Here is a 72089-nt window from a genome sequence, read left to right on the forward strand (position 1 = left end):
ATATAATCCTCATCACCATGATATCTCTTCATTCTTCAACATGGACACATGAAATTCGAGATGAACCCCCGATACGTTAGGAGGTAAATCCAATCTATACGCTACCGGTCCTACACATTCAAGAACTTCAAAGGGACCAATGTATCGCGGACTTAACTTACCCTTCTTGCCGAATCTCATCACCCATTTCATGGGTGATACTTTAAGAAAAATATTCTCACTGGTTTGAAACTCCATGTCTCTTACCATATGATCTGCATACCTCTTTTGTCTACTCTGGGTTGCTAGAAGCTTAGCATGAATACTCTTCACCTTATCTTGAGCATCTTTCATTAAATGAACCCCCAAAGGTTTCACATCCCCAGCCCAAACTATCCTATGGGTAATCTACATCCCCTCCCATAGAGTGCCTCAAATGATACCATATGTATGCTGGAGTGATAACTATTATTATAGGAGAATTCACACAAAGGTAGGAACTTATCCCAATGCCCTCCACAGTCAATCACACATGCCCTCAACATGTCTTCTAACAATTGAATAGTCCTCTCTAACTGTCCATCTGTCTGTGGATGGAAGGTTGTACTAAAAGTGAGTTGTGTGCCCAATTCATCATGCAATTTCCTCCAAAACTTGGATGTAAATTGGGTACCACGGTCTGAGATGATAGAGAGGGGCACCCCGTGCAACCTCACTATCTCTTTCACATACACCTTAGCCAATTGTTCAGCATTATAATCTATTCTTACCAGAATAAAGTGGGCTGACTTAGTCAATCTATCAACCACTACCCAAATAGAATCAAATATCCCCAAAGTCTTGGGAAGACCAACCACGAAATTCATGGCTATCCTTTCGCACATCCATTCCAGAATTGGCATTGTTTGAAGTAAACCAACAGGCCTTTGATGCATACTTCACTTGTTGACAATTTTGACACTTCACCACAAACTCTACTACATCTTTCTTCATGCCTGGCCACCAATAAATTCGTTTCAAATCTTACATCTTAGTCACACCCGGATGAATAGAATATCGCAAACCATGAGACTCTGTCAACAATTTCTAAATCAAGTCATCTACTCTAGGAACGCATATTCTCCCTTTGAAATTGAGCACACCATTCGTATCAAGAGTGGTCTCTTGTGCCTTACCAATCACATTCTTCTTTCTAAGCTCCTCCAAATTTTCATCCTCTAATTGTTTGGCCTTGATCTCCTCAATGAATGTGGCCCTTACTTCAATACTAGCTAAACCCCCACCTCTTTCTGAGATGCCCAACTACATGAACTTGGACTCTAAGGTCTGAATTTCCTTAGCCAAAGGTTGCTTGGATACACTCAAGCAAGCTAAACTACCCATACTCACCGTTTTTCGACACAAAGCGTCTGCCACCATATTAGCCTTGCCCGGATGGTATTGAATGGTGACATCAAAATCTTTAAGTAACTACATCCACGTTCGTTGTCTCAAATTCAAATCCTTTTGAGTGAACACATGCTGCAAACTACAATGATCAGTAAATACCTCACATTCCTCACCATAGAGGTAATGTCGCTACATTTTAAGAGCAAACACTACTGCTGCCAACTCTAAATCATACGTTGGATAATTCCTCTCATGCACTTCAATTGACGCGCGGCATAAGCTATAACAGGCAAATCGCACGGATACATAAGAATAAGTAGAACTCGAATCAAATAACACATTAGCCATCCAGTCACATACAAGAATAGTACATATGATCACCGCGTCAGATGTCTCTGCCTCATTCTTGCTCGAAAAAGCATAACACTAAGCCATATCATCTTGACAAGCCACTTCCCTGCCTGGGTGCACATTACCCCTGCCTACATTACCATTTCCTCTACCTCTACGGCCTCGTTGATTACCTCATCGCCCACATTATGGACGCTCTCGACCATTATTATCATTCCCCGCGGGTACCACTGCTTTAGACTGCTGCTGCGCGGAATCTAACACACGTGGGTGGGGACAATCTCTCCTCACATGCCCAGGTTCACCACAATTGTAACATGTACGATCAAAAGAGGGTTTGCTGCCCGTCGAAGGTGTGACTCCTTGGCTATCCTGAATCAAATTATAAGGTAGAGTTCTCGAGTAATTACCTGTAGAAGCGGGCATAGCGGACTGAATTGGCTTGGCTGCCAGCGTTGGCCTCCCTGAACCTCTAGAATAAGAACCTTGAAAGTTGCCTGAATTCTTGTCCCTTTTTGCCAATGTCTTAGCCTGACCGTCTCGCCTCAGCCCCTCCACTTTCTTAACATAGTTTGTTACCTTAAAGATCCTCCCTGCAGAAGTCGTATGAACAGATAATACTTGCAACTCAAAATTTAGTCCCCTAATAAATAACCGGATTCTCTCTTCCTCAGTAGTCACCAATTGAGTAGCATATCTAGACAAAGCATGAAACTTGGCCTCATAAGCAGCCACAGGCATACCACCTTGCTCCAAAGCCATGAACTCATCCTTCTTGCAATCCCTCAAAGTCCTAGGCACATATTTCTCCAAAAATAGAGCATGAAATTGGGTCCAAGTAAGTGGAGGTAAAGTAGAAGATCTGCATTCCATATAAGCTCTCAACCACTACTTAGCCTCACCTTGAAGTTGAAAGGACACAAACTCAACCCCATGTTGATAGACAATTCCCAACTTATAAAGCATCTCATAGCTATCTACGATAAACTCATAAGCATTCTCACTCTCATAACCAAGAAACACATGAGGCTTTAACTTCAAAAACTTAGTCAACATTTCATTCTCATTACCAGTCATAATAGAACCCAACAAAGGATGGAAGAAAGCATTATTACCTCCCGTTCCACCCATCTTAGGCGCAGTGCTAGCAACAGGGGGAGAGGGAGCTTGAGTTTCTTGAACAGAAGGAAGCACTCCAGGACCAACCAACCCTTTCAAGAATGACATGATTTGCCGAGCTAACACTGGGTCTATGGGGGGAACATCGATAGTCTCTGCCTGCACCTCTTCCTCTTGTCCCACATCCTCAACATTCTCCTCTTCAATCTCTTCAAGATGCGCATGAGGGTTCTCATTCACAGGAGCATTCTCAACATGAGCTCCATTCCCAACAGGCGCTACTCTTCCATAGCCTCTACCCCTGCCCCGATCGCAACCTCTTGCTACAGATTCCTCAACTGGAGCATTGACGGGAGCTACGGGCCTAACGCCGTTAAATCTAGTATTAACCATCTGCAGACAGAAGAGTGAAGGAAGTTAGATACCAATTTGAATCGACAGATACCAATTGGAATTAAGTTATAGCACGAAAGGAGACAAGAGAAAATAGAGAGATTTTCTAAAGTCCTATAGCCTCTCGAAGAAAAGTAAAGGCGTCCCCGTACCGTTCTGCGAGACTCTACTAGACTCATTTTGGTACATCAAAATCAATGAACCTAGGCTCTGATACCAACTCTGTCACGACCCAGACCATCGTAATTTGCACCCACACTAACCCTCCGGTGGGAGAACTCACGTCTCCATAAACCATGTAGTCATCATGGGTAGTAAAGGATCATACTTTTTAGATGACTCCTTAAGATGTTTTTAGCATAGAGTAGTGGATCCAATTAGTTAAGCGTTCTATATGATGGCAAAGTATAGGACAGTTCTGGCAGCATGGGCAAGACGTTGTATCACCACTTAGGCTCATAGTGGTGGTTGTCGATTAGAGAACCTCCCACATAAACTATATTACTTTATTTATATGAGTAAAGTTGAGTTTGTTATTGCATCTTCTTTAACGAACTAAGTTGTTTTCTATTGTTTTAAAAGCTTTCTATATATTGCATGTGTTTTATTGCTTTATATTGAGTTAAGTTATCCAGGAGTTGAGTAAAGCCAAGGTAAGTGTTTTTTTTCAGATTCTTTTCAAGCTTAAGTTATGTTTAGCATTCCAACTCGCATACTCGTACATTCAATGTACTGATGCCAGTTGACCTGCATCTTATTATGATGCAGACGCAGGTAATCAGGATCAGCATCCAGCGCCTCGTTGATCCAGTTGAGCACTCAGAGTCAGTTAGTGAGCCTCCTAGCTTTCCGGAGGATCCTTATATTGCTTTCAGTATTTTTGTTCATTAGGATATCATGGGTCTTGTCCTGACATCCATCTCAGTTGTTTAGAGGCTTCATAGACAGAGTTAGTGATGTTAGTTCATGAGTCTTTACTTTTTCTTTTCAGTTAAGTTGAGACTTGAGTTGCCACTTTGGCAGTGAATGTTATTATAATACATTCTAAGTTATATTTTGAGCAGTTCAGTTTACTTGTTTTAAAAGTATTTATCTTGAGTAAAGTCTTCCACTGAGTAAGTAAGTCAGGCCAAGGGTTCGCTTGGGGCCAGCAATGGTTCTCGAGTGTCGGCCACGTCCAAGGTGTAGGCTCGGGGAGTGACAAGAATGACTCAAGTCGTAACTTAGAAATTTTTGAAATGTTACAACTAGTTAATTTTATGTTCTAAAATTTATTTATGTGACTTGTGTCAAATTTATTTTTTTATAAAAAAACAAATTAATAAATATGTTGACAAAGAATTGAAGTGTTTTTTTAATTAGGATTTAAATTTACTATATTAAATCCATTTTATAAACTCGAATGCTAAAATATAATTCGACTCCCAAATTTTGAATAAACTTGAAAAATGTACTCCCTCTGTTTCTGAAAAAATGGTTTAGTTTCATTTTTAGTTTGGTTAAAAAAGAATGACCCCATTCCTTTTTTGGCAATACTTTAACTTCAACTTTCCACGTGGCATGTTTAAGGCCACAAGATTAAAGGGCATTTTGGTACAATTGACATAACTTTAATTTAGAACCACAAGATTAAGAAGTCCTGTTTATTTTCTTAAACTCCGTTCCAAGTCAAACTAGGTCATTTCTTTTAAACGGAAGGAGTAACTAATATCAGAATTATTAATTTATTTTTTGTGGAATTCGTGATTAAATGACATAAAAATAGTAATTTATTTTGTCATGTTAAATATATTTTAATGATAAATGTAGTTGAGTGATTTTTGAAGATAAAAGTTTTAAGTTGAGTAATTTTATTGATATAAAACAAAGTTCAGTGACTTTGTTAGATAATTTCTTATGGTTCAGTGATCTTTTAAGATATTAACTCTCATGCGGACCTACGGTCTACATAAGGCTAAGGACCTGTTTGGCCACAAACATATTTTTTCTTTTTAAAGTTGGAAAAAAAATTGGAAACTGGTTTTTGGCCAAGTTCTCAAGTTCTAGAAAAATTTAGAATTTGGGACAAATTCTATTATTTGGTAGTTTTTAAAAATTACCCCCAAACTTTTATATTTTATAAAAACACTCATCATTTATAGTTTTGGAATAATTTATTTCCTAGTTTGTTGTACAAAATATATAGCATTATATAAATATTTTATACAATTTTGATCTAAACTTGCTCTCCGAAGTCACTTCTAATAACAAGTAGTAATAGTAGTTATTTGTATACCAATCAAGGGTATGTTTCTTTTGTTTTCTTCCTCTCTTTTTTTCAAATTCATATTAATTATGTCCATCGTCATTGTTTTTCACCGAACATCTTCATTATAAAATGATAATACAAACTTATGAGTATTTTGAATAATTTTTAGAACTTATGGATATAAAATTATTTCTTTTTAAAAAAAAGGTCAAATATTTTTCCCAAAAAGCATGGTCAAACGCATGGTAAAACTTTACCAATAAATAAAGGCACAATATATAAACGTACTTTATAACTTGGTTTGAGCTGACATCTATTTTCAACTTTAAAATTATACAAATTAACACTTAAACTTGTATAAAATCAAACAAATAGACACGTAAATTGATTTAAAAGGTTGTTGAAGTCGGTATAAGAGTTTAGGACTTCACCCATGAGTAGGACATAATATCCCAAGTAACACAAAACCTGGAAGTTATTTAGGATTGAAAGTCCATGATTCTAAAGTTATAAATATACAATTTTATCCAACAAAATATTATTTTTGAAGAAGTAATTTATTTTTTAAAAGGTATAAAAGTCAATCAACATTTGAGGATATTATCATCGATCAACATTTAACATTTAACATTCGTTTTTATTTTTCCAACCATTTTTGTAACTTGGTTGCGGCACAAATTCTATCACAATAACCTTTCTTGGTCTTGTATTGTTCAATCGCGTTAGATAGAATTATTTAACAATTTGATTTTTATTAATTTTACGTTTTTGTATATTATTGTTATAGAAATTATATAATAATAAAGGATTGATAATTATACTAAACCAAAAATGATAACCTTAAATTCCTGGTTATGTAGATTTTAGTGGTTAATTAAGAAAATTATCAACCAAATAAATATAGTTGCCGTCTTAGCTCAGTGGTAGAGCGCGTGGCTTTTAACCACGTGGTCGTGGGTTCGATCCCCACAGACGGCGAATTTTCATTTTGGTGATTTAGAACATATTCAAACTATAGAATATAGTTTATTTTGTTTGCAATATGGCTTTCTAAAAACTATAAAATTAAAGATATAACTATTAGTAGAAATTAAATTTAGATACATCGAAATTGTTTATAAAACGTTAATATATATTGTTAGTGGTACATATAATTAAACAAAAACTATGGATTCAATGACCACATTGAGACTACTTTGAGGGGTTCATGGTTGTTTTGTTTTTGGGAATAGAAAAGGATTCCTTTTGGACTTCATAAAAGTTTTTGATTTGGTGATAACTAACTTAAGTTTCTTGAAGAAGGAGAATCACTTGGTGACCTTCCGGAGTATCTACAATCCAACATAAACGTTTGACTATGAATTTAGAGATTAAGAGTAAGTGGAAGAAGAGGGCTTGTATGATATATTGACGATCAAGTAAGGTAGCTTGACTTCTATCAGAGCTCAGGAGATAGAAGGAAAGTTATTTATTGGTAACGGGGGCTTGGAGAGTAGTAGGGATGCTAGCAGTACACGGGATAAGATAACTAATTGCATTAGGGAAGTAGCTAGAGAGGTGTTGAGAGCCTCAAAGTATACTTTCTTTAACCATCTATATAAAGCTCGTCTTCACTCTCAATTGTCTCCTTCAACCTTTCACTACTGTGTTTCGCCATTGGAATGGTTCTCATGTACGTTTGAGAGATGTATATCAAAATTATAATAGCTTATAACCTCTTTCAAGATGTTTTGCTACTTCAAAAGCAAATCAAGGCAATGGATATGAATATAGAAAGAAAAAAAAAATCTCTAGCATATCTTCAATTGTAATCACAAGAAGCATATAAAAAAACAAGATGCAATTTTTATGTCATCTTAGATTTTTCTTTTTGATTATGTCATATTAGATTTTTCATCATTACCTCAAAATGCAATATTTATCACTTTATAGAGGTACTCACAAATCACTTCATTCACAATATTTTAAAAACCTAGATAAGTTTTTAATAAAACAAATCATACTTGCATGGTATAATCCAAAAATCTCGTCTTATTTGAGAGAAAAATGTGTTTGCTTCTAGGGAAAGAATTCAAGCTAGATACAAAAAATTTTCCTTCTTCACCTTTGCTTCCATAAGAATAACTCTTTTCTTTTACTCTTCAAATCGTAAATTTTAATAAGAATACTGGATTCAGTAGTAGTTCAACAATCAACTTCTTTACACCCAATACCATCCAATCTTTCAGATTTTCAGTATCTCAATTTTCAAATTCCAACAATAAAGAAGTTACCAGAAAATGGAGGTTTGCTTGAATTTGGATTTAGGCATATAAGGGATTGGGAAAAAATTTGAAGGTTGGATATGTGAAGAACATACGAGTGTCACATTGTTAAAGTGGTGTGTATTAGACACGCTTAATGCAATGTATGGTGTGTAAAAGGTTTCTTGTGAAGAAAAGGTGTAAAAAGGATTTGGCTATAAGTTCAAGAAATAAACTATGCTTTAACCCTATTTTAAACCAAGCAAACAAGGAACAAAAAGACCTAAATCTATTAGCTTCAGATATGAACCATAACATATCAATAAAGAAGGGAATTGACAATAATACATTCTCTCCAATAAAGATTTACATGAATCTACATAAAACATGTGTAGCTACATGAAGTGCTTAAAGTTTAGGAATTAGTAAACCCAAAGACCATGCTAAGCAAACATATTTGTAGAACATACAGAACCTGGATCGCATAAGAGATGACCATAACGATGAGCGTGTAAGGAATAAATAAAGCTTTGCCAGTAAAAGATGAAACTAAGTGGCACATAAGTATGCTAAGTTGCCCTGTTTGATCTTTTGTAGAAGCAGGTAAGCTAATTCCCCCTTCCATTCTTTTTCTCATGTTGACAATAAATCAAGGGCTCGTCGTAATCCATTAGAAATTTGGGATCAGTTTCTTTCAATAACTTTGTGCTAGCTGAGATACTCACTAAGGAAGAACAGATGAAATCCTTGACAAGTCACAACTTAGCTATGCACTTTGAAGCACATCAGGTTCGGGAATAACTTGAGCAGTTGATCACGGCTGCGATTCTACAAAGTAATGTACCAACAGTAAGAAAATCATATGAATCATGGGGAAATATGAGAAAATGTGCAAGGGCATATGGGAAGAGCAGGGACTTCCAGCTGACCAAGTAAAGAACTTAGAAAACCTACTGGGAAAACCATATTGAAAGGCTTAGCTTTTAATTGCTAAATAGCACGATCCAGTTGTTTTCCAACTTTATCACATGTGATTTTATGAGCCAATATTCTAGGAAACAAAGGAAACTGCTTATTTCTCTTGTATTTTAACCTCACAAAAAGACAGGGAGATCAACAATGATGTTGCACATCGCATTGGAGTGAGATGGGTGAAATGGAGACTTGCGTACGGGATACTGTGTGATAAGAATGTGTCACACAAAGCTTAAATGTGTCATCACTTGTTGGATTATATTGGTTATGTTGTTGTCGTTGTATTCTAGGAAACAGAAGTGATAGCATGGCTGGAGATTCTAAAGATATTATGTACCTTTATATTGATGCACCCATTTACATCAAGGGTTGTAAGTGTATTGGAGCAGAAACTAGAAAGCACCTCTAAGCACCTGTCAGAGACCCCAAGTATCCCAAACAAACTGCAGTAGCAACATAAAAAGAAATTAAATAAATATAACAGTCAGTTCACTGGAAGGTCACGAATTTAGTCATTACAAAAATAGTCCAGCTCATAATGAAATTGCAAATAAATCTGCAGTCAATAGGAAGTGGTTATACTTTATATTTTATAATTGCTTAAGCCGGAGGCCCAATGACTACACAAACATTGGAGTATTCAAAAACAGGATATCTCTATCTAGTTAGTTCACAAGATAGGATATTTGTCGACTTTGTGGAGGTGCTGAAGTAATATAGCATAGGTCATTTTGGTCTTCCTATTTTAGTGATAATTCTAGGTCCACACTCACCTTAATAATTCAAGAGACCTGCAGCCTTGAGCTATTGCTATGACCCCAACATCACTGACTTGTACACACCTGTAAATGTGAATATATATCGGTTCAATAACATACAATTGTATCTCCTTTTGCTCCCAATGAAAATGAAATATACTTAGGATACATACCATGTCAAATTGAGAGACACCAGGTTTTTGCACCTCGCTATACAAGAAAGCCCATCATCTGTCAGATTCTGAAGGACAACTGGGGTTAATAGCAATGTCACTTAGACAGTTTCGGTATTGCACCAAGCAATAGCATAACCTATGAAAAGCAGTCCAAGAAAATGCTGAAGACTATACCTGAGCACCACAGAGATCCAGAAATCTAAGATGAGGCAGACGAGATATCATCTTATAAGCTTCATCTGTTAAACTGCAAGAAAGAAAGGAAGCAGATTGTCTGAGTAGAAACTCCAACATATGCATTTTGTAGTATACCATTGAGTGGTAGGAAAGGTGCATTCACACGATATGCAATGAAATGGAACATATCTTTTGACAGATATATTATAAAATGAAACAAGCAGTTACGTGGAAAGGGCATAAAGGTTCAAAGTCTGTAGAGAAGAGCAGTTCAGCAATATCCGCTGCAAACCAGAATCCGTCATCTTGATGCACCTAGTCACATCAAACAAAATCAGTACAATCAAGAAAACATAATCATATTTGTTCCCTCTCAAAAAGGTTATAAAGACCAAACAATTAGAAATACTCTCAAGATACTCGATTATAAGTATCCTTCTTAGAGAAAGGGGGGCTTATATTATCATCACCCCTACAACAGACAAAGGCCTAAGCCAAGAAAGGGCATCCTTATGTCCAAGAGATGCTATGTGTTATCCAGAACATTTAAAAACAACTCTTCCTTTAACTAATCTCGTGCAGACTGAGAGAAAATATCCAACCTAGTGATGTTCAACGATTCCAATTCTTGATAATTGTCAGCAACCAGATGCAAACTTTTGTCTGTAATATTCTGCATAAAATATCAATACAATGAGAAAAATCTTCAGCAGAACGAGTATGGATCAAATGAAGCTAAGAGGATTTGCATAATGAGAAGCAAGTGCAACTTTATGTACATAGCTGCAGAAAGGGCGAAATACGAATTGGATAGTTATACTTATCAGTTGAAAGAAAGAAAGAAAGAAAGAAAGAAAAGAGAAGTGAAGGAAGAATTTGAAATATTTTGAGGGGAACGTCACAAACGACACCCCAGCATATTTGGCATGTATATCTGAAGAGCATATTCGACTAGCTTGATGTATCTCATGGTGAGGCTCCTATTAAAGTTGCAATAAGGTAAACAGGAGCTATTGCAATTCTAGTCAATGAAGTGCATGTTGTGCATCATATTGGATTTAGGCAGACAAAGCTTCTGAGTGCATCTTATGTTGCACAAGTATCAAGTCTTAGATGCACGGAGCTCTAATCAAATGATATTATCAACAGATAAAGTAGGTTCTTTAAATACTTGGGTTGCAACCGTGCTATGATGTTTTCACCTTATACTGGTGCATGTGTCTCATTCTTTCGATTATCCAACATCGTACAAACCTTGGTCTAAACACCTCTAGATGTTTAACCCGGTTTCTCTCATTATTGATCATTAATGATCATTAATATCATCTTCTTAGAGAGACTTAGTTTGGCTTATAAAAAAAAGTCATAACATGGTAGCGGAAATCATCTCTTCACGTTCTCCAACGTAAGAGGCGATTGTTCATGTTAGAGAGCCAATCTCGCGACTTGTCCAACACTCTTCATTTCTAAAACATTATTACATGCATATGAAATATGAATATAAATTCAAAATAGTCATATATTGATGAGAACAATATAACAATCAAGTTATTTTACAATACAAAAATATTATCATATCCTACCAAACCTAGAGCATTAACATGTTTCTCAAACAAGTCTCTAGATATTAGGATTAGTTATCATTTTACGTGTAGGAATGTATGGTAAATTTATTTCTCCACTTGCTACTATGTCTCTCACAAAGTTATACTTGATATCAATGTGTTTGGTCTTGTTGTGACACTTAGGATCCTTATATGTGATAGCCGCCTGACTGTCCACAATATAAAATCATAGGTCCCTTAGAATTCTTTGCAATATCCAAATGCTCAAAGAATCTCTTTAACCAAACAGTTTCTTGTACTGCAGATGCACAAGCTACGAATTCAAATTCCATAGTTGAAAGAGTTGTGCAAGTTTGTTTCTTACTTTTCCATGAAATAGCACTATCAATAAGTAAGAAAGCATAACCGAAGGTTGTTTTTCTATCACACCGGTCACCAACCCAATCAACATTTGTATAATCTCTTATGAATTAATTAGATCTACTATAGCATAGTGAATAATCTGCAGTTCCCTTCAAGTATCAAAATATTCTTTTTACTGCTTTCAAGTGATCTCTTCCAGGATGATTAATACTTGCTAAGACCTACGGCATAACAAATGTCTGAGCGAGTACACGAGTACACATCATAACATACATCAGACTCCCGACAGCACTAGAATATGGAACTCGAGACATGTCTTCCATTTCTTTTTCAGTTTTGAACACATTTCAAGGTTTAAAGTTTCACCTCTTACTACAGGAGTATTCATGGATTTGCAACTATTCATTCGAAAGCGTTCAATATTTCAAAAATTTCTTGGAACAATTTCTCTGGATCTTAACACCCAATATATAGTATGTGTCACCCATATCTTTCATATCAAATGACTTTGAAAGCCATGACTTGACAGTTTTCACATACTCCAAATTATTTCCAACCAATAAAATATCATCTAAATAAAAAGAAAGAATTACAAACTTTCCATTGGACTTTTCCACGTAGATGCAATGGTTTTCATTGATCATGGTGAATCAAATGAAATCACCTCCTTATGAAATTTTAGGTACCACTGCCTTGAAGATTGCTTTAGGCCAGCAATTGATCTTTTTAAATTATAAACTTTCTTTTCTTGGTCTTTAACAACAAAACCTAATGGTTGTTCCATGTAGTTTCCTCGTTCAATTCTCCATTGAAAATAGCGGTCTGCCAACTTTGCCACTCTTATTCAATCCCAATTGATAACCATTCAAATTTTCCAAATAAATAATGAAAGAACTTGAAGACCACACCATATAAGCTTAAGTTAAGTGCTGACATGGCAAAAACTTTTGACTAGAACTAACTGTGAAAAATGAAAAAGAAGTCGGTGGCATGGAATTTAAAATGAATAAGAGGGGAGGGACCTGAAAGAAGAAGAAAAGGCCTGGGGGGGGAATCTCAACAAAGAAGAAGCAATTATTGTGTCTTCTCCATTTTTTAGAATAAACAGAGGAAATCTCGAATTTAGTCATGGCCTACCGGAAAAATGATACCCGGCTATCACTAGTTGTAAAGTTGTAATAGAATGAAGGAATGATTCAATCTTCCATCATTTCAGAGCCGACACCTCGAAGTGAAAGGGCATCGTCTTGTGCAAGGCAACGATTGTTGTCCCTTTATCATCTTCTATCTGGTACACTTGGTAAAAGGGCGGATTCTCGTCTTTCGTCTTTTCTTTTGTGTTGAGCAAGTTCGAAAAAAAGGTTCCCGGTTGGCTTTGTATGAAGAATATTTTTTGCCAGTAAATGTTCTCTTCCTCTCCTTTCTTTCACACCCTAAAACTCACAGCATCTGCTATGTTTTGACCACAAACTGTACAATGCAGAATATCAGAACCTTTGGCCAGAATCATTGTTCTAAAAAACAAACTCCAGCAATCGACCAGAAGGACGTCTACTGGAAGTCTGCATTTCCCTTGACAGCAACTTTCAGGTTCTTGCCATTGAGGAACCCAACAAGTTTGTTGACTAGAAAACTTATTAAGGACAAACATCAGACCCGTTGTTCACTGTCCTTCCCAGTTACCATCTTTCCTCTATTTCGGACTATTGGAGCTGAGGAATATCATGGAAGAAATGGTTCTAAAATAAAAAAGTAGGGGAGGAGGAAGGGGTTCTGATGTTGGGAGATGGGAAATTTTTCATGATTGTACTTCTTTTACATGCTTCATCGTTTCATTGTTCATTTGGCAGGTCAATGATAATTGTTAGCCATGCACAGTATGTTGGATAGGGGTGTTTATAAGACAAAGAAGTGTCTAACTGGTCACTGGAAAGTAGACAAAGAAGTGTCTACTTGACAAATGATGCCATGTTTTTTATGAAAACTACAAATTATGCCATGATTATGGGGCTATCAAGGTATTTGGCTAATTAGTAAGCCTAGCAAGGATCAAGAATATATTTTTGATTGAGCCGAGATTCCATCTCTATTCACTTTCCATCATCTACTTTTTCTTGGTAACGATAACAGCATTCTGTTCCCACTCATTTTACTTTAAAATTTAAAAAGAAAGCTATTTTTTATAAACTCATTACAAGTAAATGTAAGAAATAATTAATCTTACAACCTGGGTCACATGTAAAGAATAAATAGTTTTCAAAAAGCAAGGTGTGTGTATAGATATAGATAACCAAATATTTTTTTAAAAAAAAAGGAAAGGTACAAGTAGGAATAAAGTAGATTCATGTCTAGTCCTCAAGTAAGGCATCAACAAAATTAGAACATCACTATTCTGAGGATCTAGCAATTTATGAATGTCTTAAGAGGGGAGATCTTAAAGTGGGAGAAAGACAAATTTAAAATGCCTAGTAGAACTACTTTATAAGCAGAATATACCACACACTTTGCAGCATTTGTGGAGATGGGGTCCATGGAGAGATGGGATGTTCTCAGTCTGTCAGTCAAGGCTTACTACTAGCAAATGTTGGCGAGGGTGTAGGTGGATTTTCCGTCTTCATCGGTATAGGTATCTTGGGCGAGTAAGAAAGAGTGATATTTTGTGTGGCTATCGAAGTGATCCTGACATCCGACAACCGAGGAAGAAAGGATTACACTTTTCAGGTAGTGTTATGTGTAAGCATGCAGGAGAAGACATATCACATCCTTCTGCGTTGTCATGTGGCTACGGTTTCGTGGTGAACGGTCCTGAACTAGTTTTTAGTACAATGGGTCATGCAAAGCAGAGTGAAGGAAGTGTTTTACAGTTAGGCTTTTAGAGAAAGGAAGAGAGGACTCTTAGCGTGGGATGTTGCTTCTTCAGCCACTATGTGGGTTCTTTGGAAAGAGAGTGGACATCTGAAACCGCCGAGAATGACACTGCATACTCGAGGAATAGCCTCATGTTCTTAGTTTCTTTTTGGTAGATCCACCATACCCCTACTTGTGTAGATGATTGGTGACTTTTGTTAGAGAAAAAATTCCGGTTTAGGTTCTTCACTTTTTTGGATATTGCTTTTATACAGGGTCTCTTTTCTCCTGACATCTATATGAATGTTGAAAAACTGTAGACAAGAATAATAATTTATGAAGGATGATACAGTCTATTTATACAACAACAATAGCAATATACTATGTCTCAAACCCGGCCTAGTTGGGATCAACTATATGAATCATTGCTATCCATGTCACTCCATTTAGACTGGTCTCAATCAAATACAAAAAGTTTAGGTTCTCTATCAGTAGAAGTCCTCTATGTTTTCTCTATCATACAAATATCAGACAAAACAAAAAGACTCCTAGCGAATATCTGATGAGCGCACTACCACGACTAAGCCTTAAGCCCAACTAATTGGTACCACTAAATGGATCTTTTTCCTTCCGTTGTACCCTATTTTTTGCTAAGTCTGCATGAGTTCAAGGAGAATGTAGGCCTTTCAAGACAACTTCTTTCCATTAGATTTTAGGCCTATCTCGTCTCTCCTTTAACAGCTTGAATCGCCATGGTCTCATACATATGAATGGTGCATTTGGAGGTTGATGTAAGACAAGCTCATCAAGTAATCACTGAAACATGCGTATAGAACATTAGAGGTTCATGTACCTTGCATCCACTTAAGTTCAAATCTACCACAAATCTGCAATTCTTCACCAGATGAGTAATGCCAACATCTGTTACCCTAAACATTTATCCAAAAATTGCAGGTGACAAAGTTAAATTTATTCGGTCATGCAACAGCTATATAATAATTGGGAAAGAGCATTAGATGAAGCTTGCGATACCTTACATTCCAATAAATGGAAAAAACCTTCAGTTTAGGACAAGTATCTGTCACTACTTCGATTCCCTTGTCAGAGATCCTTTGACAGCCATTTAGATTTAGAATCTCTAAATCTAAAAGGGAATCCCCACACTGCATATTTTTTACACCACGGGAACATCAAATTTCTGTGACAAAAATAGTACCATGCAGGACACAATAAAAGTAATTTATTACCTCAAATTGCAAGAATTAACAAACTTTTCTTTATCTTCATTAGATGGTAAGATATGAACAGTTTCCTCATTTTTTGACACCCCTATATACAGGTCACCCAAGTTGTTGACACAACAAGGAAAAAATCACTTCTAACATTTCTGAGGATTATAAAATGGCTCCAAGTAGATATTGATACTAAGTCACAAAAATAAGCCAGAGGTGCTTATCAAACAAGGCAGCCTCCACAGATTTTTTAAAAAAAATAATCTGAAACATTCTAATTTCTGTGACTTCCCAATTTTCTAAATCCCACCTTGCTTTTAACATTTTCCAGTTGCTTGTCTTCAATATCCTGCGCAAACTCAAGGTTGATATGCTTCACATTGCGATATCTCGGCTGCAACAAGAAAACATAAGACAAACAACCTGCATCCCTAAGTTAAAGAAACTCATTCTTCAATACTGCTTCTTTTCATCACCTACACAATAGAAAAGCACAAGATCCAAAGAAGTGTGGCCTAGTGGTTATCAGTTAATATGGAGGAGGCTACGACAAAGGGCACTAGTTCCTTACTAGTGTTCCTGTTGCTTGACAAAAAACAAAAAAAACAAAGAAGCCAATGAAGCCTGTCTTAGCAGTTATCTATCAAAAAAAATTAGTCTGGCCTAGTGGTGAGTATTTAAGATGAAGGTGTTGAGACCAAGTAATCCAGTTCTTATCCTGTTAATACATGGTTTATGTCCAACTTAAATTTTGGTCTTCTCTCTAGTAGTAATTTTAGAACAAGGTAGTACTACTAGACCTTCTATTGGTTGAGAAAAACGACCCAAAAAAAAAAAAAAAAAAAGCAGCAACCAAAGAAATATACAATATGCGATATCTACATAGGGTGTGTTTGCAATGGAGGAAAACATCCAAAAACTGTTTTTCAATTTTCCTATGTTTGGTTGGTCAAAATGTTTGGAAAACATCTTTGGAAAACAAGTTCCTTAAAAATGAAGCAATGACTTCCCTGATGGATGTAGGGAAAACAAGTTCCTTAAAAACAAGGCAAATGACTTCCCTTGGGAGTAGGAAAAACAAATTCCTTAAAATTGAGGCAAATGACTTCCCAGACGGAAGTCTCCAAGTTTATTTTCTCCTCTCCACCCACCCAATCCCCCAACCCTTGACCATCCCACCCCCTACCACCCTTGAACCCTCACTCCACATCCAATACCGCCTCCATGTTGTTTTGCTAGATAACATATAAATGCTCTTCGAACCAACTTATTTTCTAAGATAACATTTTCTAGGAAATCATTTTCTGTGGAAAACAATTTCATTCACACCAAACACTTAAAAGCAAAATATGACTTGTTTTATCTTTGAGCCTCCAAATTCCAGTCTTTCTCCATTCACATTACTCTCCCAGATTCCCCTAAAAGACAAATTAAAGCAATTAACTTTTCCTTCTTACATTTTTCCTGGAACCAAAACTGATTACTCAATAAAATCCATCAGCTTAACAAATATCCAATGAAAAACAGGAAAGAAAAGGAAACAAACCAAAGAAAGAGCTGAGACAAGGCGATCACCAGCATTACTCATCTCATGAAAATCAAGAACCTATAAGAGAAACACCAAAAATTAAAACAAGTAAAGGGTACCCAGTTGTACAATAAATAGCAAACCACACTAAGCAAGTCATATCGAGTGGGAAAGCGAACTAACCAGCCAGAGGGAGGGGTGAGAAAGGAGAGTATGGTGAATCGAAGGGTTGACAAGTAGAAGAGTGATGAGGTCTCTTTGTTGAAGCCTCGTGCTCACTATTTTCATCACTTTTGGCACTGTTTCTTTGTTCCAAATGGTTTCTGCCGCCATTGCTCCTTCACCGGAATTTGACAAATGCTCAACGTCTTCTTCTCTATTGATGAAGTAGGGATTGGTTAAAGCCAATATAAATTAATTGTTGACACCTTTTTTATTTTGAAAAAATTAAGAATACATTAATTAATTATTATTTTTTAGAATAATCCTTTTTCTTAATGAATTTTCAACTACTTTTTAATCTCAAATAATGATTATTTCTACTTTTCTTTTCTATAGTATTTCTTTTCTAGGCTTAAGTCATTGACGGCCTCTTAAAATTATCTGCATATTCCACTTAGACACCTCAACAGACCTTTTTTCCTATTAGACACTCCAATCTTCAAAAATAAATATCTATCAAATATTTTTCTGACACATAATCAAAAGAGGGCGTGCGTGTAATACACATGCACCTGATGTGGCAAAATAACAAATCAGATGAAGACACATGGCATTTTAATTTAAAATAATTATAAAAATGAATTTTGAATATAAACAAATCTAAAGAAAAGAATTTCAACTTAAAAAAGAAAAGAAAAGAAATTGTACACCCTCGACCCCTCCCTCTCCACCGCACCCATCCCTCCCCTTCTTCTATTTCCCTAACAGCTAACCTTGTCCACCATGGTTAATTCTCAATATAGAAAAAATGAAGGTTTTATATATATATATTAAGTATGAATTTACTATTTTTATTTCTCTCTATGCCTTCTTTCTTATTTCCATTTAAATTGATAGTATTTTCTTGAAAGATCTGTTCTTTCTTTTTTTTATTGTGATTTCGAATTTGTATTTTTTTCTTTTTTGTTTATGTTCGATTTGTGAAGAAGAAGGGGTGTGGGTCGGGGGAGATGAAGAGGAAGAGAGAAAATATTTAAATAATGGTCTTCATTTGTTCCGGCAAAGAAGATGTGAATGGTGGTCTCCATTTTTTCCGGCAAAAAAGATGTAGATGATGATATCCATTTTTCGATAAAGAACTGTGATGTTGATCTCCATTTTTTTCGACAAAAAAATGATGAGTTAATTCTACATCTGAAAGATTAATAGTATAGTGATAAGAAGATTAAAATAAATGGTGGTGTATTCTTGTGAAGAAACGGTGGAAGAAATGGTGCAGCAAGATCTTATGGTGAAAGAGAGAGAAAGATAAAAATATTTTTATTTAAAAAAAATTGAAAAATAAAGGGAAAACGTTAATATATTAATTTCACGCGCCCAACAAGGTGTGCATTACACTTTTTGTGCCACATCTGCATAAAGTGTCGAAGTGGTTCAAATTCTAGAGGGTATAGGTGTTCAATAGGTACAAGTTCTAGTTGAGGTGTCTAAGTGAATTATGCGAACAACTTCAAGGGACTAGACATGACTTATGCCTTCTTTTCTATATAGTAGAAAAGACAGTTTCAACATGTCAATTTCTATTATTTCTACTTTTCTTTTCTATATGTCAATTTTTTTTCAAATAAGGGTATTTTGGTCATTGAAGTCTAATAAAAAGGTTATATGTAAAAGTCATGTGTCTTACTATTACTACTCAATAGTCACGTAGCAGACCCCAATTTTACACCGCCTAAAATTGTCTCTATTACTTACTTATCTTTTCTTTCTTCAATATTTACTATCTATGTAAAACTTAACAAAAAGAAAAGGCAAGTTACCTTGTTTAAATAGGAAGAAATTTTTATTTTTGTGATGGGGTTTTAGGAAAAAGGCTAGGGATAAGTTTTGAACATTAAAAGAGTGAAGTAAATTTCAGAAAGACAAATTGCTATACGGAACATGGAATAACAAGTTGAGTTTTTCATCAGAAAAAAATATTTAGTTGTGATTTAAAACATAAGTAGAGGGAAAAATTGAAGAAGAAGGAGGTAAGGGGAGTTGTGATTATTTAACTTGCTTGAAGGGAATTGATAAGCTCAAACACATTTTTGAATCAACAAAATATGAAGAATTTATAGGTGATCGAGTAAGGAAAAACAATTACTTATATATACATCTCATCTTATGTGTAAATAATTGATGATATTAGGGAATGCGTTCATCCCCAGATTTCACTCAACTATCAACTCTTGTAATCCAATGTCATCTTCAATAAGAAGTTGGATTACAAGTATATAACAGAAGATGACTTTTTAATGACTTAGTGAGTCGGATTAGATGGGGCGGGTCATTAAATGGTTTAAATGGATATATATTTGGTTCTTAAAATTTTGGTTAAAAATAAAAATTCCATGTCAGAAAATTTTAGTGAAAAAGATAATTAAATATGTTGAGTGACTTTCTGTGCAAAGAAGGCATAGTTGAGTGACTTTTGAGTTGAGAATGAAAATTAAGTAACTTTCTGTGTACAGGGCAGACAGATCCTAGATGCAGCTCTAATAGCTAGTGAATGTGTAGATTCAAGGATTAAAGGTGAAACCCCAGGAATCATGTGTAAGCTTGATATTGAGAAAGCCTATAATCATGTGAACTGGGATTTCCTTATTAATATCCTGAGACAAATGGGGTTTGGAGAGAAATGGTTGAAGTGGATAGGATTTTGCATTAAAACTGTCAGGTTCTCTATATTGATTAATGAAGAACCTGCTGGTTTTTTTTCCCTCAGAAAGGGGGTTGAGGCAGGGTGATCCTCTTTCTCCTTTCCTCTTTATTCTAGCTATAGAAGGACTTAATAGTATGATACGGGTGGCCTCTCAGAAGAAATGGCTAAAAGGATTCAAAGTGGGCAACCAAGCTGGGGAAGATCTACAAATTTGTCAATTACTGTATGCAGATGATACTATGATCTTCTGTGACACCAAGGCTGAGTAGGTGTGTTTCATCAGAATAATATTAGTAATCTTTGAGGCGGTGTCAAGGCTTTCTGTGAACTGGAGAAAAAGCAGCATGTTTCAAGTCAAGGAAGTAGCTAAGATCCAGTGTTTAGCAAATATTTTGAGTTGTAAGATAGAAAATCTCCCAACTACATATCTAGGGATGCCATTGGGTAACAACCACAAAGAATTAGAAATATGGGATGGAATTGTGGAGAAGACCAAGAAAAAATTAGCCACCTGGAAGACACAATACCTATCTCTGGGAGGAAGAATAACAATGATCAATTCTGTCTTAGATGCTCTCCCTACTTATATTATGTCTCTCTTCCCCTTACCTGCAAAGGTGGAAGATAGATTAGATAAACTAAGGAGAGATTTTCTTTGGTTGGGCAACAAGGAAGGAAAGGGCATTCACTTAGTCAAATGGCAAACTGCCCAACTAAGCAAGAAATCAGGAGGTCATGGCATTAAGAATCTAGGTCTGCAAAATAGGTGCTTACTGTCAAAATGGCTATGGAGGTTTGGTAAAGAGGGGCAGGCTCTGTGGAAGGATGTTATTGTTAGCAAGTATGGACAAACTGATTCATGGACATCCAACACTGTGACCAGCACCTATGAGGTCTCAGGTTGGAGGTCTATCAAAAATTTGTGGCCAAAACTAGCGAGGAACATCTACTACAAGGTGGGTGAGGGGACTTGGATCCTTTTTTGGAAAGACAAGTGGATAGGACAGAACTCCCTTAAGGAGAATTTTGCAGATTTGTACTCTTTTTGAGACAACCCTGGAGCATCTATTACTGAGATGTGGTCTCAGCAAGGGTGGAATATAACCCTTAGGAGGCTCTTAAATGACTGGGAGGTGGATAGAGTAGCCAATTTACTGCAAAGGTTGGAAGATTTTCCGAGACTCAACACTAATCTTGATACAATCTGATGGAAACATGATAGGGATGGGGAATTTTCTGTTGGAAGAATGTACAAAAGGACCTGGCAACACACCCGGAGGGCATTTTTGGACCTTGGAAACAAATTTGAAAATCCAACACCCCAACCAAGATAAAGTGTTTCACATGGTCAGTGTGCAGAAGAGCATGTCTGACTCGGGAGAGACTGAAAAAAAGAGGATTTCATATTGTTTCTAGGTGCTTCTTTTGCCATGAGAAGGAGGAAACAAACAATCATTTGTTCCTTCACTGTAGAGTGACTTCCCAGATATGATATATGTTTCAAAGCATTATTCAAGATCATTGGTTGGTGCCTGAGCATACTGCTGACCTACTAAACTGTTGGATGAGAAGAGAGGGGAGTAAAACACAGAAAAAATGGTGGAATCTAGTTCCATCTTGCATATGTTGGTCAATTTGGAAGGAAAGAAACAATACGTGTTTTAAGAATATTACTAACCCAATGCAGATAGTTAAAGAAAACTGCATTAATACTCTATATTTTTGGTGTAAAGAAGAGGGTATATATGAAGTAGATCAGTTAGTAGATTTCCTAGGCTCTTTGTAATCATGACTACTTGGCCTTTGATTTTTTTTTGTTTGGTTGCCAGCATACCCTCATTGCTAATGAATACAACTTTACCATTCTAAAAAAAAAGAGTTGATAGTTGAGTGACCATCAAAGCTATTAACTCTCCTCTAAACGTACGTTGGGCCTATTTAAAAATTACATAAAAAGTACTATAATTTACAATAATTAACAATTTAAATTATTTTAAAATTATATTAAAATTTAATTGACTCTCTAAATTTTATCTATGTCATATAATGAGACAAAAATAATAGATATTGGGCTAGCACGGGCATTTGTGTCTAGTTTAAGAAAACACAGAAAATTCAAAAGAATAAATATTGACAAAATGTTCTTTGATTAATGTCTTTAAATATTTTTTTGAAGGGGTGTGTTATACCCTAATACGTAATTCATTTATATATTGGATTAGAGGGAGTAACTTCCGATCTACCAACATGGATTGTGATGCAGTAGTGGGACCATTTCATTCATAACTAGAGGTCTCGAGTTCAATCTCTGGTTGTGAATTGTGGAGAAAATTATGTTGAGAGCATCACCCATGAATGGGCTCTACATTGTGTGATTTAAATTTAGTCAGAACTCCAATGCAAATTTCGTACACTGAAAGAAAAATAAGAAATAAGGAGAAAAAACTCCTCAATCTAACAATCTATTTTTTAATTAAAAAGAACTCATTAAATAGGTAGCCTCCTTAAGAGTTTTCGTCCTCAAGACTTTGTTCCGAGATCTTTAGTTAATAGTAGAAAAAAATTGGGGAATCTTAATAGCTTAGTTGATTAGCTACCTAAATACTCATCTTATTGGTGAGGGTTTGATTCCTCACATTGTAATCTCCTTTTCCACCCCATTAAAAAAAAGAGTAGAAAAAATTGTCCATCTCATTACACTTTTATTGCTCTATATATAATATTATATGGATGAAAATCATTTTCACCCCTTCCCCTAACTTTGCTTTTAAAATCAATTTGCACCCTCAATTTTGAACAATAATCAAATTCTCCCTTTATTTTAATTAAATATTTAAAATGTCTATTATACCCTCTTTATCATAGCAGCTGAAGTTATGGCTAGAAACCTAAATCAACTTTTTAAGGATCACAATTTTAAGGGATTGAGATTACCAAAGTGGAGCCCAGAGATTAACCATTTATCTTATGCAGATGATACTATTTTGTTTTGTTCAGGACATTCTAATTCAATGAAAAAGATTATGAAGGTATTAAGGGGCTATGAAATGGTATCTGGACAGATGATTAATCTTGACAAGAGTCTATTCTATTTGCATGAGAAGGTACCAGTAGGAACTTGTAGACAAATAAGAAAGATTACAGACTACTCTCTTTTGGGGGTTGATATGTGTTGATATCCCATGTGCTGCAGTCTACGCCAATTCATGTTCTATCAGCTATGAACCCTCCAACTTGTGTCATTAACCAGCAGCATAGAATTTTGCAAAATTCTTTTGGGCAAATACAGCAAGGTCTAAGAATAAGCACTGGGTGGCATGGGATAAAATGTGCTATCCAAAAATTGAAGGGGGCTTGGGGTGGAGATCACTACATGATGTATCAAAGGCTCTCTTTGGTAAGCTCTGGTGGAACTTTAGAACTTCTACAAATTCATTATGGGCTACCTATATGTGGAACAAATACTGCAAGAAGCACCACCCTATTTTTGCTCAAGGATTTAGCACATCACATGTATGGAGAAAAATGACAGCAATCAGGGAAGAAATAGAACATGAAATCTAGTGGCAGGTTAAAGTTGGGAACTCTAGCTTCTGGTTTGACAATTGGACTAAACAAGGAGCATTGTACCACATAGAGGAAAATGCAAGGGAAGAAGAGGTGGAGGTTAAAGATTTTAGCACTACAGAGGGGTGGAATAGAGACAAGCTACTACAAAATTTGTCAACAGAATTGGCAGATTACATCATGGAGAACATTTCACCACCAAAAATCCAGTCTAGTAATGATGTAGCATGGTGGATGACACATTCACAAGTGAAATCAGCTTGGGAATTGATGAGAGCCAAACATGATCAAAGAAGGGACTATGAACTCATCTGGAATAAAGAACTACCATTTAAAATCAATTTCTTCCTATGGAGAGTGTGGAAGAGAAGAATAGCCATTGATGACAATCTTAAGAAGATGAAAATCAATATAGTTTCCAGATGTTGGTGTTGTGATAGAAAAGAGGAGGAAACAATTACTCATTTATTCTTAACAGCCTCTATAGCTACTAAACTATGGAGGTTTTTTGCTAATCATGCAGGAATTAACATAGAGGGGATGCACCTACAACAGCCCAAGCTGCATTACTTAAGAGTTACATGGAGACCCAGAAAAACACCAAGTAAATTGCAATACAGATGGTGCATGTCAAGGAAATCTAGGTCAAAGCTCCTTTGGTTTTTGTATTAGAGACAGTAGGGGTGATCTAATATATGCTAAAGCTAAAGGAATAGGTATTGCAACAAACATCGAAACAGAAACAATTGCTATTCTTTCAGCTCTTAGAGAGTGTTTGAAGAGAATGTTATGGAATGTTATAATTGAAACGGATTCACTAAGTCTCAAAAAGATCATTCTGAAGACTTGGAGGATTCCTTGGGAAATAATAGAAAAGGTGGAGGAAATACGGCAGCTACTTCAGCAGACTAGAGCAACAATTACCCATATCTTCCGAGAAGGTAATTGTTTGGCTGACTCCTTGGCTAATATAGCCATTGAATCACAAACAAATCACGAATATCACGCTTGGCAAGAGCTCCCTCTGGTGGGAAGGAAGATCATCAATTCAGATAAAGCACAAATTTCTAACTACAGGATCAAGACTCGCAGAATCACTCATAATGATACATAAAACAAAACAGAACAAATCACAAGATACGAGAAGCTAAACAAGAGACACAACAGTTTCAGAAGGAGCAAATACAACAAAGCGGTAAAGCAGGGTAAGAACACAATATAGTTGATTACAATGTATATCAAGGAAATGCAGCTTTGTTACACAGAGCCAAATACTAGCCTAGCAAACAAATACTCTTCAAGACCCGAAAGGGAGAAGAGCTATAGTACAGATATAAAGGATAGGTACTTAACAAAGGGACATCGAAGAGTTCACCTACAAGAAACCTCCAGTAGCTACTCTTCCTTCATCGGTCATTACCTAAAGATAAAAAGAGTTTCATTACGGAATTAAAAAATAAAAAATAAATAAGGAAGATGATATTGAAACCTAAAGCGTTTGATCTTGAAGAAGTGGACAAGCTTTCCACGATCTCACTCAGGCAGCAGAGAAGAAGGGGTTTTGTCAGATCACTTTCCTAAAAAGTGATGGTACCTTAGAGATAAGTGACATTTTTTAGCTTTTGGGCTGGATCTTTTAGATTAGGTCTTATTTAATTTATTTTGGTCTGAAGATATGGGCCATGGCTATGTATTTATCTTCTTATTGAATGAATAAAATGGCCACTGGCAGAAAATTCATATTAAAAAGAAAATACCCTTTCATTATCAATTTTTCGTTTACTTCTTTAAAAATCGTGATATTTTTTAAAAAAAAATTGGATTCACGTAACAAATTTCTCACAAGAGCATAAGCATTAACTTTTGAACAGTCTGAAACCTAAATAAGCGACAAAAAGATAAAAGTGATCAAAATAAGTCACTATTCTAGTAAGTAACTAAAATAGGCTTAGTGGAAGAAAAAATTATATTTTATGCAATATTCCAAACGTTTCCGTTAATCTCATAACGTGTATATTTTAATATATGACAGAACTATTTTTTACACTTTGTAAAACGAAATTATTTCTTACACTTTGTAAAGTGTAAGTTTTTTTACACTTTGTAAAGTGGAAGTTTTTCTACACTTTATAAAGTGGAAGAAAAAATTATGTTTTACAAAGAGGAATATTTTTCACGTTTTGCATTAAATTAAGTTTTGCAGTGTTTGTCATACAATTATATTGATTTGACATATCATAAAAACGGAAAAAATTATTACATTATGTAATTTTATTTTTTTATTCTGAAAACTCCTCCAAGCTCTATTTAAGGACGTTCAAACATAGTACCTTCAACATCTTTAGTCTTCTATTTTTCTTCATTTCAATCACACAAAAAAATGTCTTATAAACCAAAAGTTAGAGTTTCGATTTATTGGGATGGCGAAATTATACATGACGAAAATATCGTTTATTATAATTGTCCTCCCAAACACAATGCTAAATATTCAATTAATGTCCGATATCATAGATTTACTTCATCAATTTATAAAAGAATGGGTATAAATAGTACTAACTATAATTTGATTATAGTCGGAAAATACCCTAATTCATTTTTATCACAAGGACAAGTAAATTTTGGAGAGTGGATTATCTATAATGACGGATTGTTGACCAACTTTTTGAGGGTTCCAAATGACTACATAGATCAAATCAAGTTAACAATATTTGAAATCTATGTTAGGAAGGAGCCTAAGACTAGTCAACAACGTTCTCCTTTATCGGTCGATGTCCATCCCCGACTAGAAAATCGTAATAGCATTGATGGATTTCCAATAACTCAATCTACTGATTTTCCTAATACCTAATTTATATAATTTATAGGGTCGGGATTGTTGTGTTGTCGGGTAGTGCTACTCCAATCTTTCAAGATTTTGATATTTTAGTGTAGGGTCGCTTCAGTTGTCAGATTGGGACCATCAAATTAACATCTTCGAAGTGAAAAAACGTTTGGAAGATGAAGGTGTCCATGAAAGTGAAAGGGGAGAAGAAGAAAGTGAAAAGGTAAAGTAACTTTTCTTAAAGTGTAAGAAATAATTATGTTTTACAAGGTGTAAAAAATAATTATGTTATATATTAAAATATACACGTTATGAGACTAACGGAAAACGTTTGAAATATTGCATAAAAAAAATAAAATTCTTCTACTAAACCTATTTTAGTTACTTACTAGAATAGTGGCTTATTTTAGTCACTTTTATTTTTTTGTGGCTTATTTAGGTTCCGAACTCTCTTTTGAACGAAAAAAATTAAAATACTCTAATTAAGTATGCATAAGCTAATGACGTTCTATATATAATAAAGTAAATTAGCATATTAAAATATTAACTTTATTAATAATCAAAACTCTAATATTTATTTATACAAGTGAAATAACAGAGATTAATAACTATACAAAGATATTTCAATGTAGAAAATACAAATAATTAATTTAATTAAGATCAAAATTTTAAAGATTGTATTTATTTAGATTTTAAATTATTTAAACTATAATTTATGCAACACTCCATCAATGTCAATCAAAACTTGTTTACTTATATAGATAATAGAGAATATCCCTGTCGTTCTAAAAATAGTTATTTTAATTTACTTGTCTAATTTATAAAATTAAATAAAAATTAATATTTTTTTTCTATCCTCGGTATTAAATAACTACATAAAATATTAGTAGTCAAATTTAAAGTTTCAAAGCATTATTAATAATGTTAGTTTAGTAAATACGCCTCTAAATATTTTTTTAAAAAAGGATGTCATATCAGGAAGGGCCAAGTAATATAAAATGCATGGAGTAAGAAAGTGGAGAAAGACAAAAATATACGCATACATACACCCACGCTTAATACATATTATATTGCAATAACGGTCATAAAAATAATGTTAAATTTTGTGACAAATTCTTACAAATATTATTATTCTAATTGTAGTTTTAATGAACATTAAGAAAAATTATAACACCTAGATTAAAATAAATAATATATATATATATAAAATAGGGTAAAATGGGCAATGCATAGAGTAAAGAGGAGAGTTTGATTATGATTCAAAATTGAGAGGAGAGTTTAATTTTTAAAGCAAAATTGGGGGTGAAAATATATATATATAGGATCCACATAGATAGTAAATATGACTTTACTAAGGCACTTTTCAAATGTGCTAGTATACGCACTCGCACAATGCGCAGATAATATTAAATCAATATTTTTGATCATTTCATATTGGAATATCTCATTTGAGCATGTTAAAATCATATAACCTTGAAAAAAATGCAACTATTATATTATCTCTCAATAAAATATGGGGAAAAAATGTCTCAATTCTACCCCTACTCCCCACTCCCCTCATTTTTTTTTTAAAAATATTCTACTCTCCCCACACCTCCACAACCATTCCATGACCCTAATATGCCGACCTCTAATCCAATTTATACGAAAAAAATATTTGTGTAATTGTAAAAAAAAAGTTTTATTCTTCATTTTTTAAATTATATTATTCACATCTAAAGATATTAGATTGTTAATACCCCTCCCCCCCCCCCCCCCCCACCGGCCTCTAGCCAAAATTCATATGAGTGAAAATAATTTCTTCCATCTCTTCCGTTTAAAATTTATAAATAGTAATATGTTTATTATCTAATTCATTGTAATCTAAAAAAATAATCTCCAATACCCCATTTACATTTTTCTTTACTATATTTTAATTACTTTACTTTTCTATAATTTAACTTTGAATTAAATATTTTTTTTATGTTCAACGAATAAGCAGTTGAGTTTTATTTTCTGTTATACCAAAATATAAAAATTATGGACAGTGTGTGTGGTGGACATATAACTAGTAACTACTCATAAAAAAAACTACCATAAACGTGACTTTACAAGTTGCCATGGATATAAAAAAATAAGAAAAAGTAGGAAAAGGAGAATAAAATAAAGGATTAATTACCTAACTACACATCTTCTTTTTTTTTAATCTGCTACTATTTGGGAAAGAATTTGAGAGAAGAAAAATTGAAATTTGAATTGTTTGGAGGTATTATCTGGGAGAGATTGACATCGATTTGATTTGCATGATTGGGGGAACTGACATTTAATTTCCTTTTTAATCTCAACAGGGATAGAATGTAATTTGCTCTTTACACTGTGAGATTCCTAAAATTTTTACTAGATTAAATGAACAAAAAACACGTATAAGACCCATGTATAAACACTAATGTACATAAATCTAGAATTGATTTTGGAAGAGAGGTATTCATTTCACCTCAAACTAGGATAAGCAAGTAGGAAAGTTTAAGAGTGTAATTAAGATATTGGGACTAGGTTGAGTGTATTTTCTCTAGTATAAAATTGCAAGTTGATAAAACATTTCTCCAAATATTCAAATGATGTACGTATAGGGGCAAAAGAAAATTGAAGCAACGTGTAGTTAGCTCACCTTTGTCACAAAAAAAATACAAATAGATTTTGCCTTACAACCCATAAATTTGGTTATACATACATAATTAAAATGAGCCAAGCCCTAACATTCCTTTCAATATTAAGCTTTCACCGTCTTGATCAAATTATACTATCAACACCATCAGCAAAAGAAGGAAGAAGGAATCTAACTAAATTATAGCCGATTGATTAGGTTGAGAAAAAGGACGATGCTCCGTTTTATTAACAACTATGTTTCTCCTCCGGAGAAGGTTAATTTATTGTCTGATTTGAAGCTATGAACTTGAAGGTTCACATTAATCAAGCTTCAAGTTTAAGATATGCCTTGATGATTCCCATCATCTCACTTCCGGGAAATCGACCAAGACAACCTCTAGCAGCTGCTATTTCATTGAACTTGTCAACCAAATCACCAGCAAAAAACTGAAGCTTGTTATTTTTGTCTTCTTCAATCCTTGTACCAGTATCTACGTCTTCACCAGCTTGGACGGATGGAAGGGGAAATGGATCAAGAGAAATACCTGATAGGACAGATTCACCACCCAAAGCACTCACAAAGTCTTTTAAACTACATAATGCAAATGGCACTGGTTCAAAGCTGTGATCTCCATATTCTACAGGTGTGGAGTGGTCTCCAGTGATACAAAGGTAATAGCTAAACTTCCCAGTTGATTCCGCCTCCCAAAGAAGCCTAGCTAATTGACCTATAGCACAATCAACAGCTTCCAGTCCCTTCACTTTGAACACACTTGCTTTATCATGACCTGCATCGTCAATTGCCTGCAAATCCAACAATGAACATATAACAGGAGGAAGTAGAAAAACAGAGTTGATGTAAAACAGCATAAGAAAATTATACCAAACTTTCTAAAACAATCAAATGTCATTCCGCGATTCTTGTGTATGCTTTTGTTACTCTTAAGTCTAAGAAAATATGACCAATGGATAGATCTTTCCCAAATGAAACTTTTCTAACCAGCCTGACAAGCACCTCCGTATTTCTATAAACACATGCTGATCTTATCAGAAGCTTTCAACCTTACCCCCATGAGCTGTTATTTGAAAATTGATTGTCAACAATTGACGCATCATAAGAAAAAGCTAAATTGATTTTGATGTAAAACCTTAATGTGGAGGAACCCAAAATCATAGCCATCAAGTCGACCAGGCTTGTGCTCATCTTCCCCGGGCACAAAAACATTGGGACACGATTGCAGAGGTGCCGAGAGTGCCCTGGCTATGGCAGTTGCTTTTGATGTTAATAATGTCCTATAGTCTCCTGTCGCTCCAGGAGCTTCCAGAATATCGATCCCGAGTGACAAACCCAAGCCAGCAATAATCTTGGTAGGAGCTACCATGCATGGCCAGAGACCATGTATCTTTTCAAATGGAGCAACCTACAGCATAGAACAAATCAGAACTGAGAAATAAGGTTACAACCAGAAGAAAATGACTTTCTTCTTTCTAGCATGTCCTAAGCTGAATTGACTAGTGGAAAAGTTCCACATTAATATCATAACAATGCACACTGACCATGCAAAACACCCAAAAAAAAAAAAAAAACTCACACAGAGACACTTAAAATACACACTCTGCATACCTCAATTCTAATGCCGCATCCTCGTAAAAGAACCAGATTTGCTACATTCTTTCCTTCTGCTGCCCGTTTTGCATTCAATGGATGGGCAAGCAAAATGCGCGAGATTTCTTTAGACAGTTCATTGACAACTGCAGCTGTGTGCTTTGCTTCATCTGTATCATCAAGAGGGTTCGCTTGTAAAAGTAAGCGGTTGTCTTTCAATGGGTCAGTTCCCGATATATTTCCACTTAATTTTGGTCCCTTGACAACCACTCCACATCTATGCTCCGTAGCATACCTAAAATAAACATATATATTGCTCTTTTTCTTCACTAATAGATATTGTGTACAACTCATATTCCAGATGCAGTAGCAAAGAGCAACTTATAATAAAATTGTTTGCATACTATTTAAGTATGGATAGTACACTACTGAGAAACAGCAGTTCCTCTCATAAGAACACCTTTTGGGAAAAAAATTATCGAGCCTAGCATGTAGCAGACAAAGAAAAAGTATAACTGAACCCTGTTGGCTAACATATGATTATGCACATCAGTGATACATAAAGGACAAAGGAGGTCAGAGAAAAGGGACGGAATGTACCTGACTCTAATTTCATATTCAGGAAAAGAGGGCAACTTCATTCCATCCAATGCTGCACAAAGAATCGGCCCTTCTTCTTCAAAATGTCTATCAGCCCTCCGGCTAACAACTATTCCGGTTTCCTCATCCAGCGTAGCAAAGTTTGACTGGTATTGAAAATTGAAAAGGTAAAAAATATGCCAAAGATAACACTTTCACCTCATATACAAAGAGAAGTACCAAAAAGTGCAGTGAAATTTAAATCACAGAATAGGCTCAATGGTTAGCAAATGACAGTGTTGTGCATATATCTTGGTATTCATCTTAGAGTAGATGACAACAATTTCTCAGACCAATAACCCACTCCCAATTAACGTCTCAGATATTGTTCCCTCTCTCAAACTCGATAATAGAGAAAAGGCAGAATACATGATAATATTTGAGAATCCCTGTGTTTACTCAACCAAAACTCAATGTGCGGATAAGATAGCCAAGCAGGATATACAGTTATTGCTTGTAGTTCAAAGAACAATGACAGTGAGCAAGCTTGCTGTTTACTCAGTATGGTGTGTCCTGCGGTTCTTTTCGCTCTGTGTACCAGAGAAATCCTTCTTTTTTTTTTCCTTCAGAGTTCAGGGGCAGTTAGTTAACACCTATGTTTTGACCCACTTATCATGAATTCATTTTGTATAAAAGAAGTTCCTTTATGAAAGCTAAGCCTCACTCTTATGTCTACTTATGTTTAAACTCATGTGTTGGAAACTAAGGTCCTAGCAATTCCTTCGTTTTTTACGATTATGTAATGCTATTTGATTCATGTAGAGTTGGTCAGCTCATACTACCATACATATATAACACCTCTAAGAGACAAGGAAAGATTCATACCTTAAATGCAATATCTCCTGGTGACATTGCCAACCCAGCACCCATCGACTCAAATGCACCCCGACCTCGATAGTATACCCTAGGGTCATATCCAAGTAGAGAAAGATGCGCGGTATCACTTCCACAACCTAAGCCAACTTCAACAGGATCCATCAGACCATTAACTCCAGCAGATGCTATAGCATCCAAATTTGGTATTTTTGCCAATTGAAGTGGGGTTTTATAACCAAATCTTGGGAGAGATACATCTCCTACACCATCAATAAGCACAAAAGCAACTCTTCTCTTTGGCTGCTCCAAGTTAACCATACTTCCTCACAACTAAGGCTTATTAACTATCAGGGCTGAATGCCTCAAAACTCATAAATATCCAAACCTGTAAGTAATATATATATATATATAAGGAATCAAATTGAATTTCAGTAACATATTTATGAATTTTGCGTAGACAAACAAGAATCAACAACAATATTGAAATTTCAACAAAAAAAAAATATATTGCGCCAAATTGAATCACAAATCTATTTGTAGAACTGCAAGAATCGATCAATTGTTGTATTAAACCTACTGGTCAACTTACAATATCTATGATCTATCGGGCGCAGACCATTTCACAACACAAAAGATTGGCTGATACACTGGGACTGGGAGTGAAGATTTGGAGAGAGACAAGGCGGAGGCTTGAGGAAAATGGAAGCTCGAGCGGTTAAGGGGTTTTCTATATGGAAAGAGGGATTCTTTAAGAATAAAAATAATTTCTAAAATTTGTTATTCACTTGTTAATATATTTTTTTTAAAAATAGTTACTATAATATATTAATATTAACTTAATATTGCAGTACACAATTTTATTTGTTGTAGCATTATTGTTGGTGTAATATACCACGAATAATATAAAGAAGGAGAAATTATGCATGTAAGCAAACATGTATTAGTTAATTAGTTAATATAGCTATAGTTTGCCTTAATTATAATTTGTGACCAACTTTTAGCTATAATTATACGGCTCAGCTTTTTAGTTTTGTATAATTTGAAATTTGTTTAATATAATTTGTATAACTTTTGTATAATTCGAAATTTGTATAATCGTTTACACTTCAGATGTTTGTAATTGTATAAATTCGTTATTTCGAGTTTATACAAAAATAACTAAATTATACAAATGTACTCGTGAATTATACAAACCTGCAAACTATACAAACGAGACAGCTTAAACTGTAACTACATCCCGTAAATATGCAAACTATAGCTATGAGCATAATTAAGTTTATTATAGTGACTATTTGCGAAAGTTCCCCTATAAATTATAGTTGAAATAAAATGAACAAAAATGAATAAACAAATCTTTAGGCTGAGGCACGAATATCTCACTCTCTTTAAGGAGATTCAAACTCACTGCAGCATAATCTACACCGATCTAGCAGTATCACTCTTGACTGTCCCCTCCAGGATACAACAGTTCAACAATGTGTACAACTCCAAATTGGTTGAAGAGTACAAAACTCCACAACAGAAACACTTTCCCTCAACATATAATTACTCTCATTTGTATAGTGAATATAGTTGAAGAGTTAAAATATTTTCTTTGTCTCAACTCTCTCTTTCACTACACTAACTCAATATACACAATATAATACTACTCATCTTTTTCACTCTATATTTTCTTGTACATCTCTTCCTTCTTCTTCCTAACACAAAGGAAGACCACACTATTTATAGGTGATGAATTTTTCTTTGTAATGAATAGGAAGATAGTAGGTAGTAAATTTGCCAAATGAATGGCTCAAATGTTCCATAAGTTACAAGACATAAAGATAGAATAATGGGTGAAACGAAGAGTTGGTGGTTACATAAGTTACTAAAAACTAGTGATCACTTTCTTCCACAATTGATGAGAGTAAAAAGGCACAAATGTAATGTCCACCAATAGAAATAACATGATATATAATGTGACATATAATATATTTTATTAATATTAAAACATCACATCAACAATTATAATATTAATGATTCTGACCTAGACTCTCCATACCTAGAGCTCGAACTCAACACCTCTGGTTAACGGTGAAGTAGTCACTTAACTAGTTTAAGAAGGAACAACATTTCTGACAATTCTAACCCAAAAAAAAAAAAAAACCATTTCTGACAATTGCCAACTAACAAGGTTTACTTGATAAAGCAAAGATTAAAGATTATAAAGCAAAGATTCTCAATAATTGTCTAGTGGATATAATTCATATACACACAATTCTCACATCATTTATTTAGAAATATTAAAGAATATCAACAACGAAAATATTGCGCAAACTAATGACAAACAAGTAACAGAACAGTCATCAGGATTATGCATTGAACCAAGATGTTGACAACATAATGATAAACAAATAAAAAAAAACACAAAAATAAAACTTGGGTATGAAAAGTAAAACACTTTTTAATGATAAAAGGAAAAAGGGTCTGAAAAATACTCTAACTTTGGTCGAAATTGATGTTATGATACCGAACTTTATGGAGGACCTTTTACCCCCTGCACTATTTAATAGTGTATTTTAAAGGTATATATGTGTCCACGTGGACACATTACTATTTAAAATGATGCAATATTTATGATGTCCACGTAGGCACATATATATCTTTAAAATACACTATTAAATAGTACAGGGGGGTAAACGGTCCTTTCCAAAGTTTGGTATCGTAACAACAATTTCGACCAAAGTTAAAGTATTTTTCAGACCCTTTTCCATGATAAAATTGAGAGTTTTTATTTCCTAAACAGATAAAACACCAAAGATTCTTGAATTTGAAATGGTGAAATCAAAAGGGTGTTTGAGAAACAATTAAAACAAAAACAAACAAAAAACACAACAGACAGAAAAAACCACAAAATCAAGAATTCGGGCATGAAAAATAAGACTTAACTTTTAGGGAAAAAGGTTCGAAATATATCCGAACTTTGACTGAAATTGTTGTAACAATCTCAAACTTTAGGCAGGGGGTAATAGGTACTGCCAGAAGTTTGGTATTGTTACAACAATTTCAGTCAAAATTCAGATATATTTCAGACCTTTTTTCTCAACTTTTAAAGATATAGTTTAGAGCTTTGTACCATTTTAGATCAATAAACACAACAAACTCCAATGGATTCTTGAAATTCATATGGTGAAATCAAAAGGGTATTCTACATTTTTTTTTTATCAATAGGTGTTACAAATAAGAAGTTTATACTTCATGAAAAAATAAGAATAACTATATATATTTACCTATTGATACATTAACATTTGGTAAGACTTTCATCTCAACATTTCTATCTGAATCTCTCTCAAGGACATGCAAAATTCATATATTATATTGAAGTTTAGTTCCTTTTTTTTTCTATTTGTGATTCTTCTGGTCTCACACACACAAAAAAAATATGACTTTTTAAAGGTTCTTGGATGTTCACTCTGCCACTAATGATTTGGGTTTTGTATTTTTCGATAACTAATAGAACTAAATTTAAAATAAAAACTTTATATATCTATTCAACTAAATATAGAAATCGGAGAAAAATTATTAAAGATCAAGAGAAATAGAGAAAAAAAACATAGAAAGACTAAAACTTTGTAAATCAAATCTAAAAATTGAAGAGAAAGATAAAGGAATTACAAATTATTAACTTGTAGTAGAAGAGTAGTATGGAATATGACATGAATGATGAAGGTGAGTGGAAGATGGTATTGGATGCAACTCACAATACGAGGTGGAATAAAGGGCAACAAAAGAAATGACAAAAATGCCCTTAATATTTAGGGTTTTTATATAATTTTTTTAAAATAAAAATAATTTATAATATTATTTACTTGTTAATATTTTTACAAAAATAGTTTTAATATTACATTAGTACTAATTATATGGTGATCCTATTAACTTAATGTTTTGGTATACTTTTATTTGTTATCATATTGTGATATTATTTTGATAGCTATAATCAACTAGGTATCGATTTTACCATTGATAATTTGATTTATCATATTTGAGATCTATTATTTGTAATTATTTAAAAATATTTTTAAATAAATAAGTAGAATTTTATATCAAAATTACTAGATAATTTTATATATGTAGAATTTGTGGACATTTAAATTTCTTTTCAATCATAAATTGGATTATTAATTACTTCTTAAATGGTTGTTGAAAGGAGAGCAGTGATAAAGTATATTCCAAAAATGCAATAAGATCATGACAATTTTGTTATAATAGATGATAGCTTATGTATTGATATTGAATGATGAATGGTTAATTTTTAATTTGATTTGAAAAAAAAATTATTTTTAATTAGAATTAAAGAAAAAATATTCTTAAAAAGAGATCTCGAAATATCATAATTAAATGGTTATGAAAAAATTGTTTTAATCAAAAGTTCTGTACTAATCACATCACATGATTCATTCCATCCTTACATTAACTTTTTATTACATTTATCACATAAAATACTACTTATCCAGTGTTGGGTTTCATGTGCTTTTATCAAGTTATTCTTCTTTTTTTTAATTTATGTAATTTGATTTATAATTATTAGGTTTTTGAAAGTGTCCATATATATATATATATATATATATATATATATTAAAGCAAGGACTAAAACACTAAAAAAAAAAGACAAGTAGCTAGTAAAATTTTGTCATGTGTATAAGTTTAGAATAAATCTAAAAAAAATGGAGTTTGAAAATATTAAAATTAATAATTATGAACATATGAAAAAGACAGAGAAAATTTAAGAATAAAAGGTAATTTTAATTCAATATATATATATATCTTCAAATATAAAAATAACGAGACTTATTTTGAAGATATACATACTTGTCTTCTATTTATCTATATGATAAAAGGAGGGTAATTTGCAATGTGGTTAAATTAAGTGGAAGCTATTGAAAAGCCATTTGATAATTTAAAAAAATAAATAAATATTGTAATAAATTTTTTGAACTGTTAATTTTGAATTAAAATATATGTAGAAATGATGGTATGCTATCAAACTCTTATTTTTTTCTTAATGGAGTTCTAAATGGACTCTTTTAAAAATATTTATCGTGTATATATAGATTGCTTTTTAACCAAATATATTTGTTAAGTTTGAAATTAAAATATAATATCATCTCAAAGATAAACTTAGACATTTCGAAAAATAAAAATGATTAGATGTTTTCTAACTCACAAAAACATAAATTTACCCAAATTTCATGTACTAACAGAAGATATAAATCAGAGTTCTAAGTAGTATTTCTTCGAGGAAAATCCTATTTTTGTATACTAATTTCAATAATAAATACAAAATATATAGATTAATCATGTATTAAATTGTATGTTCATGATTGCATTTTATAGTAATTTATTTTATTTATTTATTACTCTTGTTTTGGCGCAAAGTTTAAGGCAATAAAGATTTTTTTTTTAATATTGTAATTTTAAATCAAACATATGTCAAATATATCAAAAATCCTTTAATTTTGTGTCTTATACATGTCATGTGAAAAATTAGAATTAAGAAGTTGCTAAGAATAAATTATAATTTTTTTTTAAAAAAAAAGGGACTAAGAAAAAAGTAGGACAAATAAGTTGAAACAGAATGGAGTATTTGATTTTTGTGTAAGGTAAAATAACCAAAAATAAAGATTTGTCTTGAAAAAGTTCAACAAAATGTATTGTAAAACTAAAAGTGTACCTTATTATATCTATAGAATAATATTTTGATATTATAATATAATCAGGGGTGTTCATAGTTCGATTTGAATTGGTTATTGGTTAAATTCAAAATCCAACAAATTTAGTCAGTTTTTAAATTTCCAAAATCAAATAAAAAAATAATCATCAGTCTGGTTATTGTCGGTTTGATTCAATTTCGTTCGATTATTTTATTTTAATTTTCAGTTTGAAAGTAATAAGTTTGTTAAGCGCATAGACATTTCGATAGACACATACACCTTGTAAATGAACAATCCACAGAAAAGCTAATGTAGATTCAATTAATCACTTAAGCAATACTAGAGTTATTATTACATGAACAAAGTGATTCAATTAAGAGAAAGTGTGAAGATTAAAGTAATGAATTTTGATGGACTTGGATTTAAGATTTTAATAGTTGGGCTAAAATTTAAGTGTTTGGATTGAGAAAATGGTAAAGCAGAAGACTTAGGCTAATTAAATTTAGCAAAATACTTATATTTTATTTATGAATGATAGTCATAAAAATTTTATATATAATTTCTCGGTTTGATTTGGTTATTTTTACGATTTTTTTTAGTAAAATCAAAACCAAATCAAATAGTATCAATTTTTAAAATTTAAAATCAAACCAAACCAAATATTGGTTTTTTTATTGATTTGACTTGGATTTTGGTTCGATTTAATTTTTTAACCATAACCATGAACATTCCTGATTATAACAAAGAAAGTTGTGTACTAATAATACTAATTTAACATACTCAAATAAGTACATTAATAAGTTTTTATAAGTAATATTTACCTTTACAAGTAAATAATAAATATTAGTTAATTTTAATTGAAAACTTTTTATAATAATACTAAATTAACATGCTCAAATAAATACAACCACATTATTAAAATTGACTCATATTTTAAAATCGTAAATTGGTCCACAGTTAATCAGATGTGCGAAGAAAAAAAAGAATAAAACTTGATTGGATCTCTATCTGAAAGAAGGGAATCTTAGTAGTTCAGTTGAGTAACTATCTGAACTCTCACCACCTTATTGGTGAGAGTTTGATTCTGCATATTGTAATCCTCTCTCCATTTTCCCTATCCCTAGGGGTGTACAAAATCGAACCGAAAATCAAACCAAACCGCAAACCGAGTCAAACCAAAAAAAATAATCCGACTAGTGGTTGGTTTAACTTGGTTTGGTGTTGGAAAAAAAATCCGACTATATGTGGGTTGGTTTGATTTTAACTAAAAAAAACCAACCCGATATTATATATATAATTTTAAAAATATTATTTTATACATGAAAATATTTACTTTGATATAATTTTTAAATATTTCTTATACTTTTTCATAGTTTTTATCTTTAATATATTATTTCAAGTTTGAAACTTAGAATTTTGAATGGTTCCATAAAGATTATAGTCCATAGATGTTGGTAATTATAATAAAACTTAAATCAAAATCAAATTAATACTAATACAAAAAGAAAATTAATTTAACACTAAGAATGACAATAATATTGAATATTTGTTCTTTGGTTTTACATTGGTTTAGACAATTAAAGTACATAATCTAATTTTAATTTCCTTTAATATTTAGTCATGTAACTAATACTTATTAAACTTATTTTAACATGATTTAGTACTTTTAAATTATGATCATTTTCATTATGACTTGTTAATTTGCAATATTTGTTTTAAATGATTTTATTATTATTATTATTTATTTATTTTTGGATATTTTAGTGTCATTAATCATATCATTGTTTGTGTTGTATTCTTAAGAAACACCTTAGATAGTTGTATTTTGGTAGGACTGAAGAAATATTTGAAGTACAAGTAAATTATATGTTTGTATGAATACTTTAGCGGAGAAACCCGAAAACCCGAAAAAATCCAAAAAAACCCGAGGTTGAAAAATCCGAGTTTTATTGATTTGGTTAATAGATTTAAAAATTCGACACAAATGATTTGGTTTGATATTTGAAAAACCCGAACCAACCCGACCATGTACACCCCTACCTACCCCCAATTTTGCCCCAAGACTTGGGCTGTCCCTCAATTAAATCTAGAATCAAATGTTCCTAGGCCCTAGATGGAAAAGCCAAGGATTGCAACAACCTTGAATAGGAGTACATGTCCCCCCCTTGTTTTTTTGACAAACATCACAAGCATGTACCCATTCTTTGACATCTTTAAGCAAAAACTAAGCCAATTGAAAATTATTCTTACTCTTTGTACATTTTACTAGAGTTGGACACACAAAAATCAGAAGTTATGTACAATTTACTAAAGTTGAACACAAAAAATTTATAAATGTTTGGAGAAAATAGGGGGTGCAATGCATTGGCCATTGCACCCAACTTCAATGTGATGAACGACGTGACACTCATTGCTTTCATGTTGGACGTCGTGAAGATCACGTCGCAACTTAAGGGAATCTAGAAATAAGAATTTTATCCACGTGTAGAAACACAATGGAGTGATATATTAGACGTATTTACACGTCTTTTCACTGCACATATGTAATTTATTTTTATATGAATTAGTAGCAAATACACCTTATTTTTATGTTAATGGTGAGATATTCGACTAATTTTGGCTATTTCTACAACGTAGGTGTTTTTGGAGAGTTGAAAACCCTAGAGAATTTTGTCCAAGACCTAGAAGCAAAAGCCATTGTAATCAATGTAGTGATCATAGCTAAAAAAAAAATTGAGTCATGAATGCAAATTAATTTATGTAAAGAAATATCTATGGATTTTTACTTAGATTTTACTTCTTATATTTCTTATAAACTTTTCACCTAACTAAACCTTATAGATATTTAGATAGTCTTTATATAATTCAAAGACATTATAATCATCTCATTAAAAGGGTGATAAATGATTATATGTTGGTAAAAAATGAAAAATAAAAACGATTAAGTTTCTTAAAATAGAAAAGTGAACCAAATCAACGACAACTAAATCGCTAAATATATATTATATAATTTGATTTGATATAGTAAATCACCCTTGTATTTATATCACAAAGATAGAGATAAAATTTACGTATGTAGTTGGTGATACTTAAAACCGAATCCAACAGGTACTACATCAATAGTGCTTGTTATTTTCTGTCTTTTAGCTGATTTGGAGTTTAATAGATAATTAGTATTGACGATTAGTTAGATATATCATGAAAGCCGTCTTAGCTCAGTGGTAGAGCGCGTGGCTTTTAACCACGTGGTCGTGGGTTCGATCCCCACAGACGGCGGGAATTATTTTTTTTTGGTTTTTTCGTCTTTCATTTTTTATTTATTTATTTCCTTTTTGGGTCTTTCTTTTCCTTTTAGTTCCTTTTGCATCTTTATAAAATTTAGAATCACCATTTTTGTTAATCATCAAAATAATTTTAAACTGATTTTTTTTTTTTGTTTTTGTCTATTTGGTCCTCCTTTTGTTTCCTTTTTCTTCTTCTTTAAATTTAGAATCACTATTTTTTTTAATAGAAAAGGTATATGAGGAGGAGTGATCATAAATAGCTATAGTTTAGATCATAATTATAAATAGTATAGTTATGCTTTATCTAATTATAAGCCATAGCAACAATACTCAACTATAAGAATTTATCTAGAAAAGTCATTGAATTTTATTTTGTATAAAAAAAAAATCACTCAATTTAGGTTTTTGTATTAATAAAATCACTCAACTTAAATCGTTGTATCAATAAAATCAAGAGTGAATTTATAAATTCCATTCTTTTAAGTGTAGTGCCAGATAACGTAACTCATTCAATGAAATCTTTGACTTGTCAAATTTTGCAAAATATATATTACTTCATCCAGAATTGGAGTAATATTATAAATTTTCTTTACTTAATCCCGTGAATTTGTTGTTCACGTAAGTCATCTATTAAATAATTAGTTCAGCTAAAATGCGTTGGGATTAAAATTAAGAATAACATATAGGAGCTTTATTTGGCTTGTCTTGGCGATGATCTTTGTTGATTGAGTTGCAATCCCGTCATAGATTGTCAAATTATTAACTTGAATAGTCCTTAATTAGTATGAATTGAGCAATTTTGATTTTTATATTTATTAAAAGTTAATACATTTAGTTAGTTCATTAGCTTTGACGAGAATTATGAGGGAAAAGGAAGATGAAGGGAATTTACGTTTAGAGGTATATTATGGTAGACAAGTCAAAAAAATATTAAGAGTGATTCTGTTGATAAAAAAAAGTCTGATTTTATTGATACAAAATAAAATTCAATAATTTTACTAGATAAATTCTCAAAGTTGAGTGACCTTTTGAGATATTAACTCCAACTTTAAATAGGAGGGACAAATAAAGGCGAGCAACCCCATCCAACCTCTATATTGATGCAACATGTGTTTATGAATCTCTCTCAAAAGCATAAGTTTTAGGTCGCATATGTATAAAACCTTGGCTCAAAATTACAAACATATCAGAATCAAGCTATCATCACATCAAAATGATAGAAATCAAACTGACAACAGACTAAAAGAATTCAACATCCTAATGCCAACTTAAATCAAAACTAACAAAAGGTGGAAATACCATCTCAGCTCAAGTGCACGACAGAGCATTATCGCAGCAGCGGCCAACCAGCATTATAATGAATAAATGGATTACAAAAGTTGCAACAGAACCAAGGAGAAACATACAAAGTCAAAGAAAGAACAATCCAGTAACAATTGTTGATTCGTACCAGCCCCAAAAGCTACTTATGGTATGTGTTCCACACACAAACATCACAAAATAAGATCAAAACCACATAATGTCTACAAGTTGACAAGCCTTTCAAATAGAGTTTAACAACAGACCAATATCACGTCTTAGCCGACCTCCTGTCCCAACAAATATTAACATTTCTCTTCGACAAAGTAAAGAGAACATCCAATGTTGTACTAAAGATGTTTATTTAGTTGGCGCGGCTTTTGAAAACATCCAGACCCATCTCAGTAGGATCAGTTGCTTGCAGCTCAATCTGAATTCCGTCCAGCTCCCTCTTAAATCTATCCTTGGAACTAGCATAGATCATTTTGCTTCTAACCTTAGAGGTTTCGGGACACCTATGCAAAACACACCAAACATAAACAAATATGAATAGTTAGTGAGCACACTCCAAAGACGAGCAATAAAAGTATATATTTTTTTGCGATAACTACAGGCAATACAAGTATATAAATACTTGATTATACTAAGAACGAAGCCAATCATTCGACAATACCATGCAATAAAGAAAATCCTGCTCTTAGGGACACTCTCCGTTGTCAGAAAGTCAAAATCATACACTGCATAACGACACTCATCTGCAGGCAGGTGTGTACAGAAGTCCTCATAACTTTCAGCTGGCTCACCAAGCTTTTCCACAATGATTTGCTTTTCCTCGATCTTGAATACTATGAAGCGGAAAGCCCTTTTAGTTTTCAATTCCAAAAATTTCAGTTTGCAATCGTCGTGCACAGCCATGCCTGATGCAGAGTTAGCCTACAAAGAAAATCCAAGGTGAATAAAGTTTCTTCATAACATTACAACAAACTAGAAGCAAATTATTCTATAGATACTTGTACAATGTACATATATATGTTAAAACTTAAAACAACTAACCAATACATGTGAACGACTCCAACTATATCAAAGCATAGCAGGTTGACAACCAATATAACAGTTAAACTATAATTAATATTCTGAATACTACAATAGCTTGAATAAAGTAGATATAGATATAAGAAATCATGTATACGATCCCAATAAGGTTTAGTAGTGTTGGCATTGATTGATTCACCCAATATCAATGAAGATGTTTTATGCCTTTTTGTTCATGGAACTGACAACAATGAATTAAAATTTAAAAAATGAGGCAAGTAAAATGCCCAAGAGATTTAATTTAAAAAAATTTAAACAAACAAGAAAATACACTCTTTTTATAGTTAAGAAAATACACATCATTTCAACTTGCATCTGATAAATGAATATGCACTAGCCCAATGTGAGCCATCGCGCTTTGAAGCTGTTTTTTTTTAAAACCAACACGGCAATACGAGGATGATCCCTATTTAGCAGTAAAAAAGTCATAATGTGTGCAGGAAATTATCGAATGGACTTGATATGAGGTAGCTGGAAATTTGCTTCACAACTAAAATAACTTAGCACCTACAATGAACTCCATTATTTCAAAGGGCACTAGGTCTCAGCTTGGCAGGAAGAATGGCATGGAACAGACGCCACATACAGCTTGGAAATGAAACATAAACTATAAATTAAGTACAGAAAATTTTAATTAGACGTTCTTTAAATTGAATACCACACATTGACCACAATTTTTCGAGAAGAATGAATTTCAAGTTCCTAAACATATATTTTTCGAGAGAATGAATTTCAAGTTCCTAAACATATGTGCTTTCTGGAAAAATCTCAACTCTGTATATATGGACTCCATACTTTTGAAAAAGTTCAACTCCATACATACACAACAAATACGCATCAGGTATACTCCTACATGGCTACATCCCAACAACCTGGATTAAATTCAAACTATAGCCAAAAAGATGTCAACAACCAAATGTTCATGGATCAAACCAGTAAACAACACTCCATTTTAACACAAAATGACCTCAACAACCAAATGCTCATGGATCAAACCAGTAAATCAGAGTCCATTTTTTTAGACAAAAAGTTCTCAACAACCAACTGCTCATGGATCAAACCAGTAAAACAGACTCCATTTTTTTTGATAAAAAGTCCTCAACAATCAAATGTTCATTGGATCAAATCAGTAAAACAGACTCCGCTTTTCGACAAAAAGTAGTCAACAACCAAATGCTCATCGATCAAATCAGTAAAACAAACTCCATTTTTTAGACCTCAACAACCAAATGCTCATGGATCAAACCAGTAAAACAATCTCAAATCCCATGGATTGAACTACATCGAATCCGATCCATCATCATTAAACCAAAACCTAGGGTTTCCGCCACACAAAACACACAGATTCACAGATCAAATCGCCAAAAAAAAAAGATCAGCACACAAATAAAGTACAACAGACTAACTAAAGCAAAACAAAACCAGTAGATATACTCAACGATTCTTCTCGTTCTAAGTTGAATTACTATCACAACACAGCAAAAATGAACAATCAAAACAGCATAAATCAACAAAAAGTAAGTCTTACCATGATGAATCCGAAGGATCTGAGCTGATATTTTTTGAACTTTTTGGTGTAGGTAGATGTAGAGAGAGAGAGCTAGGGGAGCGTTGAGGACTTAAAGAAGACTTGTAGAGATAACAAAGGCAATTTGTCTGAAGAATCCCGAATTCTACCCTTGATATTCGGTGGATACCACCCACCCCTACTTTTACCCCCTGACCCTACTAAATATCATGATGGCGGTCATACTTTGAAGCTACAAATAGTTGTGCCAATTGTTACACGCCACGTGCAACGTTGAATTGACTGGAATACCCCTTTAGACTCATTCATGCATTTGTTTGTCCAAATTGAGTTAAAAAAAATATTTGTTTCGTCCAACAATAGTTGTCTACTGTATTATTTTGGGATGTACAATAATATTTGTACATGGTATAAAATTAATGAATAATTTTATACTTAGTTCCTTATTTATCCTTATCATTAATTATAATCATTTTCCTATTACATTTTTCAATACATTGTATGTATTATATTCAATGTGTGATATGATAAAATTATTCTTTTATTTATAATTTCTTAAGAGGTGTGCAAAATTAATAATGAACAACTATGTTGGACAAAAGGAGTAATAAAGGTATGATAGATAAATGTGTTATATTTAGTTTGATCTTAATATTTATGTTCTTCTATTTTAATATATAAATATGTATTTAAATTTATATAAGATTGAAACGATTTGTTCGATATGGCGTTTAATGTGATGATTTGCCTAAGATACATTTGTATGGATTGGTATCATGTTCTATATGGCGTATAATTAGATTGAATCAATTTGCTCTTTGTAAGCCTAAACTTCTGAACTACCTCACTAAATTTTCCAAACCAAGCATGTGGACTTTGTTTCAGACCATACAAGGATTTCTTCAAGTGACAAACTTTCTCATTCCCCCCCTAAGCATAAAAATTAGATGGTTGCTTCATATACACTTCTTCTTGGAGATCACCGCGAAGAAATGCTTTCTTGATATTCAACTAATGTAACAGTCAATTCTTAGAAGCAGCTAGAGAGATAAATAAGAGAACGGAAATGAGTTTGGCCACTGGAGAAAAAGTATCAGAATAATCCACCCCATAAATCTGAGCATATCATTTAGCCACTAGTATGGCTTTAAGCCTCACCACGATACCATCAAGATTTACTTTAACTGTAAAAACTCATTTACATCCCACTGCCTTTTTGCCTTTTGGTAAGTCCACCAAACCCCAAGTGTAATTTTCATCTAATGCATGTATCTCCTCGAGAATTGCATCATACCACCTAGAGTAACTCAAAGCTTCTTGAATTGTTTTGGGTACAACAATAGAATCTAGAGAAGCAATCAAAGAGCAAAATGCGGGAGACAAGTGGTCATATGAGATAAAATTAGCAATAAAATATACTAATTGACACTGACGTTTACCTTTGCAAAGAGCAATGGGAATGTCAAGATTTTATGTTGGAGAGGGATTGATCGGAGGAGGATCTGATGACGAAAGAGTTGGTGTTGGACATGTATCATTGGTCGCTTATCGCATGGAATAAACTTGAATTATCAACGGCTTTATTTGAGCAAGAGGAACATCAGAAGACATAATTTCAGTTAACTGCTCAACATTATCACAAACTTCTTTATGGTATTCTGAGCTCGATGGAGTGGTCTTATAAATGAGTCCTTCTTTTTCTTCCTGCCCCTGAGTGGGAGAAGTGTATGGAGAAGGAAAAAAGAAATGTTCTCAGAGAACACCACATATATTGACACCATATATCTATTAAGGGTTGAAGAGTAGCACTAGTAACCCTTCTGTAAGCGAGAATATCCCAAAAAACACACTTCAAAGCCTTTGGATCTAGTTTAGTAACATGGGGTCGCACATCACAAACATAACAAGTACTTCCAAACACCTTTGGCTCTAATGAAAATAATGGCTTATTCGGAACGAGGACACCATATGGAATATCACCATTAACCACTATAGATGGCATGCGATTAATTAAAAACCTAGTTGTGGATACCGCATCCGCCCAAAATTACTTAGGTACCTTCATTTGGAATAGCAAAGCACGAGCAGTCTCAAAATGTCTATTTTTCCTCTCAGCTACTTCATTTTGAAAGGGTGTATCCATACACGAAGATTGATGAAGAATACCTTATTGATTCATATAGTTTTAAAATGATGCTGACATGAATTCTTTAGCATTATCACTCCTCAATATATGTATAGAAACATTAAATTGTGTCTTAATCTCACCACAAAAATTAGAGATATGAGAGAACACTCCAGAACAAGTTTTCATAAAGTAAATCCATGTCATTCGGAAAAAAAACATCCACAAAAGTAACAAAATATTTGAACCCAACTTTAGACACAATCGGACAGATCCCCAAATATCTGATGAACTAAGTCAAAAGCAAAATCATCCCGCTTATTATTTCTAGGACTTAACGAGCTTTTATGGTGCTTTGCAAAATGATAAGACTAGCAATCTATTGAAGAAACATTATGAAATCGAGGACATAATTTCTTCAAAATCGATAAGAAAGGATGTCCCAAATGATAATGTGTTTCAAATGATAAAACGTTACTGGATCAAGCAACTGATGGAGGCGCCTATTCATCAATAATGTAGAGACCATCTGATACATGTCCTTTATCAATAATCTACTTCGTCATAGATCCTAAAAAAGACAATAATCAAGAAATAATGAGACAAAACATTGTTGTTGGTTGGTAAGTTTACTCAAATAAATCAGATTAAAGACAAGACTAAGGAGGCCTAACACAGAGGACAAAGTAATAGATGAAGTGGGGTTAATAGTTCCATATCCCTCAATGGTACAACTAGATCCATCAGTTATGGTATGGTACTTTATGTGACCGGAATGTAGAGATTATTTTGGGATTAACTGTCATGTGATCTGTGGCACCCAAATCAATGATCCAATTGCTTGAGGAGGAAATGAGACATTTGTTACCTGACTCAATAAGGGCAAGGGCTGGAGTGGTTTCATTCAGTGATACTTAATACTTTGTAAGCCGAGAATACTTATCAGTTGGGATTGTAACAGTTAAGGGTGAACTAGAAATGGCAACAACAGTGGCAGTCTGAGTCTGAAGTTGTTGGTTGCGAATATGTAATTTCTTACAATAGCGACAATTATTGTCATTATTCCATCTCCCAACATCATTGTATCCTCATTTGTTATTGTTCCATCTTCCAACATTATTGTTGTTGTTCCACCTTCCATTATCATTGTTATGATTCCACTTCCCTACATCCTTGTTATTGTTCCATCTCCCTACCTTATTGTTGTTGTTCCATCTCCATGCATCATTGTCATTGTTCCATCTCTATGTATTATTTCTTCTTCCTCCTCCTTTTGCAATAAGCACATTGATTTGCTGGTTGGATGGAGTACTCTCTGTGTGCAACACCCAACTGAAAACATCTTTGAGAGAGATGATCTCAGAACTGTACAAAATCTATGATTTAGCAGTCTCAAACTCAGATGGGAGTTCAGCTAAAAAACTCATTATTGTCAATTGTTCTCTCAAAGCCAGCTGCACCTTGATATTAATACTGAATGGTAGAAGTACATTCAGTTCCTCATAGGTTTTCTTGAACTCCATGAAGTATGTAGTAAGTGACTTAGCTTCCATCTCAGAACGATATAAAGCCTTACAAACTTCATATATCCGAGATAAATTACCTTTGCCAAAATATAAATACTCCAAATAATCCATCAACTCTTTCACAAACTCATAGTGATGAACCAAACCAACTACTTCATTGGCAAAAGAGTTTATAATTTGCAAGAGTAGTCTAGCATCATATCTAAGTCAAGTCTTTTTAGTATCATCAGTTGGAGGATCTTGGATAAGATGGTCATCCTTTTCAACACTATGCAAGTAGATCTTGATTTTTCTACTTCAATCTAAATAATTAGACCCATTTAATTTATTATCAATAATTTTAGACAATGTTGAAACAATTTCAGTCATGGCAGATTTATCGTCAGACATTATAATTAAGTTTAGCCAAGAAATTGATCAAGAAGAGCAAATGATAAAAAAAATATGACACCAAAGTGATTGAAAAGAGCAAAAAAATCGACATCAAAACTGAACACAAGCAGCCACTGAAGCGCAAAGCAATTTCTATTTCTTACGTCACAGATGTAAAGGATAAAAATCGAACTTGAAAGTGAAGAAATTATTATTATGTAGTGATTCAACACCAAAAATCAATCTGGAGTACGTTAAACTGGATGAGATGATGTTGGAACAGCAAACTCAGATGTATTCTACCAAGTCCCAAGTAGTCGAAACCTTTTGCCAAGATCCTAGAAACAGTTCCAAAATTTCTAAACCAAGATCTTGAGCCCTAGTGGCTCTGATACCATGAAGTTTATAGAACTGAACTTCTTATTTATTATATTAACATTACATGTATATATGCAGTAGAAAAAAACATCATCAAAGTTAAGAAAATACCCTACATATTTCTTATGATTTCTACAGATCTCTCCTATCTATATAAGGTAAGCAAATATATTTACAATATTCTGTAACAAGTCCAAATCTCCGCTTAGGAAAGAAGTCCAAGTTAACTTTTTGCGAAAGGGAAAATGATTTTCTGTTAGAGAGTGATTGAGAGAAATTTTTAGTTGGGAGCCATTATTTTGCAGCTAGGAGACATTGTTGTTATGTTTTCTAGTTATGAGCCATTATTGTGTGGTCCCTTTCGAGCAGTTCCTTCGTTTCCTTTTTAGATGGTTTAAAGGCGATAACTCTTTTCACCAAGGAATTGGGGCTTAGAGCTATGAGCTATAACATAGATAAATTTATTATTTGCTTAAACTATATCCAATAATATCACCATTAAGCTTAGTTCTTATTCTCTGTAGAGGCTATATTAGATTCTTGAGCTGATTAGATACTCTCTTAAATACTAATGAAACCAAAGATGAGAGTATTTTCATGTCTTAAGAATTATAGTTGAAGGATTGCGACTTTAGTTTGGATATTTAGGAAATCATAGTAAGAATTAGGAATTGTAATGGACACAAATGCACGATCGATCTCAATCATCTCATAACCATAGTCATTGTACATTGCTGGTCTTTCTCCCGTAACAAAACATTTCTCTTTGAGATCAAGTTAGACGATAGATTAGGAATTCGAGAGGCAAGTTGAAATGGTGAAACTATTATGTTACATGAATACAACTGATTGTAGATTTTATATTGACCCCCACAAAGTACATAGCCAACAAATATGTTAATATAAGATGCAAAAAATAAAAAAATAAAAAAATAGCCCAAGGGCATTGGCTTTAGCTGTTTATTTTATTACCTATGATAATATTCTGACAATATGGTATAAGAACCTCTCACAAATGTATCTTTTGTTTTATAGCTCTCTAATTTTATTTTTGCAGCCCTCTTAAGTTTAATTTTTTACTAGATTTTTGAAGATACCTCAAAATACTTCCTTGCTATGTGGTTTCTTGAATAGCCAAAGATGACTACCAAGCAGTGAGGTGTAGCTCCACTTCATTGACATGATCAAGACACGTTTGAAGATACATACATTTGATATGTCTAATATTATTTTTGATAATGTACTTGTATCTTTTACACGTGGTAGAGATAAGCATCTTATTAAGCACAATAATGTATACAAAAGTACAAAAGATATTTTATATATGCAACAATAGCTTCCTGGTAACTTCATAACTGAATGAATTTAGAATGCTCAATTGCTTGAGTATTAGTTTTCATTTGCAAGGATTATTGCTTTAGTTTATAGGTACGTGTTTTTAGACTGATAACTTCATATTTGAATGAATTTAGAATGCTCAATTGCTTGAGTATCAGTTTTCATTTGCAATGATTGTTGCTTTAGTTTATAGGTACGTGTTTTAGTTTGGAAAGCATACACCCAAGTGATTTATACTTCTTTCGTTACCTATGCACTTACTGATACCATGTAAGTATCGACAACACTAATTAAATTCTACTATTAGTGTGATTTATAATAGTGACTCCAAAAGCCTCGGGCATTTTGGTATGGTTTGATATAATTTTGAGTTTCATGTCACAAATTTGACAGTGTTGGACCTGTGCTAAGCACTGAGCATTAAACCAAATCATCATAAAAATGTGACATGCTCATGTTAGTTCCTGATATACTGTTGCAGGTGTATAAATCAGATAGTGTTTCTCTATATAAAAAGCCATCACTATTGATGATGGAACAACTAATGAGAGTGTTTCAATTGTCTTTGTTCGGGTAACATAATTTATGTCGGTTCTTGAAACTCAATACTCTGGGGACACAATCATCATAGTCTCACCATAGTCTGACAATTTGAGAATTCTACAAGCTGCTTTAACAAGGCTTGATCTTCAAAGGCAAGTGACTTTAACAATATACTTTTGGTTGCAATTTAGGTTACTCTCATAGTTAATTGGTTTGGTTTCTTATAATTATTTAATGACCATGTCAGTCTTATCTATTTTTCAAGCACATGGATCTTTCTTTTAGGCCAGGTAAAGTTAGATTTATTGACGCTAGTAGCATACTTAATTATAAGCAATATGCATCCACAATTTATAAATGCTTAAACCCCCTAGTTGTACATGACTCTATACTCCTAAGCTTGGATATCACCGACAAGAATGCATGTGAGCTATGTGAACTTTATCATCTGTATACTGTTGGATTCAACATCATATTTTATTTATATCATTGATCTTGACATTCAACTTCTGACGTTTTCTTTCTCTGAACTCTAATTGAAGCTTTAGTTGAAAAGTTCCTTATAGAGTTGCTGCTATAACATTCACTAAAACATCCACCAATGTTTCATGTAAATGTGAATCATCGATTTACTTGTATATAAATCATCATCATCATTTTCAACCATAAATGTTTAATATTTGAACTCCAACATGATCATTTCGTATTATTGTTGGTGAAGATGGGCTCAGGAAGCTATACTCCTTCCATGCTACTTCACCCGACTATTTTTGGTGTATTCCTTTTCAATAATTTGCGAAAACAACAAATACTACTATTCGGACATCAAAAAATAGACATGTGCAATGAGTTGAAGAGTTGATGTTCCCCATGACATATTGCATAGTCCAAAAAATGAGACACCACTAGAATGCTTCTTTCCATTTTCTTTCTTTTCGAATTTTTTTGGTGCAAGTTGTTCCGTGTTATGTTAACATTTGATGTTTTTTTTCTATTAAGGTTTGGTATTTTGTATAGTTTGCAAATGTTATGTCACGACCCAGGGGTACCCCTTAGATGTAACATGACGCATAGAACCCCGAAGGACTCCATACAAGCCACTTAACTCTCATAACATAAGAAATAAAACAATAAGAGTAAAACAACAGTCCAAGTCTAAAAACAATTTTTATAAAAAAATAGAAGTCTAGACTCATGTCTCATCATAGCCATCTAATACAATAGAATGAAATTGGGCCTATCCCATACATCATGTTCAAAAGAGAAATACATGAAAGAAACTGAAAACAATAAACTCCATCCTCAAACCATGAGGACTCACCAAAACTCAGAAAATATCCAAGTCAAACTCAAGCCACGAAATTTGGGAACCTGACTATCGGACCCTATATTTGGAAAAATATAGGCAAGAGTATGCGTTAGTACAAAAATGCACTAAGTATGATAGCCATGAATAAAAACATTTAAACACATGCTAAAAGGGACATTTCATTTCATGACATGCAACTTAATAAAGCTAAAACATCATGTATTGAGAGAGTTGGAAAACATAAGTCATAACATCATAGTCAATACAAGCTGGCATCATCTTTAAAACCTTTGAAGTCATATGCCATACTTCTTTAAGTAGCCTTAGTTCATTATTAATCTTGTTGGGGAATAAGCCTTAACCGACAAGAGACCATGTGAGCTATAACATGATCACCTGGTGTTACCCACACCGAAAAAGGTTGTCCTACTTGCCTAATGTAGAACCATGAATTCTTAGCTTAGGTGAATCCACTAGCTAAATATCTTACGGGGGCACGTAGTTTATGGATAAGGAGATTGTTACTAGAAACCCGGCCTCTACTGACGTGAGGGCTTCCATCTCATGAGACTTACTTTTTAAACCCGGACTCTACTGACATGAGAGTTTCCATTCTTGGGAAGCCCGTACATTACTGACGTGAGAGCTTCCATCTCATATTCAATAGCCACTCGATGCTAAGTATTAATTCCCACAGAATAGTTATTATGTCTTGACTTAACTCATAAAGATGTCCCTTGGACAACCAATCCAAGTTCGTTCATTAGGATATCTCTTTAGACCATGCGTGAGTAACTTATCATCATCCATGATCACTTTTAATATTAGATTCAATTAGATGAGAAAGCCTTTCTACCTAAGAATCCTTACTATGTGAGAAGACCTTTCACATCATCATAGTTATGTGTTTATGAGAATATCCTTTCAACAACACGACAACAACATCATCATTGGTACTTTACTCTCAAAGCACTCTTAAAACAATTGCATAGGTTTCATAGAAAATGCATAAGACCATAATTTACCTCCTTGAGGTCAAAACCCACTTTCAATCATAAACACTTTAGAAAACATGGATTAGATATGGATTTCATCATAAATTCATGTAAAACTATTAGAACATGCTCAATTTCATAAAACTCTTCCTTGAAGATCAAAATCCCATAACATTTAGTTCATAACTTGAAAACATGGGGATTACATGGGTTCATAGAGGAAAACATCATAAAACCAGAGTAAATCATCAATTCATGCTTAGAAGATCATAATTCAATCATTCAATTCAATAATCATAAGAACCAATGGTGATTGAAGAAAACCTTAACTAATTGGAGAATTCTATCCTTTTGAAATAGAGGAATTTGGGGACTCCGTGGATGAAAGGAATCCATGGATGAAAACTATAATATCTTGACTCCAAATGCTTAACTTCAATGGAGGAATTGGATCCTTAGCTTGAAACCCTAGGTTGAATCTTCTTATTCTTCTTCAAATTTCTAGAGAGAGAATATTTGAGAGGAGTTTTGGGAATTCTTTTGGGGATTTGGAAGAATGGATTAAATAGGGTGAATTTGGGGGTGAAAATACTTATATAGGGGTTCTAGATGAAGGCAAAAGACATAGTATAGGAATTAATTAATTAGGAAAAGACCCAATCGTCGTTCATAGCCTGGACAATTTCCTGAGTGGCCAATCCACGGACCCCACCTACGGTCCGTGGTTCCACCTATGGACCGTCGGTGGTCCACGTGGATGGCACCTGTAAGTTCTGAATTTTGGTTTGTTACCCTTTTTTCGAATACGGGGTGTTGTATGCCACTTTGTTTCTAACTTACTATATAACCCATTTCACTAAATTATACATAACTTGAATAAGTTGATTCATTGCAAATTGTGGTTTATATAGTTGAATAATTTTCAGCAATCCTTTGTTCGTAACATTTGCCATGTTGGGCTTGTGCTAAGAACGGACCATGCCCCTCTAGTATATATAGAAGTTGCTACCAAACCCACTTAAAAATTAGAACATGATTAAAATAAACATAGGCATACAACTAACTAACAATTAATATTCACTAACTTTCACAGTGTACAAATTTTATTTAACTTGTAAACACACTTCGATTAAAACATTGTGGCATTCTCATGATTGAAGGGTAAATCTTCCCTTGATATTCTACACGACAGGTTGCATATCACCATACTCTTGCTTGATTCCCTTGAACTTTTTGCCTACTAAGTTTACCTCGAAAAAGTTATCGGACCCCTACAAATAGAATCATCATATATGCCTGTTAAATATTGCTTGACATGAAATAATGTATAGTTTTAGTGGAATTAAAATATAAGTTACAAAAACTAACAATGATAAGCTTCCAATCTCCATTGAAGGCGTAATCTTTGGAAACCATTCCATCACATTCAAATATCATAAGAGGAACATAAGTTTTTGAATCCGCAACCATGAATTCGATTTCAAAGTTATAAATTAACGAAACCGTTCCTACTCGCTTACACCCTTTGCACCGATCAATAACGACAACATGTAAATTAATCAATCATTAGAAAAACAAAGGTTAATGGATCATAAAGTTACTAAGTAGTACAATTTTGGAGGTCCATGAATTGTGGAGTATAGAGCTCAATCAGTATATATGTGTGTTTTATGTACAAATTTGGGTGATACTCCTAATGTCATCAATGTAACAAAAATTAAACCACTAAAGCTATATATATATATATATATATATATATATATATATATATAGTTGTTGTGCAAGAGCACATGTTATCTTTTGTGTAACATAAGAAGTTAGCTTTTTTGTTAGAAATCTCAGCATGAATAAAGAACGCGGAGAAGATGAATCCAAAACATGGCATTGATAGTGTGACTATGCCATATTTCTTCATGTTACTTTTAAAAAAAATCAATTTCAACAATCATCTTTAGTTCTATTTCTTTTTCATTCATTGATATTGTATACTTTGTGAAGCTTCATTGCGAAAATTGCAATGAAACCACAAACGAACAATACATGTATTTAGACCAACTGATATACTATAATAACAAGGAGTGCAATCATATCATCAAGATAATTAATTTGATGTTAAATTTCCATACATTTTTTTATAGTTGTTTCACACACATTTTTTTATTTTCAATACAAAGGCTATGACATGATTGGTATTGGTATTGTCAAGCTTATTGTCGAATTGAAAAGATAATTTACCGCTAATGATTCAGAAAATTATGTTCCCCTAATGATTTTCGAATGCGATGGACTGATTGCCCATGAGTAGTACTTCAATGGACTCATACTCTAATAATCTTAATTTTTTTAATTTTTAGGGGCCCAATCGACTTATACAATGAATTTTATTTATAACCAAACAATTTATAAATGAATTCTTCATATTAGTAAAGAGATCTGTTATAAGGGGTCGGATTGGACCCCTATAAATGAGTAAGGGATCAAATTAGGCCCCTAAGAATGAATAAGGAATCAAATTGGTAATCCTAAAAAATGAATAAGGATCCCAAAATAATTTACTTTCGTTCCAACTTATTAGTATATTTGATACATTGTTATCACATCTTCTTGGCAACCCAAGGCTAATGGTGTTAAATATTACTTACATATAAGAAATTGCAATGTTTGCCTTATTTTTTAGTGCACCTTTGACATTTCATCATCTTACTTATATTTATATTATGTTGCTAAACCTGCAAATTATAATCACCCTAGTATGTATATAGAATTGATCAATTTTTTCGTTAAAGATAGAACATTATGAATTATTTATGTATCATGTAATTATGTCCTCCTGTGTTTGTGACCTTAACTATCTCTATTATGGTGTAGTGAAGGTTTGAGTGTCTCACATTAATCTCATAAACATTTATCATTCATTTTGCTAAAGTCCAAGAGAATTCAAATGCAACTGAAACAAAATATAGAAGTACATCAAAAACATTAATCCGAGTAAGATGTGATATATTACTTTACATGATAGGTGAAACAATTTAAGTTGACCTTCGTTGCTTAACAAAGACTAAAACACTAGTCTAGGCATATATTATTATTAGTTAAGTACTATCCATCATCTTTGCACGATACACTTTATTTTTGGCCTAGACCCTAAAACATATATTTCCTAGGGTCAGTATTTTTGATAAAGAGTAAATTTTTCCTTGGTATTTTTTTACGGTAGGTTGATTTACGTAGTCATCAAAGTTGTCATATATATAATTATCAATTAGGTTCACATTCGTGATGACCTCATTCAAATTCCACATAAAATAATCACTCACAATTAAAATTAATATAGTAAAAAATAAAGTACTTAATTACAATGAAATTAAAGGAGATATTAGACCCACAACCAAACTATAGTACCTAATAGGTAAGAAAATGACTAATGGGTAAAGAGCAAGAAAAAAATTATATAACACCTTTATATTTGTTAAAATAAAAAGTCTTTATACTACTTTTTTTATGTTATTATTATATTTCTCACAAATTCAATTCTCCCTTTCCCTCCTCCCTTCTCACCCCTCAAAAAATAAATTGAAGAATTAAGACAACTTGTTCAATTTCAAATAGTTCAATAGTAATTTTGACTTACTTTTTCTTGTTCTAGAATAACTATTAATAGAAATGATATTTTAAAGTTATTTAAATAGTTTAAAAGCTTTTTCTTTCTTTAGCTAGTTGTCTAATAATGACTTTTTAGAGTTAAAAATATTGATATATCGTAAATTAATACAATTCTCCAAATCTTAATTGGGCCTCTAACACTCAATATCATAACTTGATAAACTGACCAGCTCTAATGAATCGAATACCATAACATAATCATTATACATAGAAAATTCATGAGACATAAGTTATATATTGATAAAGGAACTTTTTATTTATATAATAAGAATTTTTGTTTTCAAAATATGGGACTAAAGGAATAAAGTGCCAGGGGTTTTGAGATTAAACTATATGATTAAAATATTTTGGGAAACCACTGCATTGGAAAGTGGGGTAGATTGTGAATTTGTGATTGATCAGGTGAGTTTGTGTCATGTTAAATGGGTTGAGAGGTTTTGCGAATTGGGTCAAGGAATTGACACTAAATTGGAGGTGATGTTGGTTATAAATGGGTCAATTGATTAGAATTTAAATAAGATTTGGACGAAAATTGAATTTAAAGGTTGATTTTTAAAGTTTTTCAATGTACTGCTTAGAGAATTTTTGCCTTTGAGACATAACTTCTACAACTAAAGTTTTGCTTTGTGGCTTAACTTGTACCATTAATCTTATATTTTGAGGCGTAACTCGTGCCACTGAACGTGCCACATAATTTATGTCTTGAGGCATAACTTGGGTTACTAATTTTTTTTTGTCTTGGACTTAATTTCTTTTGTCTTGAGGCATAATTTGTGCCACTACACTTATCCTAGGGAAATAACTTGTGTCTCGACTTTAATTATTTCTTTTGACTTGGAGCATAACTTATACCACTAAACTTATATTTTTCGACTTTCGTCTTTTTTTTCCCTGTTGTCACAAACATTTTTGACATTTTTTTACTTTAAACTAGAAGGATAAAACTAAAAATTAGTGATTAAGAGGAGTAAAAATTAAAGATCACCAAAAAATAAATATATTTATACGAATGACCCTTTTTTAAATAGCAAAGGTGATTAAATTGGACTGCTATTTATTAATTAATAAAAATACCAAATTATATAAACTTGATAAATAAATAATCATAATATAATATAATAATAATGTAATTTCAAGAATATACAATATTAAAAATTATTAAATTAATTGTGCCCAAAATTAATGATAAACAATTTTGCAAGATAAGAGTGATGAATTAATAATAAAAACAGTTGGATCAAAGGTGACAATTACCTTATAAATTGTTTTTTTTTTAAATTTAATTTAAGTTCAACTTAATAATAGTTTGTTATTTCCTGGCGCAGGTGAATTAATATTCAAGTATTCTATAACGGCCTTAGAAACATTATCTCCAAAAATATCGAAAGAAGTCCGCTTTTAATCTATCCGGTTCGAGGGATTTATCCGGATGTATGCTAAAGACGTAGTTTGATCTCTTCAATTGTAAAAGGATGCATTAAATTTTTGGTAATTTCATCAGAAACTCTCCTTTCAACAATGTCAGTAACGACACTAAATGAACCCTGTTAATTGTATTTTTTTCATTGTAAGATGACCATAAGATGAAAATAACGGGTATTTCTATCATGACTCTCTCTTTCCAATAATTGTTTTGTTTCCTTAACAAGATTTCATAAGCATCTTTAGCATTAGTTTGACCAACATAATATAAATATAAAACAAATGAACAAAAGTAATACATATTCTTAAAAAGTAATCAAAATAGTATAAACGCTACCATGAGTAACGTTTTATCTATTATTTTATTCATAAAAATTAACGGATAAAAAACAGAGAAACCAGCTACTGTTAGCATAAATCGTTACTGTTGATAATGTAATATGAAAAGCTACATTTTTTAAAAAGAGATTGCAGTTGTACTTGTAATATTTAATTCACAATATTTTTTAAATAGTGTTAATTAAATATTTTATATATTTGTGTGGTAATAAATCATTTCAATAATTATAAAAATGAATATTTGATAAATGTTTTATTAATATTGATAAATTTTAAGTGGTGTTGATTAAATAATTTAAAATTTTTGATCCAAAATATCTATCTATATTTATGAATTAAGATAAAGGTGAAAACAAACAACTAATTATACCTTGATTATTTTTTTAAATGGCAACTATTTTGAACCAATTATTTTTCACAAAGATGACAAGTAAAGTGGTTGGAATAAAATACAGTGTAATTTTTATTATTTTAAACAAGCAAGTCAGTGTAATTAAAATCTTAGTAAATAGGTCAAATCTAAAAATACAAAATTTACCTTGAATTAATTTTTTATTTACACCATTTTAAACATAGAGAAACTGATAAATATTTTCACAATTCTAACATATGCGAACAAGCATAAACATCGAAGAAATGACATTATTCATATCTTTGCCAAAAGTAAACGAATAAAAAAAAGGATAAATTTAATTAAAAAGAAAAAAATTTGAATGCAAGCAACTGACGTAAGTTGAAGCAAATTTGTTACTGTTACTAACGTTTTATGTTAACATCCGTTCTTTTTTCACTTTCTGTCCGTCAAATTTTTATGAATAAAATAATAGATAAAACGTTACTGGTGGTAGCGTTTATACTATTTTGGTTATTTTTTAAAAATGTGTATTACTTTTGTTCATCTGTTTTAGTATATTTGTATTACTTTGGTCAAAACTTCTTAAAATTGTTTCTTTATGTTACGATCCCAGATCTGTAAAAAGCTCCCACAATGTTCAATTTGAGATGTAATATGTTGCCCCTTTCTCCAATGCCTCACTTAATATCCGTTTCTCAAAGCCATGAATTTTCAAAGCGAAACTTCACTAGTAAATATCAAATGATGCTTATTTTTAAGGAGATAAAAAAAGTCATACCGTCACTATAAGTAGTTTTCATATGGTACACTATAGCTCTGTTGTACAGTACGCGCCAAAAGGAAACACCCGAAATTTGTTATTGATTTATGTCCTATCTCCCTTTGTAATGTTGGTAAAATCACTTTTAAATTCTTGCCAACAGAACAAAACGAAGTATGAATCTAATAATCTCTGAGGTCCAAAGAGCATTCATTCCAAGAAGATAAATTACAGATAACACAATGATTTCCTTTAAAGCTATGCATTATCTAAAGAGGAAAACACAAAGCAAAGTGAGTTATGCAACATTTATGACGGACATAAATAAAATTTATGATCGTGTTGGATGGGATTTTCGACAAGCAATGATGATAAAGATGAGGTTTTGTAACCATAGTTACTTATCAATCTAGTTATGGTGGCAAGAAGTTCAAAAATATTTCTCCAAAAAAGGTTTGAGGCAAGGTGATCCTATATCACCTCATCTATTTTTGATAACTGTAGAAGGTTTGTTAGTGTTTGTGAAGCAAATGTCTATTCAAGGCTGAATTCATGGTGTCAAAATTTTCACTTAAGAACCATCTATTTCACACTTATTTATCATTGATGATGCTTTAATTTTCTTTAAAACACCAAAGGAGAAGGCATAAACTATTAAATTATGATTGAATATTTATCCGGTAGCCTCTAGCCAACAGGTAAATTTTCAAAAGTTGGATATTTTTGTCAGTGGTAATACTAATGAAAGTGTGAAGAAATAGATTGTGGATATCCTCCATGTAAAAGAGGTGTGAATGCTCCTGGAAGGTTTCTTGGCTTGCCGATAGTGGTTGGAAGAAACAAAAAAATCACCATTTGCTTACATATTCAGGATAGATTAATCTCAAAGACAAACCGTTGGAAGTGTACTAGTCTCTCGGGAGTAGGTCGAGAAATATTGCTCAAAACAGTGGTTCAATCATTCAACCTTATGTAATGAATATGTTCTTGATTCCAGTAATATATGTGAACCTATTGAGCGAGCCATGAATAGATTTTTGTGGAAATTGGAAGCAGGGGAAAATCGAGGGATAAGGTGGATGTATTGGCTTAAAGTTTGTGTCCGGAGGATAGGGAATTGGGCTTTCGAGAGCTCCATCATTTTAATATTTTCATGCTCGCAAAAATATGATGGAATTTGGTAACTAGGCATGAGGCGCTTGTGAGTAAGCTTTTTCAATAAGATTTCTTATTGTTGATTGCTAGACCCCTATTATTAAAAATACAATAATCAATGTGTATATAAAAATACAATATAACTCTGTGGGAGTTTCTCTAACCGACAACCACCATTATGAACCTAAGTGATGATACAAAGTCTTTCCCATGCTGCCAGAACTGTCATATACTTTGCCGTCATATAGAACGCCTTAACTAAGTGGATCCACTAGTCTATGCTAAAAAACACTAAGGAGTCATCTAAAAAGTATGATCCTTTCTACCCATGATGTCTACATGCTTTATGGAGACTTGAGTTATTATGAACTCGCGTCTCCATATCGATGCTCAATACTACTCTCAAAATATACTCAGCTAATATGTTTTAAAAACAAAACTCTTTCTGTGATTTGAGATAATTACTCAAAAACTAGCTCAAAGGCTTTCTTGGAAATCGATGTTTCCTTTCTTGTTCAAATGTGAAAACATTTTAACTCTTGGGAATACTTAGTTCCTATATAATCTTTGAAGAAATGAACTTTACTCTTACTCTTTACTCAACTCCAAGTTTAAGTCTTAAAACAAAGTTAAAACGTTTGTAAAAGACTTTTTAAAATATGGTTCATGCCGAATTATGGACGTGAACGACTCAATGCAAGGTTTTCAATAACCATAGATAAAACTCAATACTTGGAACTCAAGAACTTCAATGATACTACTCATTTCAAGAATGCTCAACTCAGAGGGTTCACGCGAAATTATGAGCATGAACTACTCAACTCAAGGACTCAAAGATACTTCTCATCTCAAGACTGTTCGACTTATAGGGTTCATGCGAAAATTATGGGCATGAACAATTCAACTCAAGGACTTCATGGGTAACATGTAATAGTCCCATGATTAGGAATATAATCTCAAAGGGGATTAGGAACTTAATACTCAAGACTTAGAATTTGAAGATACTACTCCTCTCAAAGGTACTCAACTGATGGAGTTCATACGGAAGTTATGGGCATGAACGACTCGACTCAAGGGTCAAAATATCAATAAGGAACTTATGTATACGACTCCTCTCATTCTCATACTTACTTACTCAAAACTTAACTCAAATCGATGGTGGATATCAAAGGATTCACAATTGAACTCAAAGGCTTCCTTGAACTCTACTCTTAACTCTCTCTTGAATGTGAATTATGAATTCAAGAGTTATGGTTCATGATATGAAAGATCTCATGATGACAAAGTAGACACATGAATACATTCTCCTCATCCTCATACTCACTTGCTCGAGTCGTGAAACAAGTTACTAGAAGTTGTAGAAAACTCCTCAAAAATACTCTAAGGGACTTTCTCAAAATGTTCGGAAGAACTTTCAAAACTTAACTCTTAGCTCTACCTTGAAGTTGATTTATGAATTCAAGGTTGTGATAGGAAAGATCTCGTGATGTTTATGAGTGTTTTTAGATAGTTAAACATGAGAAACGATAAAAAAATCACTGTCTGGAAGCAAATCCGAGACGCGAAGATGCATTTAAATATGTGGTCGCGAAATAACTTTTGAGGCAGAGGGGTACGTGACCTCTCCGCGACGCGAAGAAATTTTTTATGAAATGGGGAGGCAGGTCCACGACGCGGACTGGGTTGCTAGATTCGCCCGACTTTTTTCTTCTTCGTTTTCTAACCCTAATTCACCTAAATTCGATTCTTTTGCTCAATTTCTCTTTAGATTCAGATACCCAACACATGTACACTAGAATCTAACTCAAAACAACTCTGTAAATCGACACAATAATCAAGAACTCCTCAATCTCAGCCCAATTCAAGAATGGAAGCAAATTCAAGAACACATATCAACAACATTTAACTTTCAACTTTCTAGAACGAATTTAATGCTGAAATTAACATGATTAACGTGTGGGTGAACAAACTCAACACTATGGAAGCTTACATACATGAAAGAACCATCTTCTTGAAGAACTTGAAGGAAAATCTTGGAAGAAGAACCCTAGCCTTAGCGTTTCTTGAATTCCTTGAGCATAGAATTTTTTTGAGTGGATGAGAGGGTTTGATTTAAGAAAATTGATTTTTCTACACGTTTAGGGTAATTTAGATGACCTCCTAAGGATTTTTAGGACTAAAATATCCCTAAAGAAATAAGTAAAATGAGCTGGGAGTCGAAATAATTTTTCAGCAGGCAGTGAGGTCCGTATTGGCTCCGTAACGCAGAGCCATCGCGGAGCTGCTGCCAGGTTTGAGTGTCGTTAGTAAATTAATCATAACTTTTTACTCAGAGCTCTAAATTTAGCAAACTCGGTGGCGTTGGAAAGATAATTCAAATACCTTTCATTAGCTATCTTGAAGCCTGCCTAGATCATCCTGTACTGAGAGTTATGGTCGTTTGAAGTTGACCCAAAACTCATAACTTAAGCATAGCTTGCAAAATTTCAGATTTTTCTATTTCCAATTTATTTCTTTTTGGAACTCAAGGTGCTACATCTAGTGACCTTAACACTTAAGAAATTTTTAATTCCTTGGTAAAATCCTACTCGTAACGAAGGATGGTTCGAGTCTTAGCTCAAAAAATTTCTGGGGTGTTATAGTAAGGTACCTCAAACATCAAGTCAAGTTCAAAGCAATTCTATCAGTTAAGTTTTCATATTAGTTCATGCAAGAGTCAACTTCAAACGAACATATCTCTCAACATATAATGAATTATGTGATCCATGACCTATCAAATTAAAGGGCTATGAGTCTTCTTTCCAATGCAACCAACTTTTCATCATTTTAAGTTTGGAGTAAAAAGTTATGAATGTTTTACCAGAGCCTACCACAATAGATTTTTCAGAGTTAGTAACTACGAACCTCATTTACGGATCGTAAATGAAAGTATGACCCGTACTATCAACTCGTTAAACAAACTTTTAAAAGAAGTTTTTTTGGTCTCATTCTGACAAACTCAATTACGGGTTGTAAAATCATCTACATGCCGTAATTTGGGCCCATAGAATGACTTCTGAGACTTCAAATTTTACCCCCGACTTCCACATATGGGATCTACGACCCGTAGATCAAGCCAAGGATTATAGATGACCTCGTGGAAGGTTTTCGACAACTTCTTAATTGAGGTTGTTTTGATCTTTTTCTATTTTTTCTAAGCCTAAGTCACAATGTTTTAAATTCTATTAGGGGTATATATTCCATCAAGTACACAATTTTTTTTAATTTTCTACGCTCTCAATTCTCCAACTAAAAAAACCTCAAGAAAGACAAAAGGCATGATTTCAAGGTTTCCAATCAAATTCTTTTTTTTTGAGCTTCTTTCTCTCAGGTATATAAGGCTTCAATGAGAGTATCCCTTCCTCTTAATTATGCCTAAAGTATTATGAATCTCAAAAGTTTCAGAAGATTGTTAAAAGTAAAGTTAAGGGTTCTTTAATGAAATTTTGATCTTTCTTCAATAAGCAATATTTTCATTGTTTCACTTTGGTTTTGAAACCTTATGGTACTGATTTAGCATGATTTTTATGGTCAAACCTTATGAATTTTAAACATGAAAACAAGCATGCTATGAATTACAATCTAAATACAAGTTATTTTAAGATATGACTTTTGAGCTTAGCTTCATATATGATTCTAGATGATAAGTGATTTTCATGCCTATGAGAATTATATAAATACATGTGTTTTGAGAGGAATATTTAGTATCGAGAGGGTGCGAGTTTAGAAAACCCAAGTCCCATAACTATGCGACAACGTAGGACTATGTTTTACCGCTTTGTCGGTTGACCTTCTGGTCTTGAGAGGCTCAGATTAGTGGATCCACATATGATAAGATATGATTTTATACTCTGGCAGGGTATAGAAAAGTCCATCTAATTGAGACTATAATTTGGGCGTCATGAGCTCAAATGACGCATATCAGTTATAAGAAACTCCCAAATTATGCATTTTTATTATATGTTTTAAGTCTGTATGGTTCATTCTAAGTATGCTATGTTATGTATATGGTCATGTAAGGCTACTTGATTAGACTCATCCTTATATATGTTTTTAAACGAAGTTTAAATGATACTTATGCATGAACTCCAACTGTTTTCTCTATAGTTCTTTCTTATGTTTATGATTTTGGAAACCTTATTTCATTGTTCCTACATATGCCTCAAAATATGATTATGTTAATGTTCTTTATATACTCAGTACATTTCACGCATTAACACATACTTTTTTCTGTGCTGCATCCTTTTGATGATGTAGATTCAGTGCTTGTTCTCAAACTCGTGGCTAGTGCAGTTACAACAATATTGGATAGCAGTTGGTAAATCGTTCTCATTCAGGGACTTCATGGATTACTCTTAGTTAGACTTAAGTTTGGTTCTTATAGTCTGTCATTGATTTTATGGTAGCCGGAGGGTTATGTCACGACAGACTTATATTTTTATTCTAACTAATAAAAGCTTATTTCAACCATTAGAAATATACCGTCGCTAACTACCAAAACACATCACCAATTATCTTTAACACCTCCAACTACTAACATTCAACCAACTTCATTGTTACAACCACCAACACCACTACTAATCTCCACCATTATGATAGTCATTGTAACAACAACCACCTTCACACAGAACTGTCATCACCATCATTACTAGCCACTAACAACAACTATTACCATCACCACTACCATCACAAACTATCTCCACCATCACTAGCAAGTATATTAAGTGTTCTATTTTTTTTAAAAATCAAATAATAATTTTATTTGATTAATTATTTTTAATATTTAATTGATTTTTTATTTGAATTATATATTTATTATGTCGATATAAATAATGTATGTATATTCAGATGTTGAAAAACAAATAGTCTTAATTATTCAGTGTTTAGATCTAGAGACAATATCTTAATCATTTAGATGCGTATTCAGATTCAGATGTCTAAATCATTATAAAAACAAATAAGGCCTAACTTCCTAAAAAATGAGAAAAATGACTAGGTTGCACAAATCGCAAAACATCCATTACCATTACTTCACACCCTTACCACGTTACCCGACCACCCATCTTTTATACATATTTATCTATAACATATACAAATAGTTTTTCTTATATACCGAATACAAAAAATAATTTTAAAAGTCACTTTTTTTTCTTCTAAAAAAAAACATTTTTCAACGGGCAAACATACCCAATATAAAAGTAAAAGTCCCCCAATAATAATTCGCCGCGACGCACACCTTCTTTTTTCAAAATCTGTTCGCGAGCGCGTGAGCACCGCAAATATCTCTCAGCCTCCGCCCTCTCCTCGGTGCCATTGCCAACAGTTCGCTAACGTGCAAAGGTAATTCCACTCTCTCTCCCTCTCCCTCTCCCTCTCCTGAATCTAGAATTTGAAATCAGTGCATAATTTTTCCAAAATATTTTTGATTAATTTTTATATGTAGTTTGGAGTTGATGGCAATGGATGGATTATGTAATTGCAATTGTTTCTATTCTAGATCTGCTTGTGAAACACTCCAATGCCGCTCCGTTATGTATATTTATGGATGAAATATGAAGTTTTTTGCTTAATTGATTTCTGTGATTGATTGTGTGCAGAGAGGTGTGTGTGTGGATATTGAATTAATCTAAGTATTAGGTGATTAAGAATTGATTATTCAATGGCCGCACCACCGGCAAGGGCACGAGCAGATTACGATTACCTTATAAAGCTCCTCTTGATCGGCGACAGCGGTAAGTGATTTATGAGATTTTCCTCTCTCAATCCATTGATCTAATCACATATTGGTAAAATGTTGAGTTTTTCCTTGCAAGTAAAATGTGGATTTTTCCTGATTTTGGCTCTATTGAGGATCGTATTATTGACTTCTATATGAATCAAGCATTTATATCAAAAGTACAACTTTATGTTTATCAGATTTGGTCATTTTCTGCGTTCTTCTCTGTGGAACTTTTCTATTTTCTCATGATCATGCAAATGATTAACCTCTAATGGCCTTGCCTACTATTTAGCTTGACCTTTTTTTTTTCATTATTTGTGCCTGGGAGTGAGTTGTGACTTGTTTTTGAAACATACAGAAGAGTATATGCTGCACCAACAGCGACTGCAGTAGGTTAATGCGGGATATTGATGTATGACTTGTCAAGTGACCAGGATATGGTATTGTTTCATTAATGTATATTTGGCTCGTGAGTGTAGTGGTCGGTATATACTACTTACTAGGTGAAACTAGGCTCATCAAGCAACAATATGAGCATGGTGGGGGATAATTCTGAGAGTCTTTGGAGTAGCTTGTCTCTTTTGTTGGCCAGTTTCTTTATTAGAAATGTCTATATCCTAAATAACATAATTATCTTCCTTATCAAAAAAAAAAAAAAACATAATTATCTTGCTCCTTCTTATATGGATGATTCTAGTTATGATACTTTTGCCAACTCTATTTCAGTACTAAGTTCGTTCCTTATCACATAAGAAAGTTTTTCTACAGAGGGTAATAGAGAATTTGTGTTACAAGGCTAATCAGGAAAAGAAAGTAATCTTTCCCTAGAGGCAATGAAGAGATAAGGTTTTGTAGCCAATCAAGCAACATATTAGTTACCCCCTCTGTTTGAATTTGTTTCTCTTTTCTTTTTTGCCCGTTTAAAAAAGAACGCTCTTTCCTAATTTGACAACTCTTTAATTGTAAAATTCCACATGTCATGTTTATGACCACACAATTAAAGGGCATTTTGGTACATTATACATGTCTTTAGTTAACAACCACAAGATTCAAAATTTTTCTTTACTTTCTTAAACTCCGTGCTCAGTTAAACTAAGACAAACAAATTGAAACGGAGGGAGTACTTTTCATAATGCAGTTCATCCTGAACCATGTTCAGATAGTATAAACTCCTTTATCTTATTTTTTTTTGGTAACTTTGTATTATATCACAAAAGTACATGGGTTGTACTCAAACCTTATATACAAATGCACTCCAGACACTCCTACTCTATTTCTATATTGAGTCCAAATCATCAACTATAGAAGCAGTGTCTTTTGAGTATAATTGATTACACCAAAAACATAACAACAAAATGCAGTTTAGTTTAACATCCTGCACACTATTTTCTATGCCTTCAAAACATCTGGAATTCCTTTCTTTATGTCTTAGATACATGAGTAGAGGATTATTCTTGGGTAGTCTGCAGTCTGCATGCCTAAAGGGATTTGTATTGTCAGCTTTTGTTTTCATCAACTGGTGCTTTTGAATCATTAAAAGAATATGGCATTAGTTATTGTGTGTGCTTGGACCGTAGAGTCTTAATTATTGCTTGGAGTTATATATTCTTCTGAAGTCAACTTTAGGTCCAGGAGTAGCATGCAGAAGTATGAGTTTTGGGTACGAGGGGTTCAATCAGCTTGATTATGAAGAGAATGAAAAGAAATGTGATTTTGGCTGGTTGCTTGATTTTGTTATTTTTAATCTCTTCGGTTTTTGGGCCACTTTTTGATGTATTAGCTGCTGTGGCCTGTGGGTGCTTAGTTGAATTGTCGTAGTTTGGTTGTGCTCATTGATTCATTTTGGCAAGCATGTTTGATTCAGTGTTATCAAAGGCAAAAAGCGCAAAAAAGCCCTAAGGTCCGTGGGGGCTTTAAGCGCAAAGCGCAAATAAAGCGTGGGCTTTAATGAAAAAAGGTGCAAAGGGAGAAAATAATACAAATATATATGTTTAGTCAGAGACTAATAATTATAAACATAAATGACAAATATATGACCAAAGAAATTGAAAAAAAATATATGATAAAGTGAAATATCAATCATTTAGTTTCACTTCTCCATAAGAGGCTCATTGGCAAGGAAGTGTTTGCCTTAGAACCTTGATGACGACACTGAAGCGCACATAAAGCGAGGCGAAGCTCTCAACACGTTTTGAGCCTCGCTTCAGGGATTAAGCGCGCCTTTGATAACACTGGACTTTGATTTCAGAACAGAGAGATGACTCACTCTATTAACTTGGACTTAAAATTAGTTCTGATGGGATCACGATTGACTATGATTAGCCCAATAGCCAGCCCGGGAGATAATCCATGTCGCTGGCAAATATTCTTCTGTGTAATCATTAGCATACATGCATTGTTTGTTGCACCTGTTAGTTAGTTATACCCTTGATTACACAATTACACTGAGTTTTAGATGTTCCTTTATGTGAAGCTGAAACATGATTTATAGGAGGACCTACCAATGTGGCCAAATTATTTATATTCGTATCTTTCTACTCCACTCAGAGCTGGAGATGTTAGTTGCCTGTCAAGAGTAGATGAAATATTTTACCACCTTTTTTATGATTAGCAGCAGTAGTAATTTCTCAAGAAGAGATTATTACTGCTATCATAAAAGGTGGTAAATATTTCATCTACTCCTGATGAGCAAAATCTGTCACCAGTTCAGTTAGCACTAACAATCTCACTCTGCTCCTCTTTGGTAACCACACAAGAACTTATATCTTTTCCCTCAAAAGATTCTTGGAGACGTTTTGAGGAAAAGGGACTTTGAGAAAAAAAAATTCAAGAAACTTTTTGGATGTAAGTTGCTTGAGTGACCTTCTCAACCAAGCAGTCTTCTTTCACTCACATAATCCTCTCACCAAGTACATTTTTCATTTGCACAAACATTTTCCCATAAATATTTTTCCTGCAATAACCTTTTTCAGAATATTGTCCAGTCTGGGCAGGTTTCTATTATGCGTCTTCTTCATCGTGATTGGAGATTATCTAATGTCTCTGCATTAAGTAGCACTATTGAAAAGGATGACTGAATTTTCTGCTGAAAATTGCTTCTTTGACGTGCACTCTACAGGTGTTGGTAAGAGTTGCCTTCTTTTGCGTTTTTCTGATGGTTCCTTTACCACAAACTTTATCACCACCATTGGGTTAGTTCTTTCCTTCTGGATGTTCTATACTTGGTATTACTTCTAAATTAAATGCTTCTCAAATTTGAATGACTGTTATTTTCCTGTCAGGATCGATTTTAAAATACGGACCATTGAGCTCGAAGGGAAACGGATCAAACTACAAATCTGGGATACGGCTGGTCAGGAACGGTTCCGAACAATCACCACTGGTAAGCTTTTACGTCTTTTAACCAATTTTTTTTTTCATGATATAGAATTATGGTCATCATAACTGGAAATTTGTACAAAATAATCCCCACTATAGCAGGAAGGAACTCTTCATTTGTTCTTTAATTGATGTGTGATGTTTTTGTCTTTAAAAAGCTTACTGTTTGTCATGTCATTGTCCCTTTTTGATTCGTCCCTACAGATTAATGTGGTCCTTCATCCCCTGGCCTCACTAAGTACGGAGTTGATTATAATGTACCTCATGTATCAAGTTACTAGAAAGTTAAATAAGCTTGAGTATTCTCAAAAGAAAGAAAGCGATCAAGTTTGGAAACGTTTATACATTTTCCTTTTCTTCATAACACTTAAGCTTGCTTTTTTCTTATAAAAAACATTTCATTTTAGATCCCTGCATTATGTTTTACCTGTGTACTTATTTGGCTCCTTTTTTGGGTTTACAATTTCTCCAGCTTACTATCGTGGAGCCATGGGTATATTGCTGGTTTATGACGTTACTGATGAATCTTCCTTTAACAGTAAGGTTCTTTCCCCTGGTATTCATGTCATTGAAGATTTAGTTCTTTATGAGCTCACCTTTGTTTTGACCCTGGTGAATTTTCTGGATGAGCCCAGATAACTGTCATCAGTTTCTTGTGCAGGAGAATGCCTTTTTCTTTGTTTTTAAGAAATGGTTTGCTTTTCCCCTTGTGGATAGAATGTAATGTCTTGTACCTGTTTGCAGACATCACGAACTGGATTCGTAACATTGAGCAGCATGCTTCAGACAATGTCAACAAAATACTTGTAGGGAACAAGGCTGACATGGATGAAAGCAAGAGGGTAGGTTCTTGTTTGGCTCAACTATTTATCAGTCACCTTACATATCCCCCCTCCTATAAAGGAAAAAGAAAAAATGAGGGACGAAAAACATAAAAAATGCAAGACAACATAACCAAGAAAAACGTTAGGGCAGTAAAAAAATATGTTTGGATTTGTATTTCAATTAGTAAGCATGAGCCTCTCAAGTCTAATATTCTGCTGCATTGAACTTTTTGTAGGCTGTCCCTACCTCTAAGGGCCAAGCACTTGCCGATGAGTATGGTATCAAATTTTTTGAAACTGTAAGTATGGCGTGAGAACCTATGGAAATAACTTCTGGTAGGTGTGCCTGTACTAAGAGATTGTTTCCATGCAGAGTGCAAAAACAAATCTTAACGTGGAACAAGTTTTCATGTCAATAGCAAAGGATATAAAGCAAAGGCTTTCAGACACAGACTCCAAAGCGGAGGTATACACTTGATCTAGTTTGGTTGAATTATTAGGAATTTCTCATACCCCATAACCTACTCAACAATACAAAGGAGTTGTGCGGATTGGGGTGAGAACGGAAAAAGAATAGCAGATAACCTTTTTCCCCATATATTGAAGGCTAATAGTTGTGATGTTGCAGCCTTCAACGATCAAAATTAATCAACCAGACGCAGGAGCTGGAGGT

General features: G+C 33.3%; 5 protein-coding genes and 2 non-coding genes across 8 annotated transcripts in view; 4 read left to right on the forward strand and 3 right to left on the reverse strand.

Moving 5' to 3' along the window:
- Nucleotides 1-6385: 6385 nt before the first annotated feature.
- TRNAK-UUU (transfer RNA lysine (anticodon UUU)) lies at nucleotides 6386-6457 on the forward strand. Its single transcript has one exon. It is a non-coding gene; the product is annotated as a tRNA-Lys (tRNA).
- A 1589-nt stretch (nucleotides 6458-8046) lies between these two features.
- Nucleotides 8047-17708, reverse strand: LOC125840730 (F-box protein At3g58530). 2 transcript variants are annotated; one of them, XM_049519701.1, is made up of 12 exons: nucleotides 17527-17708; nucleotides 17362-17421; nucleotides 16126-16209; nucleotides 15616-15746; nucleotides 15437-15512; nucleotides 10411-10481; nucleotides 10037-10123; nucleotides 9806-9878; nucleotides 9629-9696; nucleotides 9471-9539; nucleotides 9035-9140; nucleotides 8047-8550 (listed from the first exon to the last, which is right to left on the reverse strand). In XM_049519701.1, exons 1-12 carry the CDS (start codon nucleotides 17674-17676, stop codon nucleotides 8485-8487), a joined length of 1041 nt encoding a protein of 346 aa, XP_049375658.1. In that variant the 5' UTR covers nucleotides 17677-17708; the 3' UTR covers nucleotides 8047-8484. The 2 variants fall into 2 exon arrangements, with proteins under 2 accessions (XP_049375658.1, XP_049375659.1); XM_049519702.1 differs by lacking the exon at nucleotides 9471-9539 and having other exon boundaries at nucleotides 8192-8550; nucleotides 17527-17701.
- A 1031-nt stretch (nucleotides 17709-18739) lies between these two features.
- LOC125840758 (uncharacterized) lies at nucleotides 18740-20294 on the forward strand. Its single transcript, XM_049519732.1, has 2 exons — nucleotides 18740-18796; nucleotides 20019-20294. Exons 1-2 carry the CDS (start codon nucleotides 18740-18742, stop codon nucleotides 20292-20294), a joined length of 333 nt encoding a protein of 110 aa, XP_049375689.1.
- Nucleotides 20295-29255: 8961 nt separating this feature from the next.
- On the reverse strand, nucleotides 29256-33000 carry LOC125840732 (uncharacterized). The gene is made up of 6 exons (XM_049519704.1): nucleotides 32873-33000; nucleotides 32293-32668; nucleotides 31429-31574; nucleotides 30847-31123; nucleotides 30371-30643; nucleotides 29256-30026 (listed from the first exon to the last, which is right to left on the reverse strand). Exons 2-6 carry the CDS (start codon nucleotides 32599-32601, stop codon nucleotides 29547-29549), a joined length of 1485 nt encoding a protein of 494 aa, XP_049375661.1. The 5' UTR covers nucleotides 32602-32668; nucleotides 32873-33000; the 3' UTR covers nucleotides 29256-29546.
- An 8177-nt stretch (nucleotides 33001-41177) lies between these two features.
- Nucleotides 41178-41249, forward strand: TRNAK-UUU (transfer RNA lysine (anticodon UUU)). Its single transcript has one exon. It is a non-coding gene; the product is annotated as a tRNA-Lys (tRNA).
- A 1418-nt stretch (nucleotides 41250-42667) lies between these two features.
- Nucleotides 42668-45358, reverse strand: LOC125840737 (actin-depolymerizing factor 2-like). Its single transcript, XM_049519710.1, has 3 exons — nucleotides 45177-45358; nucleotides 43230-43489; nucleotides 42668-43071 (listed from the first exon to the last, which is right to left on the reverse strand). The coding sequence occupies exons 1-3, from the start codon at nucleotides 45177-45179 to the stop codon at nucleotides 42921-42923; spliced, it is 414 nt and encodes a 137-aa protein (XP_049375667.1). The 5' UTR covers nucleotides 45180-45358; the 3' UTR covers nucleotides 42668-42920.
- Nucleotides 45359-66693: 21335 nt separating this feature from the next.
- LOC125840744 (ras-related protein RABE1c-like) overlaps nucleotides 66694-72089 on the forward strand; it is a 5761-nt gene continuing 365 nt past the window's right edge. Inside the window, exons 1-9 of the mRNA XM_049519719.1 lie at nucleotides 66694-66835; nucleotides 67093-67227; nucleotides 70333-70405; nucleotides 70496-70596; nucleotides 71065-71130; nucleotides 71337-71434; nucleotides 71653-71715; nucleotides 71790-71882; nucleotides 72045-72089. The exon at nucleotides 72045-72089 is cut by the window's right edge and continues 365 nt beyond it. Of these exons, the coding sequence (XP_049375676.1) occupies nucleotides 67155-67227; nucleotides 70333-70405; nucleotides 70496-70596; nucleotides 71065-71130; nucleotides 71337-71434; nucleotides 71653-71715; nucleotides 71790-71882; nucleotides 72045-72089 (612 nt within the window). The 5' untranslated portion in view covers nucleotides 66694-66835; nucleotides 67093-67154. The remainder of the gene's footprint in view (nucleotides 66836-67092; nucleotides 67228-70332; nucleotides 70406-70495; nucleotides 70597-71064; nucleotides 71131-71336; nucleotides 71435-71652; nucleotides 71716-71789; nucleotides 71883-72044) is intronic.

Source organism: Solanum verrucosum, unplaced genomic scaffold (assembly GCF_900185275.1).
Source record: "Solanum verrucosum unplaced genomic scaffold, falcon-dt-bn FXZP01000187.1, whole genome shotgun sequence".
In the NCBI taxonomy this organism is placed as follows: Eukaryota; Viridiplantae; Streptophyta; class Magnoliopsida; order Solanales; family Solanaceae; genus Solanum; species Solanum verrucosum.

What these genes read in the sequence shown, in the direction of transcription:
- LOC125840758 (XM_049519732.1), top strand. Translation starts at nt 18,740, where the DNA reads ATGGTGGTGTATTCTTGTGAAGAAACGGTGGAAGAAATGGTGCAGCAA. An exon ending in TGGTGCAGCAAGATCTTATG is followed by an intron (nt 18,797 to 20,018) that starts GTGAAAGAGAGA and finishes TTCTGTGTACAG; the next exon opens with GGCAGACAGATCCTAGATGC.
- LOC125840730 (XM_049519701.1), bottom strand. Translation starts at nt 17,676, where the DNA reads ATGGCGGCAGAAACCATTTGGAACAAAGAAACAGTGCCAAAAGTGATG. An exon ending in CTCACCCCTCCCTCTGGCTG is followed by an intron (nt 17,422 to 17,526) that starts GTTAGTTCGCTT and finishes TTTCTCTTATAG; the next exon opens with GTTCTTGATTTTCATGAGAT. An exon ending in GTGTCTCTCAATTTGACATG is followed by an intron (nt 9,540 to 9,628) that starts GTATGTATCCTA and finishes TCACATTTACAG; the next exon opens with GTGTGTACAAGTCAGTGATG.
- LOC125840737 (XM_049519710.1), bottom strand. An exon ending in AGGATTTTCTTTATTGCATG is followed by an intron (nt 43,072 to 43,229) that starts GTATTGTCGAAT and finishes TGTTTTGCATAG; the next exon opens with GTGTCCCGAAACCTCTAAGG.
- LOC125840732 (XM_049519704.1), bottom strand. Translation starts at nt 32,601, where the DNA reads ATGGTTAACTTGGAGCAGCCAAAGAGAAGAGTTGCTTTTGTGCTTATT. An exon ending in CAGGAGATATTGCATTTAAG is followed by an intron (nt 31,575 to 32,292) that starts GTATGAATCTTT and finishes TTTCAATACCAG; the next exon opens with TCAAACTTTGCTACGCTGGA. An exon ending in TTGGGTTCCTCCACATTAAG is followed by an intron (nt 30,027 to 30,370) that starts GTTTTACATCAA and finishes TTGGATTTGCAG; the next exon opens with GCAATTGACGATGCAGGTCA.